The sequence below is a fragment of the Rattus norvegicus genome, chromosome 2 (assembly GCF_021556685.1).
Source record: "Rattus norvegicus strain SHRSP/BbbUtx chromosome 2, alternate assembly SHRSP_T2T, whole genome shotgun sequence".
NCBI lineage: Eukaryota > Metazoa > Chordata > Mammalia > Rodentia > Muridae > Rattus > Rattus norvegicus.
Window position 1 is genome coordinate 186,879,765 of NC_141535.1, and position 71,791 is coordinate 186,951,555.

Sequence of the window (71,791 nt, forward strand, 5' to 3'; positions counted from 1 at the left end):
ACTCTAACCAGAACAGACCGGGACCTCAGAATTCCCTTCTAGCCCTAGACAGCGCTGGCAGGCCCAGGTGTCGGTCAACTGTCCTCAGAGGAAAGGGTTCTTGGGAGCAGATCCAAAAGGAAATGCTCTTGGCAGAATGTCAGGGGTGTTGTCATTGTCGTTGTTGCTGTTGTTGTCTTCGTCATTGTCATCGTCGTCGTCATTGCTGTATCTCTGAGATCTGGGGAATTACTGGTTCAGTCTGTAGCATGGGGCTGTGAGGAAGACCTGGACATGGAGGTTGATTTGATCACAGCCCAGTTCTGACGTCTGCTCTGATGTTTGACTTGAGGCAAATTATTTGACCTCTCTGAGCCTCACTTTCTTCATCCGCACATATCGCTGATTAGCAGTTGGGAGGGGATTAAATGAAATGCCATACTTCACTGATTTTAACATGCTTTTTTTTTTTTTTTTTTTTTTACATTTTAGTAGCTCTAAAATCAAGAGCTCAAACAGTCTAATAGTGAAAGGAGGTCCGGCATAGATGTAATTTTAGTTGGTGGTGGGTTTTCTCCTTTCACAATAGCATGTTTAATAGATCTGTAAACAAACAAAAATCAAAAACCAAACAAACAGACAAAAACCCCCAACGCAATGGTGATGGGTATGGTGGTGCACACCTCTAATCTCAGCACTCGTGAGGTAGAGCTCTGTGAGTTCAAGGCCAGCCTTGTTTGTTTGGTTAGTTCCAAGACAGTGTTACATAGTGAGACCATGTCTCATAGAAAAAAGAAAATCAGTGGCAATTTACATTCAAGGGAAGCTAAACTACCATTCATTAAGCATAGAGACTGGACCCAAAGAGTACTCCGTACAATGCTAATCCCACTTCTGTTTCTCCAGAGCACAAGCCATTGCACAGCCTCTTGAAGGAATGGTGGGTCCTCCAGAGCTCATTGTTGAAACTGGTCTGCAGGTCCCTAATATGGAAATTTGATGAGAAGAATCACACCCATCTAATCTTCCATTTCTGTTCTGCACACATGAGTGTGTATGGTACATGTGATATGTATGTAATATGTATAGGCTTTCTCGGCTCATTTCTCCCGTGGTCACATAAACATTCTGTAATGTTCCAACTGTGCTCTCTCAGTATATTTTGGTCCACATTGAAGCTCATTTGTTGAAGACAAGCCCAAATGTGTTATCTGGTTTTATTTTGGGAAACAGGCTCTGCCTGCCATCACCAACACTGTAGCCCCCCCACCCCATCTTCCCAACCAATCGTCTACCACAGAATGTCTTTGTCAAGCTTAATATCCTTCAGGTCTGACTTCTCTCTCCTGTGCTCAATTCAGGATGCTTCCTTTTGCCACAGAAGCATATAATAAACTGGATGCTGCAAGGAAGCCTCGGTAGGGGAGATTTTTTTTTCTTGACCCGGCTGGCCCTGAACAGAATCATCACAGAGGCTTTTTGTAGTCAGTCACCGTGTTGTAAGTACAGATTTTTCCCCATGTAAGAACATACCTAATCCCTTATAAAATGTTATCGAGCGTTGCCTTGTTGTTACTTTATGCTGGTGAGTTACCTAGGTTAATTGCATATTACATGAATCCACTCCTTAATATCTGCTTTACATTATTTAACTGTCGAAGAGTATACACGAGCTAATCTTGCAGCAGCACCCGAAATTCATTCGCCAGCTCTTTCTGTGCAGTGGCTTGAACCTTTGTATATTCCTACCAGAGGATATAGAGAAGCCAAATTGGGTTTTGGTTTAGCCTGTTAGCTAGCTGGTTAGTCCCGTGTTCACTAAGGGTCCAATATATGCCCATCACTAGGCTGGGCTCTGAGAAAGCTACAGAGATGAAAGTTAGACCTTCAGGGAATTCAGCTTTCAGAGCAGAAGTATGAAACAGAAGCCGTGGTGAGCAGGGGCGCCCTCCAGCGAAGGCACATGACCGATTCATCGGTGGCCCCCATTGCCTCTTTCAATGCACATATGGAAGTCCATGGCACGCCGAGCCACTTCTGCTAGCAAAAGGTTACCCTGGGGCACTTGTCCTCTGTAGGAGGAGTTAAGCTCATCCAGGGTCTATGTTTGCAGACTATCAGCACTAGCTCTTTGCGTTATTACAACACGATTTAATTAAATGTATCTGGAATAATGAAATGTAGATGCAAAGAAGAAACCATGTCTACAACTCTTAAGTATGAGATGGGCCTTTAAGGTGGGGTGCTGAAGGGCTAGCATGGGAAAGTCAGTGGCCGAGAGAGCAGATTGCTCACGCTGAAGAGTAGAGCTGTTCCCAGTAACCCGTTTACAGATTCGCAACCAGCCGAAACTCCAGCACTGGAGGATCTGAGGCCTCTGGCCTGCTGGGACCCTTGCACTCATATATATATATATATATATATATATATATATATATATATATATATATATATATATATATATATATACACATATATATATACATATATATATATGTATTCATGCACACACGCCATCCCCTCCCGATACACATACACAATTAAAAATAACTGGCGTGCTGTCAGTAGTGTGGGAAAGCCAGCTGTAAAACATGCCTACATCTGGAGAAACTTGATTGCTTCTCCATTCTCTTTCAGATATTCCTCTACTTTGAGGACAACAAGGAACAAAGGTTGAGAAAACTTCAATGCTTGGGGCTTACACAGAGTTGAGAGTCGGAGTTCTCCACAGATGCACACCTTTGATCCCAGCACTTGGGAGGTGGATCTCTCTGACTTCGAGGCCAGCCTGGTTTACAGAGTGAGTTCCAGAACTGTCGGGGCTACACAGTGAAACCCTGCCTCGAAAAACTAAAATAAAACCAAACCAAACCAAACAAATGAAAAAACCAGGGTCCCCATCGGAAGTCCTGAAATCTAAAGACAAAGCTTTGGCCCACGGCAGAACCTCAAGGGAAGTTTTAGGGTAAAATAAAAACGTAAGGAATGCGTTCACTGTTTAGTACGATGGTGGTTCTAAGTCACTTGTTTAACTAAAACCACTGACTATTAATTGAATTGGGTTTGAATTATTTGAATTCACTATTGTTGAATTGGGTTTAGGGGCTTCTGCACTAAGTAACATAATACGTTAAGAACTTCAATGCGGGGGTGCCTAGGCCTTTTAAGGAAGGATAAGGCTCAGGTTTGAGGGAAGGGTGAGTCCCGCACTGGGTGCTGAGGAATGACACAGGAGCCTCCAGGAGTCTAAGGAAGGAGCAGTTACTGTTCACCGGGCGAATCGGAGACACATAACCAACAACTTTCTAAACTCTGTAGACGAACTGAGAGGCCAGCAGCATCGGTGTCATCTCTAGTCTGTAGGCTCCCCAGGAGCCTGGGTCGGGGAGGATGCTTCTGAGGATAACGGGCATCTTCTCACTAACCTTCTGAAATCGCCATCTAAGAGCACAAGGAGCAAGATGCTGAGTGAAGGGACTACAGAGTGTGTAAGACCTGGAAGCTAGGAGCCATGCCAGAGCCTGAGACTGGCGAGAAAGCCGCCGCAGCCGCCCCCAACCCCGAGCGGTGGAGCTCATAACCGTTTCCAACCAGATCCTTTAGTTTTTCCAGCAACGCTAGGCACCAGGACGGAAGTTAAGTACAATACTGCAGGCCCTGCAGACGATGGACAGAGAGCAGGAACTGGAATTTAGGCTTCCTGGTGGCGTAAGGCACAGTAGCCTACCATCCCAGGCTGCCTTTCCCAGGGCTGTCCACTTCACAAACCCTGGGCTGTTGGGCTTCCCATTTTTACTCATTGTTAAGACTGTGCTAGGGCAGGATGCTACCGCTAATGGCTAAAATGAAGGTTGGAGATAATCGGGGATTTCAATTATCCTGCCTATCTCCGACCTCCATTACCAAGGATAATCAGGCGCTAGCTCTAGCAATTTTCTGAAACTTTCATTAATTTTAAATAAATTTATACAATGTCATCATCCACCACCCCACCCCACTCCCCTTTACGCAAATTAAAATGTCCTTGTCTTTTTGGTTCCTCATTACAGGCGAGTCCCTTGCGTGTCTCTGAGAGTGTCTGTTGTTTTTCTCTGCATCCTTTACAATTCTGCTCTGTTTTCTTTTGAAGTGAAAGGACCCAGTGCTGAATTCTGATTTTAAGGTGAAGTCATAACATCAATGTATATCATTAAAATGTTTTATTGTAATTACAGAAATAGTCAATGCCAAATTATGTGCACTATATTATTTTCTGCATTCTTCTTTATCCCATTCTCAAAGTTAATACAGCCTATTATCTCTCATTCATTCTTCTGACTGCTGCTGCGCGGCGAGCAGATGTCTCCATTGAGCAATCCACAATGAATCTGAGATCTTTTTCCTGAGCACTTACAAGTGGAGTAATTCAGAGCCCATCAGTGAGTGGAAGCTGCTTCGGTTGTTCCTTCCAGTGAACATTAGCTTGCACTTGTCTACATGAAATTTCAAAGAATCCTAGATATTAAAGATGGAAGGGGTCAGTTAGCTTACCAAGCCTCCCAACTCTGCCTGCAGAAGCAAGCAGAGGAAGCAATTTTATCCCTTCATACTGCTTTGTTGATGCTTATTAATAATAATTACAATAAATGGTCACAGCATGCGATCGCTCTCATCCTAAAATCATTGACGTTTTTGTTTGCTGTTACATTTGCCTATCACTAGGGGGCCTCACTCTCTAGCCCAGGATGGCTTGGTACTTGCTATGTAGCCCAGGTTGGCTTCAAAATCACAGCAATTCCCCTGCCTCAGCGACCGAGTGCGCCTCAGCGTCCGAGTGCGCCTCAGTGTCTGAGTGCGCCTCAGCGTCCGAGTGCTAAGATAGGTAATACAGGAGCTACCATGACCGACTTAAAACGCTTCCTCCTTACAGAGAGGTGACGCACAGATATCCAGGCCATCATGCCCAAAGCCAAGACAACCAAGGCAAAAATTCAATTTGGTTGAGTGCAGTAAGCAATTATGAATAGCCCTTGGTAGTCAAGGCTACCTTTTTGTGGTTCCGTAGTCTCTGGATACATGGAATTAAAATCCTGCTGCGTTTTCTATTGCTGCAATAAACACCCTAACCAAAAGCAACTTGGAGAAGAAAGGGTTCGTACGGCTTCTGCGTCCCAGGTCACACACCATCACTGAGGGAAGTCATGGAAGGAACCTGGAGGCAGAAACTGAAGCAGAAGCCGGGAGGGAACACTGCTTAATGGCTTGCTCCTCATGACTTGAGCATTGTGCTTTCTTATACAACCCAGGATGACCTGAACAGAAGTGGCTCTGCCTGGAATCCTCCCAACATCAATCATTAATCAAGAAAATACCAAACAGATTTGGCCACAGGCAATTCAATGGGGGTATATTCTCAGTTGAGGGTCTTTCTTCCTGAAGCTGTGTCAAGCTGATGGTAAATTAACCAGCACATCAACTCCCTTCTGTACTGGCTATAAGTGATCTGTGGTAATAAATACATGAAGCTGTTATGGCCACTGGAGAGAAACTGGAAGATAACATGAGTATGCTGGCGCTGTAGCCCCTTTACCTCTAAGAACGGAGGAAAATAGCATTTGAGTTGGGTCTTTGGAAGAAGGAAAGAGCTCGTCGACAAAAGTTTGGGGGGAGAAGACTTGAACAGAAGGCACCCAGTCAAGAGCTCTTTCTTGGGTTTCTGTTTTGCAGTGCAGAATTGAATATGCCAGTGAACTGAAACCAAATGCAGCAGATGTCTGTGTGGTGCCTTCCTTGAGCTAGAGTGGGAATGAGCAACTCAATCTGATCAACAACCAGAAGACACAAACCAACAGCCACAAGTATACTTATGGAGACAACATAGGACGTCTCAAATAGGTGTGGCCTTTAAAAAAAGAATCCACCTAGGAAGCGCAAGGCCCTGGGTTCGGTCCCCAGCTCCGAAAAAAAGAACCAAAAAAAAAAAAAAAAGAATCCAGAAAATCTGGTGCTAAATGTAGTGAAAATTGGGAAATTCGAATTACAAATTAAAATCTCTAATCAAAGAACTAAAGATAAATGGGGGTTTGGAGAGATAGCTCAGTGGTTAGGAGCACTTGTTCGTGAAGAAGAACCCAGGCTCACATGGCGGCTTAGTTCCAGCCATATCTCCAGTTTCAGAGAATCCAAAGCTCTCTTCTGATCTCCGAGGGCACTAGGCAGACGCATGGCACTCAGACATACGTGTAAGCAAAACACTCATAATAAATAAACCTTAGAGAGAAGAGGAGGAGCAGGAGGAGCAGAAGGAGGAAGAGGAGAGGAGGAGGAAGTCAGGAAGATGAGGAGGAAGAAGAGGAGAGAGAAAGAGGAAGAAGGGAGGAGGAAGAGGAGGAAGAAGAGGAAGGGGAGGAAGTTAGGAAGAGGAGGAAGAGGGGAGGATGAAGAGTAGGAAGTAAGGAGGAAGAGGAGGAGGAAAAGGAGGAGGAGGAGGGAGAGGAGGAGGAGGAGGAGGAAGCCTGGATCTTCCTAGGCTTTCCTTAGTGTTACCGAGAACATGTAAACACACCATTTGGAGCCCAGGCAGCTGGCCCACAGCTTTGGAGCCCCAACCTTGAAAACACAGACTGGACAATTCCATTTCCTGACTCCAGTAATAGGCATCTACATCAGTGCAGACTGGGAAAATACCAATACTGTCATATGAGTATTAAGAGTGGATATTTTTCCATTTTCCCTCAAAGAACCTCATCTTTGAAAACACTGCATACATGTTATGTGAGTGCTATATTGCGATATAAAGTTATCTTTTTAATACTATTTTAGAAAATCACAAGTGTGAAGAAAAAGGAAATTATAGAAGGCTTCTGGGACTTCTGAAGTTGTCCCTAAAGGACAATTGTAAATGTCACCTCCTGCATGGTGCCTTCCCCGGTCCCTCTACCATGCTCATCACCACCAGGTTAACCTTCCTCTCCCTTGACTGCTGCAGTTCTTGGTCCATTGCTACCTGGTTTAAAATTAGTTGTGGGGTTACCTGTCTCCCTCCACCAGAATGAACGCAGCTTAACGGTAGGGGTTCAGGTGTCATCTTTGATTCCTCACCAAATCATGCTCACTTTTGATTGCCTGAGACAACAGACATCCTTCACACGCTTGTTAAATCGTTTCTTTGGATCTCAGAGAAACATATCTAAATAAGTTTTGATATGTTTAAGTTATTTTTAAAAAATGTCTGTACCTGTTCCAGAAGTCGCCCTCACCTATCCCATCACAGGACTTGGATTCCGTGTGCATTCCAGCTGCGTGTGTACCACAGACCCGCGTTCAGTCCGTACGCACCTCTAGGAGTGAACTGAACTAGCACCATTAGTAAGACCCGAACCCTGACTCCGTGCTATCTAGAACTCTGGAGACTTCTGGAGCCAGACTGCCTGGATTTAAAAGACATAGACCGCAGCTGTGACTATCATTTACTAGTTATGGGACCTTGGACAAGTTACATTTCCAGGATCTCAGCATTCCCAACTATGAGATGGAAATATTAATAACAGCAGCGTATGAAAAAGTTTAGCTTACCTCATTTGGCTCATGACAGATAATTATATACGCTTTCCCTCTTGGGGCTTTTGTTTTTATGGGAGTGGGTGGGGTCCTGGGGGGTCAAACTCTGGGCTTTGTATATGCTAGACAAAAGTACTATTCCTAGGCTACATCCCTGGCAACCTTGTTATTGTTTTCTCATTCATAAAGTAGAAACACAAGTCTCTCAGGGCTGCTCCAAGGAGTCAATGATGTAACAAGTGAAATTTTCCTCAGCATATTATCTCATCAGCATTTCCTTCCTTTCTGTGTATTAAAGTAATTGCTACAATCAAACGAGGACCTTTAATGCCAGGTAATATCTTACTTACCTTAAAGATACGGTCCCGTCTAATTTAATTCATATTATAAGGTATTGAAATAATTAGTATTGTCTGTATTTGACAGGGGAGTAGAGTGAGTTGGAGAGAGATTAAACAGTCCATGGCTGTATCACCGGTCCAGTTCAGGTTGTTCAGATAAAAAGGATCAAGAATAGACGTGCGCGGGAAGCCTAGGGGAAAACACACAGGGAGAACGTCCAGGCCCAAACTCCCTATGGAGTTTAATATTTCTCTTTGTCTCCCTGGTCTTCAATTCCAGGGTTATGCTTGCTTTGTAAGCTAGCCTCTGGGATCTGTGTCAACATATGTTCATGCTCAGCAATTGCTTACTCTGGTTGTTTAACAAGTGTACAACATGATACATAAGAGCTAACTCTAACTCTCTTTCGTCTCCCCTGTTTCTTTCTCGGTTATGGGTTTGCTATCTGCCCCATGGCTTTCTTATCACAGTTATACTAATTATCACCGATGAAACATTTTAATTTTTAATAACCTGGTTGTTCTTAACTTAGACGCTCATAATGGGCTTATATTAGATATGTCAAACATGTTGCCCTTCCACAGTTCCTACCAAAAAAGCCTCCCTGCTCACATCAAACAGAAACAGCTCTGTTCCTCCCTCCTCTATATACCATGGTAGAACGTTGAACTCTTAAACAACTACATCCACAGTCAGCCAAGAATCATAGGTGTGACAAAGAAAAGATAAAAGGGACTAACCGGATTCTCAGGAATGTGAGCTAAGAAGAAAGGTCTCTGAGAAAATAAAGCAGTCATCAGGAAAAGTATAACTGAAAGATTATGAACCAGAAGTCACGGAAAGGGCCTGGCAGAAGCTGGACATGGGAGTGTGGGCAAGTCTAAGAAACAACAGTTAGGCATCAGCAAAAAAAGAAAAAAGCTATAAAATTAAAAGGTGCTCCCATAATAAAGCAAAAAGCCTTAGGTCACAGGGAACCGAAGGAGACAGGAGCAGCAGGGAGATGCCGAGATTGTCATGTTGCTGTCCTTAGAGCTGGCACAGTCCTGGACAGGCATCCAGTTCTGATGCCCTTGGCTGTGGGCACCCTCACTATAAATGCCCCTTTGCTTGAGGAAACTTGAGTGTGTTGGTTCTTTGCCCTGGGTGGGGGCGGGAAGTTCTGCACTAACACCTATGTTTAGAAAATTAAGGCATAAATTGCTTTTTTATTTCTGATTGTTCAGATGTCCGGAGTCCAGGCCTTGCTGTTGTCTGACTGTGTAGAATTTCTCAGGAAACATCTCTTTAGCTACTGCCTAAAAATCAGTAAATGACCCCAAAACGGGTTAGGAAAGGGTAACCATCAACTGAGTGTCTTTTTTTGACATAAAATATAAACTCTTGGGGCTGGAGAGATGGCTCAGCAGTTAAGAGCACTGACTGCTCTTCCAGAGGACCTGAGTTCAATTCCCAGCAACCACATGGTGGCTCACAACCATCTGTAATGAGTTCTGATGCTCTCCTCTGACCTGCAGGTGTACATGCAGGTAGAGTACTCATATAACTAAGGAGAGAAATCTTTCTTAAGAAGTTATTTGGAAGCTGTGGGTTTTCCCCTTTTCGTGTGTCCGTGATGCATGTGTGCGTGCGCCTATGTGTGAGGGTGCGCTTGCGCTTGCCCATGTGGATGCGTGTGGAGGCTGGAGGTGGCTGTCAAGTGTCTTCCTTTACTACTCTCCACCTTTTCTTTTTCTTGAGGCAGGGTCTCTCGGAGAACCCGGATTTTGGGTTTTGTTGAGTCAGCGAACCAAGGAGCGCTGCCTGTCTCCACAAGCTCCACCCCTCCCCTCCACACCCCAGTCCAGTGCTGCAGTTACAAACACGCCACAAGGTCTGGCTTTCTACACGGGTGCCCGGGATCTGACCTCGGGTCCTCAGCTCTTCCTGCTTTCAAGGCAAGCACTTTACCCACTGCTCTGTCTCCCCAGTGCCGGTAAGAAGCTATTTCTAATGAAAATTGTTTGTTCAACTACATTGATTTACTCCCTTTTCTGTTTCACCCTGCCCTAGGCGTTAAGGTACAAAGACTAAATAAACACTCATCACGACCCTCGAGGATACAACAGACTAACGGAGGAGGCAGATGAAGCCAGTGCAGGATGCCTAGGTACATGCTCACCCGAGATGGTCCAGAAGGGGTGTGGTAGTTTGGGTCTAGGGATCTAGTTTCAAAAAGACAAAGCAGAGACAGTGTAGACTGAGGGATCCTGGGCCCTGACATGCGAGTTCAAGTCCTGATTTTTTAGACTATGCTGCCTTGGATTCTTGGGCGCTTGTGTACTTCCCTCCAGTAAACCACCAAACCTCCACGGCGAGAGCAAACATGCCCCTGACCATTCACTCAGCCAGTCCCTTGTCCGCCCTTCCCTCGTCCACAGATCCCCAGTACCAGTTCTCCGCTAGCTGTACCCGCCAATGCCTAAAACAAAATCAAGTGTGCCTAGATGACAGGATAGCGGCATCAGACCGCAGGATTTCCTTCTTAGCTGGTGGGGGCGTGGCTCCTTCCAAAGGCCACTCATGGCAGTTTGGGTTCTGTATTTGTTATTTTCCGGGGGGGGGGGGGGGGGAGGAGTCATTTTGGGTTTTTTTGTGGACTTATAAAAGCTTTCCAAAACTTTAGACTTCAAGGTATTTTTAATCATCGAGTGACGTAAAAACACTCGGTAACTACTTGGATTATGGTGGATGAACTGAGCGGCAGTGCTGCATTGAGATATTACCCTGCTGGCATCCATCGACAACTAAATATTCCACACATGTCTGCCGAGTACAATCACACCGCTACAACGCTTGCTGATAAATCCATCCCAGCTTCTCTACCTCTGAAGTCACTAGTATATTTCTATTACTATGTACATTTTAGGGTGATTAGGAAATAAACAAGAGACCCACTGTTAGGAATTTTTAATAACCCGGAATAAAAGAATAAGTAAAAGATAATTATGCACGCTCCTCAAATCCCCTTTTGGAGTTAGAAAGTAATTATATCTTAGACACTATATATTTCTTCAGATAAAAAAAATTTTTGAGACCAATTAAAAGAGTTGCTGGTTTACTAACTGTCAACACAGGCTTGAGATGGTCTCCCCTGCTACAGCAAGATGATATTCTTAAAACATGATAGGAGAATTTATTCTGGGGTTCTAAAAATTGCATTAAGAGCTATCATGGGGGCTGGAGGGATAGCTCAATGGTTAAGGGCACTGACTATTCTTCCAGAGATCCTGATTTCAATTCCCAGCAACCACATGGTGGCTTACAACCAGCTACAGCATGCTCATATAAATAAATAAATCTTTTTCCTTTTTAAAAAGAGCTATCATGCAAAAAATTAAATTATATCTTTCAAAGGTTTGTCCAACTCTAAATGGTTCTTGAGATGACTGATGGAGGGGACATAATGAATGGAAAGAAGGTTCATTCTCTAGCCTCTCTGTCTGGATATGTCACCATTCAGTCTGTTACTCACACCCTAAGCTGGGCATATAGACTATACAGGCACACACACAATCTGCAACTTACTTAGCAAAAGGTTCTTCTTCCACAAGAACTTTCGTGAGTTGCATATGATAAAGACTGTCACTAGGCCTGCTGTCCCCCAGCACGCAATGAATAGGACACGTAGGACATGAACGGTCAGTACTCCAGTTGCTTAAACGAGTCCTTTGCACCCTCAAAACAGTATGTGGCCGCAATGCAAAAAGGAACCGCGTGGTTGCCATGAGAGAGCATGTGAGCACAGTGAAGCTACGAGATGCACCCAGTGCCCATCCATTTTAAATTCATACTTATTATACAGGAAGACGTGCATTCAAAACAGCTTATTCTTTTGAAAATGGTTCTTTAGTCTCTTGCACATGTGCCTGCATGCTGACTGGCAAATTCTCTTGCAATCCATAAATTAAAATTCCACTCTTTCCTAACATGCTTTCACTTCGAAATGTCAATATAGTTTGTATGGATGCATATGTGTATACATTTATTCTATATATCCACAAAGCCCACTGTATTTATTTGGCAGCCGCAGCTCTTAAATTGGTCGTCATGTAGATGGCTAGACTGTCACGTTAGTCTATTCACAGAATCACAAAAACAACTGACTAGAAAAGCTGAAGGGATCCATAAAGATGACTTAGACCAAATCCTTCAGTCCAATGAGAATCCAGAGTGGAGAACAAGGATTCTGTCAAACTCAAGCCAAAAGCTGGTATAAAGTCCTTTATAGAGAACCTGTCACCATTAAGTCAGAACTAGGAACCCCTTTCTCTGATTAACTAACTAAAACTATTGTTAAAAATCCCTAGAATTTTGTTTTCGGTTTAAATATAAAATATAAAATAAAAAGGCAGGGGGTGGGATGCCCAAACCAAGGCTCTTTCTGTCACCACAAGAGCCTTCGATCTGAATTGTGTGACCCTCACTTCTCTTTCCCATCTACTGAGGAGATGCTCTAACACAGTGGTTCTCAGTCTTCCTACTCTGGGTCCCTTTAATACCGTTCCCCATGTTGTGGTGACCCCCAACCATAAACTTACCTTGTTGCTACTTTGTAACTGTAATTTTGCTACTGTTATGAATTGCAACATACACATCTGCTTTCATACACATCTGTTTTCAGATGGTCTTTGAAGACCCCTGTGAGGCCGTCATTTGACCGGCCCCCTCAAAGGGTCACAACTCAAACTGCTGTCCTAACAGACCATTTAATTGGTTAGCCATCTCACCCCGGGCTTGCCTTGCCCCTCCTTGGATGACTCACAGAACCTTACTCAAATGTAACCTGAGGAGAGCAATCAAGAGTTGCTACAGTAGAGGACTAAGCACTGGTCTTAGTTTGCATTAAGGTGCCAAAGCTTAAAAGAAATGAAGTCTCCACTTTATATCTTTTCTTTATGTCTCTTGTGGGGAGAACTCCACCAATTTCGTTCTGTACAATTACATGCAAACACATCATTTGTAACTAATGAGTTAAGGGAGTGCCTTGCACTGGTGTTGGTTTTGCCTGTAGTGGGACTAGAAGCACTTATACAAGTGTCTGTACACGGAACATTTAAAAACATCCTAACAGCCTTCATTTTTACGTCTCTTAGACATAAGATTGACCTCTATTACCTGCTCTCTGGTTGTCGGTTAAATCTTCCTTCTACCCAGATCCTCATTTTAATCATCCGACTCCCTTACCCTCTTTGGGCGACTCTCTCTAATGCCAACTCGAGCTGCCTCCCTAACAGGTTCCGTTTCACTCAGTGACACGTCTAGGGGAGTGTGTCCGAAGTGATCAAAGACATTGAATCGAGTGCGCCCTGCTGAGAGAGAAGGCCTAAGCCACGGGTTCCAAAGGCAGACGTGACAAGCTTCTGGTTTAGGTTGTTGCCACAACGTGGGCTTGAGCACGTCACTGGGTAACAACACCGGGTACATTGAAATGACTCTCATTTTGCCTGTGACGTGACTTAACTACACAATGTGTGTGGGCTCCTGGAATGTAGGCACCGAACCTGTGACTTATGTGAATGTGGGGGGCATGTCCGTCTTCTCTCTAAACCGTTAAGTTAATCTTCAAAAGGAAGATGAAGCAGGTTGACGACGCTGAAGACAGCATTACCTGGGTACTACAGAAAGGCACATGAAGAAGACACTGGGATGAGCGCTAAGTGACTCTTTAGAAGTGACTGGCGGCATGGGTGTGTGTTCTCTCCAGGGCAGACTAAAGAGGAAGTACGGTGTACTTCTGACATCACCAAACCAGTAAGAGTTTAATAACCTGACCCCAAATGGGATTGGCTGAACTGGTTTTTGGTAAGATTTTGCCTTATAGTTAGAGAGTAGGCTATGCTGGGAGGGGTGGGGAAGACCATTTTATTGCAATATTGTCTTTGGAATTCCAAAACGACAACGATAATGGTGGAATTTCCTGCACCTAAGTCTTTAGCATTAGCCCAGGAACCATGGGAGAAGTAAAGGGAAACTCCCTGACCAGACCTCCAACACCCATTAGGCCTTAGGGAGAGACTACAGCGAATGCTAATCACTTAGGTAATGACTATTATATCGGCCACCTCACAACAAGTGTGAGGGAAGGGTTAACAGATGTTATTGTGTCTCTGGGTGTATACAGGGTGCAGAGGTTAGGGTGGGCATTTTCTTCAGCCACTGGGGTTGTTGGGCTCAGTGAGATTGGAACAGGGGACCTCAATCACGTAGACAGAAATGACAGTTTAGAAGGCTGATAACTTCTACAGCTTTATGCTGCATTGTGATGCCTACGTTCCGTTTAGTATGCACTCCCGGTGTTGGAACCACTGGTTCGTGTGATTCTGTGGCTCCTGTGGATCATACCATCAAGAAGACATCGCCTGGGAATGGGCATCTTACATTTTTCCTACATCCTCAAAAAGCCGTACCCTGATGCAAATCAACGGGGCAACCGTCGCCTCCTGTGCTTGTGTCCTGTTGTGACATGAACCTGGCTCAGGGTGCTGGCTGAACCCAGAGCATTGAGTGGATCAGGGAAAGGTGCCTACGCACAGGGGAGCAGGAGCGAGCAGTGATGACACTGGAGTGGCCGCGTGACAACCTTCATAGGGCTTGGGACCCTTGTGCTTCAGTCAGCTTCACCAAGCACCCCCATCTAAAAACATGACACGTAACCTTTCGCCTCCCTTCTAGTTCTGAAATGCTAACGTTTGAAAAAAGATATCTGGACCCAGAAGCTTGCCAAAGACGAATTACAGGGAGCACTTCAGCCTTCGCGGCAGATGACGATTAAGTCTGAAGATGTAAGACATTAAAATAGAATAAAGAAGTTCTGGGACCTTCATACCAGATGGAGGCCCCTAATGCCTTTCTCTCCTCCTCTCCCACACCCAGCATCTAGGTTTCCAGGCCTCTATGGGAAGAGCACAAATACTCTGAGCCAGGGATGGCTCTTTGCTCGCATCTTGGGCTATCACAGACCATCTGAAACATTTGAGTTAGGTTAGAAGGGGTCACAGCCCCACGCAGATCTCCACAGGTTTTTTTTTTGAACAAACAGTAAGACAGAGTCACAGAGAACCTAAAACCAGGCAATCAGAACCCATAGGGAATTTCAAGAGGGCTAGAACCATGTAAAGGCAGAAGAAATTCACAATTCAAAACCATAAGCAGACATTTTTTCCTCTCCCAAACAACCATGTGTAAGATTGATATTAGATACTGACTTCAGCCTCCCTTCCTCCCGGTTCTTGAGACGCCACTTTAAAAAAGCAAAAGGTTTTATCCACAAAACCGCCAGAGAATAAACAGCCGTCACATTCTTACCCCTCCACACTGATATTTACTCTCTGATAAATGGCAATTGTAAATAAATCTCATTTAATCTCCAAAAGCCACAATAAAAATCTTTAACCTCCAAGGTAGTTTACAAATGTGCACGCACACCCTGCCAGCGCCAGAAAACACAAGGTCTTGAATAAAAGGCCTTTAACAGGAGGCGCGTTTTCCCGGTGAGAATCTTATATTGACCTTTAAATACATATATATGTATGATGAAGGAGGAGGAAAGGGAAACCCAACCCCTCCCACTCCATTCTCTCTACAAATCGGCCAATAAATCTAAGGAAAAGACACAAGAGAAAAGGACAGAAGCCAACAGGTGGAAAGGGGGTTTTTGTTTCATTAGAAATGGTCAGACACTTGATCTGTGCTCGCCGGTCTGTTTGTCTCCCGGTGTCTTTAATGACGGTTTTATCGTCATGACGGCGATAATCAGGAATAATGGTCACACTTCTACTTTGTGATTCCACAGCATTGCCAGCCAGAAGATTTCGCCACACAGTTACATGGAGTGGGCTGCTCTGTTTGGCTTCACCCCTGGGAGACGTGCGGCATCCCCAGTCGGCTCTCCCGCTTTCACAGATTGGGTAAACTGAGGCCCGGAGCACCCAACAACTCCTTTATAGTATCTCGGAGCAGAGAATTCCCCGAAACTGGAAAAGTTTGTGGATGTCTCGGGGCAGTCCTCTCGCTCACCCTTCTGGCCGGCCATGCCGCTCTCTTCCTGCGAGTCTGGTCTGGGTGATCAGGACTGGGGGTACCTCCCCTTCACTACGAGACAAGCCAGGGCAGTGTGTGGGAGGTCTACACACACACCCAGACCCACAGGCATACTCGCACACACAAAGCGCCATGCGATCTCTGCAGTCACTGAGTACAGCTCTAGGCAGCCTCGCTCAGCCTGCGAAAGCACAGCGCGGAGCTCCCAAGGCCTCTTTGGGCTCCGGGCTGGGGCTTCTCTGAAATAGGGCTCTGCCCTTCTCTTCCTCTCCTCCAGGCTTCTCTCCCTCTCTCTTTTTTTCCCTCCCACCCTCCACCCTCCCATCCTCCTCCCACCCCTCTCCTTCCACCCCTTCTCCCCCCACCAACCCAGAGGCACAGATCGTGTTACTGGGGTTCCCTGGAAAGAGGGGCCATCCCCAGCCCTAAGCGTCTGGCAAAGACTTCAGGGGCACAGCAGCAGCTCCAATCGCAGGACCCAAGCGCTCCTCCTGAGCAGCGCAGGAATGAGACCCCCACTTCCAAGCACTGGCGAGCAAGCTTGCCACAGAAGAAGGAATTGTTAGAGTGCTTACCTTTTTCATGAGCAGAGATTCTGGAGAATCATTGCAGAAACTGGAGGGAAGTGAACGAAGACAAAAAAGACCCTTTTCCAGCAATCCCTGGCCTCCTGGTATCAAGACACCAGGACAACATCAAAGCAACTTAGGGGGAACACTTTAGGGGCCTATTGTCTGCTCTGGTCTGATCTGTTTTTCTTCTGTCTCCCCCTCTTGCTGCGGTGACACTTGGTACGGCCCAGGCATTCATGCCAAGTAGCTTTCACACATGGAAGCTTGTCTCAAGCAATTGCTGACAAGCCACAAACAAGACATTCTCCCTCCCTTCTCCGCACCCCCCTCACTTCCCCCCTCCACCTTTCCTCCTTCCCTCTTGTCTCCCCTCCTCCTTTCTTCTGAATGCAAACTAAAACTCTCCAGTGACAGGCAGGCTTGCAGGCTTGGCCTAGCTGCGCACGCAGACACACACACACACACACACACACACACACACACACACTCACGCGCACTCACGCGCACTCACACTCACACTCGCTTACTCGCACGCCAGCAGCTCGGCTAGTTGCTACTGCACTGGTGGAGTTAAGAGACAGGAAAAGGCTCAGGCTGAGTTGGGGGCAGGGAGAGAAAGAGGGAGAGTAAGATCCGAAGGAGCAGTGTCCTAGCAAAATGGCAGTAGAGAGGTGAGCCCTTTGGAAAGCCAGCAGTGGCCACACACACGTGTGCACACATACAGACTCAGAGGCAATCTGAGCTCAGAATGAGTGGAATAAATGACCCAGAAGGGAAAAAAGCCAAGGTCCGTGAGCTTGGAGTTGGGGGAGCAGGGGATGCGGTGGGTGGACCCAGGGCTAATGTTTGTGTGGATCGAGTTAGGTTATATATATAAATTTTTTTTTCTATTTCTTCCCTGTTGTTCCCTGAAGGATCTAGTCGTCGTTCACCATGTTACAGAGCATAAATCCAAGCCACTGATTTAAAAAAAGAAAAAGAAAGAAAGAAACGTGGACATTTGGGAGTCAACCTAACTGTAGGTTCAACTTATGCCTAGATTTTTTTTTAAGTGAAGCACCCCACCCCCGGTCCTAGAGAGCAATAGCGAGGAGGAGCGTAGTAAGTAGTATAAACTCGGAGAGCTGTGAAGTGAGGCTGAAGTTACTGTTTGCCAGGCTGCTGGAATTTATGGAAGGTGGGCATGAGCTGGAGGGGGAGGGGGAGTCTGGGTGAGCTGTTTTCTAGGAATGAAGGGGAGTGAGGTAGGATAATGAACGGGCTAGAAGCAAGCAGGAATGTGATTGGTGTGGAGGGAGGCGGTGGGGGGGGAGAGAGAGAGAGAGAGAGAGAGAGAGAGAGAGAGAGAGAGAGGGAGAGAGGGAGAGAGAGAGAGAGAGAGAGAGAGAGAGAGAGAGAGAGAGAGAGAGAGAGGGGCAGGCTGAGACTGCTTTTTTTTTAAAAGGGAAAAAAATGGAAGTCCAGACACTGAACCATGAAGACGAGGAGTGCATGAGATGGCAGAGGAAGGCACAAACTGTGAGCAGGGGACCCACAGAGGACGCAAGAATCTTGAAGCTTTGTAGACAGCACGGACCCAGGACAGCTGGTGGAGAGTGGGAAGGGGATTACAACAACTCTTGCAAGCCTTGCTGTCTCACAGAGCTAGGCCTCCATGGCTGTCCTGGTGAACCACGGCTCAGCCTGAGCTCTGTTTTTGCGTGAAGGTCACTTGGACCCCTTCTCCAGAATCTTCTTCTCCAAGGTGGAAGTTGTGTGGACACAAATGACTACTCTCCTGACAGGCACACAGTAAGAAATAAAGAATGACTTTTCTTTCACAGGCTTCAACCTCACTGCATGGCTTGTCACTGGCTGAAACAATGACAAAGACATTGTGCCCTGCTCCTTCTCCCCTTAGCTTGGTCCCTACTACTAGTTCTGGGAGCTGTGTACTTGGATTCCAATTTACAACCACGATAGTGAGAGGAATAATGATTACCTTCATGTTTCTCAACATTTGCCCAAGCATTTATATCATGAAGTAATTTTCATTAAGACGAACCATTTTCACTTACGGATAGATTTCTTTGTTTTGTTTGAGACGCTATCTTACTATGTAGCTCTAGTTAGGCTGTAACTCACTCTGTATGGAGACAAGGCTCGGCTCAAACTCAAAGAGATCCACCTGCCTTGCCTTCTGTGTATTGGTACTACCATGCCAGAAAATACACACTACATGTGCATTTACACACACACACACACACACACACACACACACACACACACACACACACACACCGCATGGCACAGATGGAACTGGGAAGATGGCTCAGTGGTTAAGAACCCTGGCTGCCCCTCCAGAGGATCCAGATTCTTATTCCCAGCACCCACATGGTGGCTCATAACTGTCTGTAACTCCAGTTCTAGGGGACCTGGTGCCCTCTTGTGGACTCTTTGGGTACATGCATCCATATTCATAACTCACCACACATTATTTTTTACATATTTATGTATATATCCACATATGCGTAATATTCGTATACTCCATACAAATTACTGTTACACATTATTTTAAAATGATAAAAATAAGTACATTTTAAAATGAGGCTCAAAGAGAGTGCGTGGAGCCTGAGACTACAGAGTACAGCAGAAGTAGAACTAAAACCGAGCCCTACGTGACTCCAAGTCCCAGCACTCCCTGCTTCACTGTGCTCTCCCACTGGAGGAGCCCACAGTGTCCAGGGCACCTCATATCAGGCACACCAGTGTCCCTGGCTGCCAAGCAAGTGTGCTGGTTTCTTCCTGGACTATGGCTTTAGGTGTTTTAATCCAGGGGAGCTTCTAACTTCTCCCTAACAGGCTCCTGAGTCACCCTGTGCCTCTGAGTGGCGGTGACTCACTCACAGCACACAATAAGGCCTCCTGGACAGTAATTGCATAAAGGGTCACCATAACCTTCAGTGACCAGTCACAGACTGCCTAGCAATGGAGAAAGGCACTGGGGACCACGAAAGCTGTCTATTTTTAAACAACAACAAAAAATGTTGCTTCGACATTCATTTAAAAAGTAAAAGAACCTGCAAAAGTGATAATAACAATAATAACACACACGCACACACACGTGTGCACACATATGCACACACATGCATACAATCTAGATGCATGCACACACATGCATACTATATAAACACATGCACAAACACATACATGTGTAATACATACACATAAAGCACATACGCATGTAAACACATATGTACACATGTACAGACATATATGCACATGATACATACACACATGTGCATACATAATACATAGGATCACATACATATACACAAGTTCACATATATACACACATAGGTATATATACACAGACATATATGCACGCAAAAGGGATGGACTCTCAGTGCTTGTTTTCTGGATGAAGATGTTGAATGTTCCTAGTTGGATTTCACAGCATCTCTGAATGCTAAGTACTGTACAAAAGCAAAGGCTTTGGGTAGGAGAAAAGGACATTAGTGCTCTTGTGCCTGGTCAGTTGTTCTACTTAGCTTACAGCTCACTTCTTCCAAAAGTGCCTCTGCCTAATGGGTGTTTGCTACTTTATTGTGCAGTCACCGGAGAGGATTCCCACCAATCACACATTCATTTGCATAGAAAAACAGTCTTTTTAACATGCAAATACCTGTGAAGAAAGTAAAGTAAGTCAGCCATTCATACTCTAGTGTGAATTATTTCGTTACTCTACTTTGCTACAAATAGCTAGTTTGTATCATCTGGCCATTCAGATTAGAGGAACAAGGACAGAAGCAGGCAAAAAACGTGGGAGCTTAGAAGCCTCTGTTGTAAGCTAGGTCTGATGTGGAGGCTGCTCAAAATAACAGAAAGATGATGAATATTCTTAAGATGGAGCAAATTTTGAGGGGCTATGGGAAGCAAAGACAAGCTTTTGTTTGACACAAAGGAAGACTGAAAAGGAAAGAGGGAGAGGAAGAGAGAGAGAGAGAGAGAGAGAGAGAGAGAGAGAGAGAGAGAGAGAGAGACCTTGGAACTTGTTCTGTAAAGCTGGTACCCTGACCTTGAACTTGTGATCACCCTAGTTCCACCTCCCAAGTCCCTGTAGTTGAACCCTGTGCCTGGTGCAGACTCAGTAAGCTTCACTCAGCCCTAACAGCCTTGGCTAACAGGAAGAGGAACCCCTGCTTTATCTTTCTCCATTTGGTTTCCTGTTTTTACATCTGGTACAAAGGATGGGTTCCTCTGGGATCCCTGTGGGACTCAAGTCCCACTCAAAACATGGGGAAATCCTCAGATTTCCAAACATGCAAAATTATAAATTAATCAAAAAAGTCCATTTATAACATGACATCTACCTACCTGCACATATATTTAACTGTGGAAAGAATGTGGGTGTCAGGGGCTGGGGATTTAGCTCAGTGGTAGAGCGATTACCTAGGAAGCGCAAGGCCCTGGGTTCGGTCCCCAGCTCCGAAAAAAAGAACCAAAAAAAAAAAAAAAAGAATGTGGGTATCAGACAAATGGGGCGTCTCATTCTTCAACATCACTGGAATTAGAATTGTCTGACAAAAAGGAGAGAGACTCAAGCAGAAAATCAAGAAAAAGAAAAGTTTCCAGATTTGCCAAGCTAAGGAAACAATTCAGAGGCAGATAGGACTAGAATTCACCTAAGGATATAGCCACGTCTCATAATAATATATAGGATGTATTATACAGACACACACACACACACACAGCACACACACACACAGCACACACACACACACAGCACACAGCACACACACACACAGCACACACACACACAGCTCACAGCACACACACACAGCACACAGCACACAGCACACACACACATACACACAGCACACAGCACACAGCACACACACAGCACACAGCACACAGCACACACACACACAGAGCACACAGCACACAGCACACACACAGCACACAGCACACAGCACACAGCACACACACACACACACACAGCTCGCCGATTGAAAGTTGAAGATGGTTGGTACATTCTAGGACTAAAAGAGAATTTACAAACCAAACGACCCAGGCTACATTTTTAATTTTTTATTTAGTACGATTGTGTGCCTGTTGGTATACATGTGTGCATGTGATGTGCATACAGGGCTATGCATGTCCTAGCACATGTGTGGAAGCTAGACAACTTTGTGGAATTGGTCCTCTCCTTCAACCTTTAAGTGGGTTTGGGGGACAGAACTCAGGTTTCCAGGCTTGGGTGGCATGCGCCTTTACCCATTGAACCATCTCCCCGGCCTGGTTTCAGTTTGTGTATCTGTGTTTTTCACTTCCCTAAGCCAGTTTCTAGTGGTCGACTGTGCAAATGAGCTTGATGAATGGTAAAGTGCTGGATAAACGCTAGTGGGCAATGGAAATAAGACTACTTCGTGAGGCCCAGCATGGCGGCACAGCTCATCCCAGCACTGAGAGGGAGAGGCAGGTGGATGCCTGTGAGTGTGAGGCCAACCTGGTCTACACGGTGAGACCCTGTCTCAAAAGAGAACACTATGTAGTGGGGATAATTGTGTGCAGACACACTCTTGGGGTGTACCTTCCCTTTCCATCCCTACGACTCTTCTTGCTTGTAAGTAAAGTACAACCAACAGGGCTGCAGTCCAGTGCTTTGTCTCTGAAACCTGGGGTCTGTGATTTTGGACTAACTGCCCAACCAATTGAGCTTTGAGTTTTTCATTTGTGAAATGAAGATATTAATAGCGCCTTCCTTATGGGATTATTTTAAGGATGAAATGAGATCTGAATACATCTGGCAGATTTAGCTCAGTGCCCAGTGCACACAGAGCAATCTGCAAATGTTGGATGTTATCTGTGCTTAGCCCAAGGTCACACACTTCATAAATACAAGGGACTCATACTTGGCTCTGTTTGACCCCAAACCCCTGATCTTTACTGCTATTTTATCTTGTCTATGTTGCCATAGACGTCTGTGACCTCAGGCAATCGAAGAGATCTTAGCTCCTCCCTTGAATTTTAGTCCGCAAGTGTAAACATTCAAGGAGGATATTTTCTAGGCCAAGTGTCTTAGAAGAAAGAAGCCAGACTTCTCTGTGCAGCCTTGGCTGTTTGGCTGTTCTCAAATTTGCTAGGTAGATCGGGCTGGTCTCTAACTCAGAGATCCATCTGCCTCTGCCTCCCAAGTGCTGGGATTGAAAGTGTGTGTGACCACCGCCTAGCTCAAACTCATGTTTCTTAGGCCTTGCAAGTGACTGCTTTTGTCTTCTCTTAGTTAAGTTATACATCACTAAAGAGCACCACAAGTGGATGGACATGCTGGTGTGTATGGGAGAAAACGGAAGAAGAACCAGGTGTTTGGGAAGCCAAGCTACATTGTGCCTCATCCAGACAGTTAAGAGGTAGAGAGCCATCATTTATACAGGCAAATAAAAAAGTAAATGTTCACTGGGAGGTGGTGCTCGAGCGAGAGGAGGCAGGTAAAAATATCTCCTTCTGCATAAAGGAACACAGCTTCTCCATTCTTTATCAATTGCAAAGATTCCGAACAGCCTCACAGAGGGTAGACTGAGTAAGGAATTGTGCCGGCCAACAGATTCAATGCCCAAGAGATTGATACGTCATTTTTTTTCCTAAGCAGTTTTTTATCTTGCTGTCTTTCTGACCAACTAGGTTCTGGATAACTCAAATTCCTACCAAAGATCTATAGAAGGCTTTCAAAAGTCCTGATAAAACTTAAAGGACAGAGAGATTTCATGAGGTTGATTCATGCGGTAATGCTATCTGGACAGACTAACTAGTAGTAACTTGGAGTTTGCAAATTTCATCGTATGATAGGTATACTTTCATACACACAGTCCTCCACCGAGGAAGACCAGTCTTGATGGAACATTGTGGAGGAGTCCAAACATGAAACTCTTCCTTAACACATTATTATAACCAAGGTAAATGTCATTTTGTTCTTTTCCTTCTCCTGTGAAGGGAAGTGTGGAAAACCCCGGGACAGGCTTACGATATTAACCGAGGTAATCCCACTCTAGATCTCACCACCTTCACTCTGGCCTGGGTCTCTAGTGTTCTTACCTGGAAGCTGCCTCTGTGTAGCTCACAGCTCAGCAGAGCAGAAAGGCATGGCATAGCTATCAGGGGGGAGCAACCGGTTTTGGTAAACAAAGCAACTTCCCCAAGGGACCAGATAGGAGGAGGCACAATAAACTCCAGCAGTTCCTGGAGGCAGCCAGAAAAAAGAGACTACCTTTCTTAGTTCATCTTGGCCCTGAACATGAGCTTCCAGCAGCTCTAAATGGGCAAAGGGATTGAGGTATGACCTGGGCCCCTGAGGGCTCTCAGGGCTGTTTGGAGAACAGCTACCCAGGTCACTGACTACAACTAACAGCTGCTAAGTGGTCTGTCAAAAGTTCAACCTCAAGTCATTCTGAGAGAGATGGTACTTCTCGGAGGATTTCTGACCAGCCTGGTTCAAGGGTTCATGTTGTTCTGCCCTACACAGTGGCAGGGAGATAAAAGCTCCCAAAATATTCTAGCTGTATTCCTAGTTCCTCAAGACCTGAGGGTGTTTGACCTCAGGACACCCAAAATGGAAATCATGCAATTATCTCTGTGAAACACAATTTAATAAGGGTAGAAAAGGGACTGAAGCCAGGAAAAGGAAATTTATCTTTTATATCACATCTTTTGCCCAGCCTTGAGATGTGTATCTTTCACATAAAGATGAAAGATACATTAAAAGTTGAACCAAAGGCAATGCTCTGAATTGAGTTAGGCTGATGCTCCTCACTGCCTCGTATTCAAAATCATTATGTCCAGGCTGCTGCCAGGGACGACCTAGAGTAAGGCAGTGACTTAGTTCTGAGGGAGTGTCCTGGGGAGAGGGGAAGAGAGAAGAGGAGGGGAAGGGAAGGGGATGGAGGAGAGAGAGAGAGAGAGAGAGAGAGAGAGAGAGAGAGAGAGAGAGAGAGATTCCTTTATATAGTCTTCCTTCCTCTCTAGTCTTTGTCTGACTCTCTTGCTCCTTTCTCTTGCACCCAGAAAGAGGGAGATAGAGATTGCCAAGCCACTTTCAGATGCTTGGCTGAGAACTGCAACTTGTTACAAAGAATCCATGACCTGTAGGCAGACATTGGCTACTTTGTGGGTTCTTTCTTCCATACTTTACCACCACTTTTCTTCCACCCTTTCAAGTCCCTAACACTAGATAGTAGAGAAAAAGGATGGAGGGGAAAGCGGGGACATTATCAGTAGACTACTTCCTGTTGATTAGGGACTTCAAGTTCCTTTGGGCAAGTTTGATCTTCGCAATATCTAATTTCTTCTTGTTCTTTCTTTCTTGCTTCCTTTAATGTGTGTGTGTGTGTGTGTGTGTGTGTGTGTGTGTGTGTGTGTGTGTGTGTATGTTGTGCTGTCTTCAGACACACCAGAAGAGGGCATCAGATTCCATTACAGATGGTTGTGAGCCACCATGCTGTTGCTGGGAATTGAACTCAGGACCTCTGGAAGAGCAGTCAGTGCTTTTAACCACTGAGCCATCTCTCCAGCCCCCTTGTTGTTTCTTTTTTGTGACAATGACTTAACAAATATCAACCAACAGCAAGCAAACAACAATAAACAAACAACAATAAACAAATAACAGCAAACAAACACAGCAAACAACAAGCAACAATCCACCCCACCTCTCTGGGCCCTAGCATTTATGTATCCTCTGAGGAGCCCCCAGAATTCCAAAGTTACACAATTGCAGAAACTATCTGCAGTTGGCAAAATCATACCCCTGCTAGAGCACAGGCAAATCATAGTCAGCTGCTTTGAAGCAGCCCCATATTCACACACCTGGGTTTAAAACGAAAACATATTCTAATATTTCTGTGTATTTTAAAGAAACCAAAATTCCAAAATTCTTACTACAGTGCCCTGGTAGGAATTTGGGGGAAAGTAGAAGATTGTTTCTAGCACCAGGAAAGAAAAACAGAGAAATGAGGAGAAACCACTTTTCGTTCTTTGGGGAAGTTTGGAAAACCCTTTTCAGAGGTTGCAAATGTTTGATGTAAATGTTGGCAAGTCAGGAGTTTCAACAGGTCTTGTGGGACAACTTGAGGATGCTGCACTTCCCACTGAGAAGGCATGGAGATCACATCAGGACATTTCTTCCAGCCTGGCAGTGGTGGAACACTATTAATTCCAGTAAAGGCAAGTGGATCTCTGAGATCAAGGGCAACCTGGTCCATAATGAGTTCCAGGACAACCAAGGCTACACAGAGAAACCCTGTCTCAAAACACAAAAATAAAACAGAACAAAAATACAAAAACAAAAACAAAAAACAAAATAGAAAGGAAGGAAGGAAGAAGAGGGAAAAAGGAACTGTAAGACATTGGTTTTGCACTTGCTGCTTCTACAATCTTCAACTAGGTTCCAGAATGGCAGGTCCCTTTGCTCCCGGTGGCCCTCATGCCAAATCCACCCTGATGCCTCTTGTACAGTACAGCCTGCAAACGAAGAGTGGTGTTTAGATTGTTAAGTAATGGTTGTGAAAGAAAAGAAAAGAAAAAAATCAAAGGAATAATGTTTCATGATGCAAGTTATATGAAATCCAAATTCCAGTCTCCAAAACTAAGGCTTTATAACTAAGCTACATTCTCAGCCCTATGGGATTATTTTGAGAGTATTCTGTAATGCTTGGTAAGTGAACAGGACATGTGAAATTGTGTGTGTGTGTGTGTGTGTGTGTGTGTGTGTGTGTGGTGTGGTGTGTGGTGTGTGTGTGGTGTGTGGTGTGTGGTGTGTGTGTGGTGTGTGGTGTGTGTGGTGTGTGGTGTGTGTGTGTGGTGTGTGTGGTGTGTGTGGTGTGTGTGTGTGGTGTGTGTGGTGTGTGTGTGTGTGTGTGTGTGTGTGTGTGTGTGTGTGTGGTGTGTGGTGTGTGCATATTGACTAGTCAGTCTGAGTTATTGTTACTATTGCTGCGATGAAATACCAGGACCAAAGCAACATGGGGGAAGAAAGAGTTTATTTAGCTTAAGCTTCTGGATCACAGTTTATCACCAAAGGAAGGCAGGACAGGAACTCAAATGGGGCAGGAACCTGGAGGCAGGAACCTGGAGGTGGGAGCTGAAGCAGAGACCATGGAGGAGTGCTGCTTACTGGCTTGCTTCTCTTAGCTTGCTCAGTGCTGCTTTCTTATAGAACCCAGAACCACCAGCCCATGGGTGGCACCACTCACAATGGGCTGGGTCCTCCCCCATCAATAACTAATTAAGAAATATCTTATAGGTTGGAAAGATGGCTCAGTGGTTAAGAGCAATGGCTGCTCTTCCAGAGGACCTAGGTTCAATTCCCAGTATCCACTTGGCAGCTCACAATTGCCTATAACTCCAGTTCCAGGGGATCCAACATTCTCACACTGACGTAAATGAAGGCAAAACACCAATGTACGTGGAGTTAAAATAAATAATTTAAAAGAAAGAAAGAAAATGCCTTACAGATGGATCCTATGGAGACATTTTCTCAACTGAGTTTCCCTCCTTTCAGATAACTCTAGCTTGTATCAAGTTGACATAAAAGTAGCTAGCACAAAGTCTGAAACAAGTGTGCTATGAGCTATTACCATTGGTTACTTACTCCTGAGACTCGAGCTTTGTAGATGGGTATAAAATATCAGCAGTGACATAGAGTGACCATCTTTCGTAGTCTGCTGACCGTGTACCAAGTGCTGACCTCAGTACTTTGTGAATCTCATCTTACATTATGAACCTTACTTAAAATTTCCAAGAATTGCTATTCCCAGGGTCGAGAAATGACTCCTGGCAGAGAACCCTAGTTCAGCTCCTAAGTTGGGCAGCTCACAACTATGTGTAACCCTAGTCCCCGTGAATATGACTCCCTATTCAAGTCTCCTCAGAAACTTGTACGAAAGGGCACAGAACCTCTAAGTCTAGACATACACACTCATGCATATAACTTTAAAATAGAACTAGAACTTAAAAAAAAAAGCAGGCATGGTGGTTCACATATTTAATTACAGATCTCAGGAGGCAGAGGCAGGTGGATCTCCAAGTTTGAGGCCAGCCTGGTCTACAGAGTGAGTTCCTGGACATCTAGGGCTACATAGAGAAGCCCTCTCTGGGCTGGGGTGAGGGAACACCATTGCTTTCCTTTAGCGTTATGGAAACAGGAAAGGAAGCCTTGTGTGTCCAAGATCACACAATCACGATCAGAAGAGCCTGAATGTCAATGGAGTCTGAGTCTGGTGTTCACCTCCTTTCACCACATCCCATTTGCCTGTCTTAGGTTAGGAATGTGTTTCTTGTTATAGAGATTTTTCTTTTTAAACACTGACCATCTGTTACTTTTATAGTCAGGAAAACCATATAAAAATTAAAATTAAGTATTTCTATTAACTAGAATGGTCCCTGACACCCAATAAAGACAGTGACAGCAAGGAAGAGGAGGAGGAAGAAGAGGGGAAGGAAGAAGATAGGAAAGAAGAGAGGAGGAGAAGGAAGAAGAGGAGGAAGAAGAGGAAGAGGAAGAAGAAGGGAAGGAAGAGAGGAGAAGGAAGAAGAGGGGGAGGAGGAAGAACATGGTTTACATTTGTGATCCAGAAACTTCTTTGCATGCCTGTTCAGGTAAGGAGGTATCTGGCAAATTGTTAGAGCTTTTATTATTTCCTTTTACCTTCAGGTGTCCCAGAGATGGGCTGGACTCTGTGTGGGTCAAGGGTAGACCATGACACCCCGTCTTCCCATTCTGAGGGTTAGGAAGAAGCTATTGTTAATCCTGCCTTCCACCTGCTCCTTGCCGTTTCCGTGGTTAGAGTGTGAGTCGATGGCCAGACAGATGGGTTTGGGGCTTGAACTGAGTGCAACTCTAAATCTAGCCCCACACTGATTAGCTTGTGACCCTGCTCTGGTCCCTCCCTTGTCACAGCTGGGTGCATTTATCCTTCCTTTCCCATTTCCACTTTGTGCCACTGGGAAGGAAGTCTTTGCTGTTCCACCGGCAGGCATCTTCTGGCCTGAGAGACTCTCACGGAAGATTCATTTCTTGGGGCTTAGAGCTCTGTCAAGGAGAGGTGACATATTAAGCTAGTGACACTATGGCAATTTAATTCCGTGGACTTAGAGCTGGGAGTCACCTAAAGTCTATAGCCTCATTATTCCTGCATCTGAGGCCATCTTTTTCTTTTTCCACCAACAGTGGGACGTGGTCCCTGCCCTGGTCCTAGCAGCTCTTTTTCTCCCTGGATCCCACTTTCCCTCTCCTCAGGGGCCTCTGCCTCTCTCCCACATTAGCATCCTTCTTGGCTTCTCTCCATGGGTATTTAAATGAGCTCAAGTCTTTCTCTTCTTAATTCAGTACAATACCAGGCCTTCTGGGGCCTTGCACCCTCTGCATTGATGGATTACCTCACTCCTCTCCTCTGCCAAACTTCTTATAAAGAATTACTTATGAACTTTGATAGGCAGATGGGAGAACTGTAGTATTTAAAGAAGACATATGTCTTTAGGAAAGGAAAGACCGGACAGCCCAGAGGTCGGTCGGTTGAGGTTTGGGAGGGGGGAAAAAGTGAAATGTTCCTGAAGACAGACTTCCTTGCTTCATTAACTGCCTAAAAAATCAATGTGATCATGCTACACGATCTGTCCCTCGGGAGGGATTTGGGTCCCTGTTCTGAGTAAGGTCAGTACCATGGAGGACACAGTCAAGGACCTAGTAAATACCCATCAAGCTGTTCACAGCTTCCCATAAACACTGTCATAGTATGGGGGGGCAGCAGTTGACTAAGGCACTAAAACCTGGGTTCCTCAGATCACCAGAAGCCCCACCCTCTGGGCACCTATCAGCAGGAAATTCTCAGAGGACTTCCCAGCAAGCACTCTTAAAGCATCCTTCACTGGGCCGTGGGCATGGCTTAGTTGATAGAGTGCTTGTCTGGCATTCAGGAGGCCTTGGGCTTGATTTCCAGCACTGATTAAGTGGTGGTATAGGCCTGTAACCCCAGCACTGGGGAGACGGAGGCAGGGGCATCAGGAGTTCAAGGTCATCCTTGGTTACAAAGTTGGAGGCTAGCCTGAGCTACACGAGATTCTGTCTATAAACTACAAGCATGTGATTCTGATGCACATTAGAGTTTGAGACCTACCAGTGTAGGCATCAAGGACGGCTGTGGCTGGAGGTCAGACGGTTGGGGCATTTGGCACTTGCATTTGCTTGTGATCGGTGAGGTAGAACAAAGACAAGAGGGTGGGTGACCTAGAGAGTAAAGCAGTACAAAGAAGCTGGAGGGCACTTGCTACCTGAAGGGTATAGGGAGGGGAGCTGCAAGGGTGGAGATGGGGGGGTAGGGAAGGTCAGAGGAGCAGCTCCATAGTCCTGGAGCTCCCTGAAAAGCATCCTCAGGAAGCCGGGACTCCCAGCTATCCTCTGGGGAATCTAAAACCACTTCTCCCCCTTCCCACACACCTTTAGTTCCTTTCTCTCCCCTCCCCTTACAGATTTCCACCCCGCCACCCCCACTCCCTAGCCTGCCAGCTCCAGAGGTGAGGTTCACCCCTATCCTTTGATCTCCCCAGCTCCCCTGCCTCCTCCATCAGTATTTCCTCCTCAGAATCCACCCCCTCACCACAGCTACAGAGGAGAAGTTATACACCCCTCCTTTGAGAAGCCGTTCCTAGAGAGGTTGCGTGATTTGAACAAGTACCTACTCAGAGCATCAGGGGAGCTACACCTGCCTTTCACATTCTCACAGCGCATGCCAGGAATTCACCCAGCATGAATCAGAGAACGGCTTTTTTTGGAGCAGGCTTTGTATGATGTTACACGGGGACGCGGTGAAGGAAGGCTCGGTGTGGTGTGCCCAGAATCAGATCCCGGTGGGAAGTCCCTTCCTGAGCCCAGAGGAGTCCTTTCAGGTGGTGCAGCTCTGTTTTCCTGTGGGATCTCCTCTGAAGCCTGAGCCTCTGCTGGCACCTGTGGGCTGGTATCGCTAACACCCCATTCCCTGGAGCAATACCTCCCTCTGTGGGATGGGGGAGGGCATGAATACACTTGCGGGAGGCTTTCTTTTCACTCTTAGAGGCTTTTGGTAAGGAGACCTGGGTTTTCAAACTGACTTCTTACATTAGTGTTTGCTCACTTCCCTGGGCTGCTGGACCTGTAACATGGTCACAACAGAACCATGCCACAGAGTCCTGAGAGAGCCAAGGGAGAAGTGCATTGTGGGTTCTTCCACACAGAAATATCTGGATTGGTGGCCCTGCTCCACTGTCCTCTTTGCATGTCACCAGACTTTATTAAATGCGGTTAAGCAGTTCTCCCAAAGTACAAGCAGTGAGGTGCTCTGGGGTGTAGAGGATATTAATCCCTATCCTCCACCCCTGCTCACTTGCTTAGGTTTCTTCCAGCCTCCAGCTTCTCTAAGTGGCATGCTGTCCTAGCTGGCTCTCTACAGCTGTGAGAAATGCAACGAGGGGAAGCAACCAGGGGAGGAACTTTATCTCATAAAACAAGAACCCAACTTTATTCTTAGTTTGTAGTCCATCATGACGGGAAGTCAGGGCAGGAACTCAGAGGCAGGAACTGAGGCAGAGGCCAGGAGGAGCTCTGCTTATTTGCTTGTTCATGGTGTATGGACTCAGCCTGATTTCTTTATATGAGCACACTGTAGCTGTCTTCAGACACACCAGAAGAGGGCATCAGATCTCATTTACAGATGGTTGTGAGCCACCATGTAGTTGCTTGGAATTGAACTCAGGACCTCTGGAAGAGCAGTCAGTGCTCTTAACCACTGAGCCTCAGCCTGATTTCTTATGCCAGTCAGGACCACCAGCCCAGGGATGGCAATACCTCCGGTGGGACGAACCCTCCCACTTGAGTCCTTAATTAAGAAAATGTGAGCTGGGCATAATGGGAGGCACACACCTTTATTCCCTGCACTCAGAGACTGAGGCTGGAGGATCTTAGTGAGTCCAGCTCAGCCTGGTCTCCATGGTGAGTTCCAGGCCAGCCAGGGATACATAGTAAAACCCTCCCAAAACAGGCCACTCTCAGGATATGAACACCAAATAAGCCTCTCGCCTCTGAGAGCGCGATCACATTCTGACCCTGATTCTCACACTGAATCCTGGGGTGGGGGAGGGTGTGCGGGGCGGGGGGCTTGTCCCACAACTTAGTTCATGAGCTCATGTAAGTAAAGAGTTTGTATTCAGATGTAGAGTTGTAGGACTGTGATCCCAGCATTTGAGGAGTGGAGATGGGTAGATTCAAAGGTGAATTCAAAGCCATTCTGGACTACACAGCAAGTTCAAGATCAGCCTTCCCCAGATGAAAACTCATTCCAGGAAAGCAAACAGCGGGACTGCAGCATAGTGGTGCAGGGCCCTGGGTTTGTTTTGTGGTAAAACACACACGCACATGAACATGCATGCGTGCACACAGACATGCATGCACACGAACATGCACACATGCACACGTGGGCACACATGCGTGGGCGCACACACAGACATACATGCACGCACACACAGCGCTGTAAATGAATGTGTATGTATAAGGGTGAACAATGAAGTGATGTCTTATTTGCCTTAACTGATCTTTGCAGTTAGCTGTTTGCGGGTATAATAATAAACAATCCTGCCTTGGTATCGAATGGATTCTCTCAGCAAGGGATCGTAAGCCCAAGAACCAGAGCCGCCTCCAGCCTTCCCTTTTCTCACCCGGCTCATGCCAGCGCCGAGAGACGGAACAGAGTGGTAAATACTTCTTGAAGAATTGTACCTGTCCCTCTGACCAGGAGTGGAAGTAATTGTACTGAAGAAATTGGTCTGGTGCATTAACAACCAGTTTCAGCCGGCCCGAGTGCTGCTTCACAGCGCTGCTTTTCTCCTGTTTACTCCTTCTCAAGTCTCAAGTCTCTTTCTATAGCCTGCGGCTAAGCTGAACGCGACAGTCGGCTCTGCTCCCACTCTGCTCATTCAGTTCTGCCTACAGCAGTTTTCCTAGGGAGCTTTCCTTCCCTCCGCCCCCACCACCTGCGCCTGCGCTGAGCCGATCCGGAAGACAAACCCCCAGCTTTGTCGTTATCCTGCAAGACTAACTGGTAAGGTCGAATGGCTCTGGATATAATGGGAATGGCCTGCATTTTAGTGTGAGTTGGCATACAGCTGCTCAAAAGATGGCTGCCTAAAAGTATTCTCTACATTTAAACTACTACTACTTGGTTACAGCTTACCAGAGCAGGCTGAAGTGTGGTAGTTGAGAAGATGAGGATTCAGCATGGCCTGTGGAGCAGTTCTCTGGAGTTTGCCCATTCTTAATAACAATAGCGACACTGGCTAAAATGCATAGCCAGGTATATCTTTTTGTGTATGTAAGAGTTTTGCCTGCATGTACCCTGTGTGCTGTGCATGCCTTGCTCCCACAGTGGTTAGAAGGCCACATTGGACACCCCAGAACTGGAGTTAAACATGGTTATGATCCACCACATGGTTTCCTCTGCAAAAGTGGCAAGGACCCCTAACTTCTGAGTTATCTCCTCAGCCCCAGATCTTTCTGGGTGGGTTGTTTGTTTGTTTGTTTTGATTCTTTGTTCTTGCAGTTGTTTGAGACAGGGTCTCACTGTGTAGCTCTGACTAGCTTGGATCTCTCTGTGTAGATCAGGCTGGCCTTGAACTCACAGAGATCTGCCTTCCTGTTTCTCGGGATCAAAGGTGTGTGACACCATAGTCAGCCAGCTGCGGTTTTATGTATTTTGTTTATAGTAAAGTGTTTTAAGCCTCGATGCAGCCACTTAGGGTAAGTGTGCTGGTTGCCATTTTACCAATGAGGAAACTGAAAGATTCTCTACCCTGTAAAGGAGACAGGAAATGGCCGAATCCTAGCGTTTCAATATTTTAACTTATAGTTTGTGTATGTGTGTGAGTAGCGCTCACTCGTGTTGTGGTATGTGTGGAGGTAAGAGAACAATTTGGGAGGTCGGATTCTCTTCTACTGCAGGTGACAGGGATGAGCCACCCCACAACCCCTGAATCTTACTTCAGTGCAGCCGGTTGTGTGCTCTGTGTGTGTGTGTGTGTGTGTGTGTGTGTGTGTGTGTGTGCACCCGGGGTCTGGGTTCTTTAGCATTGTGACTCTTGGCCCTTGGAGTGGCGTCAGTACTATTCTGCCTTTGTGCCTTTGCTGATTTACCCACAGATATATTTGAAGAGATACTTGAGGAGTCTCTAGAATATACTCCAGTGATTAAGGCAGAGCCCCGCCTTTCTGGTGTTCTGCTGCAGAGGAGGAAACCGAGGCTGGAGAGAAGAAAATGCTTGCCCACCGAGGATTGGCCAGCCTATAAACGTGGCTCTGCGCCCTCAGTTCTGATTCCAAAGCCAATGTCCTGAATCTCCAACTCTGTGTCCGTGAAGACAGGTCAAAGGGAGGTGTGGGGATGCTGGAGGTGGGAACTCGGAGTGGCACTGCCTTAGAGGCACGCCTAGCAGTTACTGCGGCCATCTCTCACCTCCTCATTCCTGTTGCTCTCTCTCCACCTTTCCCAAGCCTGCCCCAGCACAGGGTAGAATTTAGCTTTGATGAGGGCATTCGGAACCCGCAGGATCTCTGAGGGGAATGTCTACCGCAGCAACCACTGACTCTGGGGATCGCTGAACACATCTCTGACTGACTGAGCACTTGTTCACAGCACCCCTAACTGCTTGGTTATTCTTTCTACATTCTCCTATCCACTCCCATCCATCCATCCATCCATCCATCTATCTACCAAATTCAGGGCTTCCCTTTCTTCACAAGGGGAAACTTCCATCTTGCCTTCTCTTATGCACTGCTACCTTCCGTGGGCTGGGCTGGGGGCGTTGGCCTTGCACACCCCTCTGGTGTGGGGGGTGCTGGTCTTGCACACCTCTCCTTTTTCTAAGTTCAGTGGCCTGGCTCCTCTAGGATTGAGCCCTCAGCTTTCCTCAAACTCACAGCCCTATGGTTGCCATAGAAACCCCCAAGCTTCTGGTGGTGTGGCAGGAAACTCAACCAGGTCTAAGTTCAGCGGCAGTCAGTCCTGCTGTCATTGTCAGGATCAAGCCAGATGGCAGCTTATGCTTCTGAGCGGGAGCCTTTGTGGAAGACAGGAAGGACGGGGCTGAGTGCCTGTCCCGCTTGGCTGTCAGCAGGGGATTCCCCAACAAGTGCTGGGATTGGAACCTGAAACAGCAGATGTGGACAAGAGACCCCCACAGTACAGAAGGCTGGCTGAAGATTCCTTCTCCTCTGTCTTTTTCCTTCTCCCTCTCTGCTTTCCCTTTCCCCTCTCCTCTTCCCCCTCCTCCCCCCGCCCCTGCCATCCTGCCTTCTGGGGTCCTAGGCCTAGGACTTCACAGATGTCTGAAGAGATTGGTAGCTTTGCCTTCAGTGAAGTGTCTCCTACCACACAGACGTAAGCTTATCTTTGGGGGAACTAAACCAAAGCTCCTGACCCCATTGACAAGGGCAAGGGCAGCTCAGCTCAGCAGAAGGGTAATGAGCATGCCTGGCACACCAGCCTTGAGCCACACAGCAGGGTTTTTTGAAACACCTTCATATGTGGCATCTGGAATCCCGGGTTCGATTCCTGCACCCTGCCATTAGCTGTGTAGCCTTAAATGAGTCTCTTGATTTCCAGTCATCTGCTTCATTCTCTGTAAAATGAGAACACTAAATCATTTTCCACTTAAAAAAGAAGTTTGTGTGTGTGTGTGTGTTTGTGTGCTCTGTGTGTGTGTCTGTGCATGTTCGTGTGTGTATGTGTGTTTGTGTGCTCTGTATGTGTGTGTGTGTGCTCTGTGTCTGTGGGTGCTGTGTGTGTGTGTGCTGTGTGTGCTGTGTGTGTGTGTTGTGTGAGTGTGTATATGTATGAGTATGTGCATGCTGTGTGTGCTGTGCGTGTCTGTGTGTGTATGTGTGTTTGTGTGCTCTGTGTGTGTATGTGCTGTGTGTGTTTGTGTGCTTTGTGTGTATGTGTGTGTATGTTTGTGTGCTCTGTGTGAGTACATGTGCGTGTCTGTTTGTCTGTGTGTGTGTGTGTGTCAGGGGCAGGGGTGGGAGATGCACATGGAGGCTAGACGAGAGTGTCGGTTCTCCAGGATCTGGAGTCACAGGCAGTTGTGGGCTGCTTACGCTGAGAACTTAACTCTGGTCCTCTGGAGGTGCTCTTAACCAGTCCCAAGGCTCAACTTCTGACTGAGTCTGGTTAATTTGAATTTTCCCCGGAAAGAAACTTTGCCTGGGAAATAAGCTGAAGATGTAGCTAATTTGGTAGCGTGTTTGCCTGGCGGGCATGAAGACCTGAGCTCAGACTGCATAAATCGAGTATGATGGTGCACACCTGTAACCCTAGCATCCGGGAGGTAGAAACAGATAGATCAGGAGTTCGAGGCCATTCTCTGCTACATAGGAAGCTTGAGTTCAGACTGAGATACATTAAAATAAAATAAAATCAAAACAAATAAGCGGAGGGCACAGGCTTACTGGAGAAGAGGACCTTCTTCTGGAACTGTAGTTTTCCCTCCACACTGTTCCGTAAAGCTTCCCAGGAAAGACTCTGAGCAGCCAGTCCCTAACCCTTACAGCAGAGGTTCTCAGCCTTCCTAACTCTGCGACCCTTTAGTGCAGTTCCTCGTGGTGTGGTGACCCTCAACCATAAAATTATTCTGTTGCTACTCCATGACTGTAATTTTGCCACTGTTATGAATTGTGATGTAAATGTCTGCTATGCCCCTGTGACCCACAAAGGGATCTCGACCTATAGCTTGAAAACCGCTGCCTTACAGTAGGCGAGCATTTGACATTGGAAAGTGTGTATTTGGCGCTTCCCTAGTCTTGGAGAGGTAAGGAGCAATTGTTACTTTTCTCAGGATTGCAACAAGATATCCAACAAAAGCAATTTTAAAAAAGAAACATTTGTTTTGGCTCAGGCCAGGGGAGGAAGTATAGAGAGGAGCTCGAAGCAGCTGGTCACATTGCCGCTGCAAGCGGGAGGCAGAGAGATGGGTGCTTAAGTACAGTTTGAACTCAGTCCAGCCCCACTGTACATTGAATGGCGCCACTTACACTTAGGGTAGATTTTCCTGCTTAAACTGATCCAACCTAGAGATGCCCTCATCCGTGCCTTGAAGCTTGTGGTTTAGGTGATACTAGATCTTGTTCAGGATCCAAATGAACCAGCACAGGGTTTACACCAAAATCTTTGAAGGCTCCTACATAAGACAGCATAGTATTTGGTTGTAATGTAAGCACATCCAGCTGTGTTCCTTAAATCATATCTGCAGGTTATTGTAATCACCAATACAACGTAGATACTATGCAAGTTGATGCTCTGCCAAATTATTCAGGGAATGCTGGTGGACGTCTGTACGTGTTAAGCACAGCCTGTTATTTTTCTGAATGTATTTGAGCCACAGGTAGTTGAATCCATACAAAGTGAATGTTGGATATAAAATGTATGGACGGGAAGGTATTTTAGTAGGGTGAACCTCCAAGTATATGGAGATCTTTATTTGTGGAGTAAATTTGTTCTAGTCAAATGGTTTAAAAATTAAATTGGGACCAGGGAAATAGCTTAGTGGGTAAAGAGGCTTGCAACTGTGTCTGACCACCCGAGTTTGATCCTGAGAACCCAGACAGGGGAAGGAGAGAACTGACTCTCACAAGCTGTCCTCTGATCTCACTCAAGCTGTGACACACACACTAAACAGACAAACAAACAATAAAAATCGAATTGACCCCCTGCAATCTCACTTTATTTGAGATGCAAATTTTCTGTGTTGGGACTGGTGAGATGGCTCAGCAGTTTAAAAAAATGCTTACTGCTCTTCCAAAGGACCAGAGTTCACTTTGTTGGGTGGCTTACAACTACTTGTAACTCCATGTCCAAAGAATCTAATACCCCTTTCCAACCTCCAAAGGCATCCATTTCATATATATGAATGTATGGAGAACATATATTCATAAACACACAGACTCACACACATCCCTGCAAATACAATTAATTAGAATCAATCTTTGGAAAATGAACTAAGTTGTGGAAATATTAATGACCATGGCCATGTTTGTTCATTTCTTTTTTGGGGTGTGTGTAGGGGGGTGTTGAGACAGGGTTTCTCTGTGTAGCCCTGGCTGACTTGGAACTAACTCACTATGTAGACCAGGCTGGCCTCAAACTCAGAGATCTACATGACTCTGCCTCCTGAGTGCTGGGATTAAAGGCCCACACCACCACCTCTGGGCTTCGTCTATTTCTGAACAAAACACAAGAGGTGAGAAACTAGGATCACCCAGGCTGGGAAACCCTCAGAACTGGTTAGACCTTAGGGAAGGCTGAAGAAAATGGAGAGGCCTCAAAAAGTCAAGATTGGTGAATCGAGGGAGTCCAATCTCTGGAGAAATCATGGAGCTGGGCAGAAAAAAAAAAAAAAAAACCGAGAGAGTGAGTGGATGAGGATGCTTGCTCTTTGCCCTTTGGCTAGCTGTTGAGGGCGAGGTACTCTGGATGCTGATGTATAGATCATCCCCATTGTAGTGACTCCTGTGCCTGCTAAAGGCTCTAAGCTGCTCCCTTTGCTAGAAAAAGAACTCTCCAGTGGGGTGTGACACTCGTGCTTCCTCTCTCACCACAAGGACTCTGTCAGCTCATGCCGTGGCCAGTGACTGATGGTCGGAACAGCAGAAAACAAAACCTCATTTGTTCTATGACTTCAACTGGGACAAATCTAGTTTGATTTGAGCTTGAGAGCCCTTCCTAGGATTCGATGAGGCTGGACCCTTGCCCAGTCCTGTGTCCCTTACCTCCACCTGCTCTGTCTGGGCGCGTCTCCTAATAAATCACTGTAGACCCAGGGCATTGCTGGATCAATCAGATAGCCTTCTCCCCTGATAAGCACACAGCACTCACAGTGTCCAGCACAGTGTCGCTGACTGAAGACACACTGTGCCCTGGAATGGGGGTGCTCCTGTGTTCTGTGGAGGCGAGACCTGAAGTGTCTAAGGACTGGCTAGAGTGGTCTTTCTCAACCTGTTGGTCTTGACCGCCCCCCTTTGGGGGCTGCATAGAAAATATACTGCATATCAGGTATTTATATTAAACTCATAACAGTGCAAAACTACAGACAGGAAGTAGCAATGAAATAACTTTATGGTTGGGGAGTTATTGCACCATGAGAAACTGTATTAAAGGGTTGTGGCGTAGGGAAGGGTGAGTACCACTGGGCAAAAAGTGAGGCAAGGGGTTTGCAAGGCAGAGAGGAAAGAAAAAAAATCAAATCTAGATGGATAATGCTAAGGTACAGCCCCCCCCCCCCAATTGCATAATGAAGCTAAGGGCAGCAATGACAAGAAGAGAGAGGCAATGTGGTGAAGGTTATGGAAGGCTCAGTGACCTATTCACAAGCCTGCACTGGATCACCACGCAAAGGAAAAAATGATGAAGAGTTTTAAGTGGAAATTGCACAATAAGAGTTTAATTAAAAGAAAAAAAAAAAAACCCTGAGTGTCCTAGGCAGAAAGGAGTCACGGGCAACGGCAGACAGAAGGACCTAGCATTGGCTAACGTCTCCAGTGTGGTGGAACGTTAAGAGCTACCATAGTGGTATTAGGGAGAAATGGGCAAAATGTCAGCTCCAAGGCTTACAGCCCGGATAAGTTCTCTCTAACCTCCAGCTTCATGACTAGAGTAGGTGTGAGCACCAAGGGAGCTAAGGAGTGAGGAGAGTCTTGCTACATTTTGCAACGACTGGCATGCTGGGAGTGCCAGCAGAATGATGTTATCCGTGTGATTCGAATTGGAGCAACAGTTGTGGAAATGGAAAAGCAGCTGCATGAAGACTCTTCAGAAGGGGAACCAAAGGGATGCGATGACTGAAGTGGGAATAAAAAAAGAAGCAGCAATGGATATTTCTGTTTTGGCAGTGGGTAAACCGAGGCTTTGCAAGGAGGAAGTGGCGATTACTGAGTAGAAGCCACCTTCGGTTCCCAACCTGTTGACTCTGAAGAACCAGGGAGGACAGGGTAGAACTGTCAGGCAAGTTCTGTGCATGTGAGCCTGAAGTTCTGAGTCTGACCTCTGAGTAAGCAGAGCCATAAGAATGGCGGAGAGAACCCTGGCTGGGTGTACTGAGCTCGGAAGGGACCAGGAGCTGTGCTGGACCCAGGGAACAAAGCTGACAATGGGATGTGACTCTGTCTCAGGGAATTCAGCCTTGTTAGAGGAAGCAGATAATTAGTTTTTTAGAGTACAGTAGCTATGTTTGCACGGAAGTTATTCTGTGAGTCACAGAAGTTGGGAGAACCTAGGATACGACAAGGACTCTGAATGTCAGAAAGAAATAGAGATAACCTGCAGGCCAGAAAAGGACAGGGATGAAAGGATGAACCAGCTGGGAAAGGGGAAAGGAAGTCTTGCTTGCTTTTTGGGGTTTGATTTTACGAGCCAGGATATCTCACTGTATAGCCCAGGTTTACCTTGAACATGAAATCCTCCTGCCTCAGTGCTAGTGGAAAGTTCTTCTCCCCTCCCCCCCGACCCCCACTTTTTCTCTCAGACTCTTAACCCAGAGACAAAATAGTTGACTGTATCATTAGAACTCTAGGAGGAGGCCGAACGGCTTCTGTTTCTCAGGTTGTGTGGCTCAGAACCCTTAAAGTTCCATGGGGTCCTTATAATTGGAGGCCACCTTGGTGGGGGATTGAAAACCGAGCACATGCCACCTCACTAAATCAGAGTGGCTGCCTTCCTTTGCAAATTGGGACTGTGTGCAAGCTTCTGAGAGAGAGAGAGAGAGAGAGAGAGAGAGAGAGAGAGAGAGAGAGAGGATGAGAGAGAGAGAGAATTGACTTAAAGACAATGGGAAGCTAAGGATTCAGGGGCTGAGGACGCCAAGTGACTTGGTTAAGATGGCACTGCTAATTAGCAATCAAGCTGGGTCCACACCGAGGGTCCTTAGCCTCCAGGCAATACTCTCTCTCTCGCTGTAGCTGAGGACCTGTACTTTTCATTTGTTTGGTCAATGTTTCTCTCTTCAGGTTTTCCTGAACTGTAATAAAAGAGAGATACATACTCACCAGTGGAAACAAGGACCTATCACAGAACAGAGATTCAATTAATTACCCAATGACATCCTTTCCTCCTTTTGATTTCTTAACAAGCAGCAGCAGAGAGTTGACCCAGAGAGAAGCCCTTTGTGTGGAGGGGCCCATTTCATTACACTTGACCCAAGTCTGAACAGACACTACCACCTAATGCCCAAATACTCCATTAAAAGGGAATTGAGAAAAAAAAAAGTAGAATCTCTCCACTCACACAAAGCTGAACGTACACACGGCAGAGGTTTGATTGAACGCAATCAATGAGGGAACAAGGCAGATGCAGTAACTGATCCGGGAGGATCCGAAGAACAGACGGTGACAGTCAGAAGTACTAAGTGAGTGAACACAACAGGGACGAACGGTCGCTGGCACCTCTACTGCAAGGGGCAGGATTCACACGTCTGCAGACGAGAATTATTGTGCAAAGTTATCAACTATCTACCATTTACAGAGCTGTAAAATAGCTCCCGTGGAAGCTAAATCAGGTTGCGTGGAAGAAAGCATGCTCCAGACAGAGTACAGTTTCCCAAAGACACACGTATTTCTATCTGTATATTCTAGAAAGGCAGAGCCAGGTTTTACAAGTAAAGCAGGAAGTGCCCAGGCCCCTTTTCGGTTGCATATACAAAGATATACAAAGTATATGTGTGCTTATGTTTGCAAACACTATTCCAGTGGAAGCTTTATAAAACAGGACTCACTCTGTTACAGGGGATACATATGGATATTTTCTCATTTATTCTTGTTATTGCTCTGTTTTTTGCTTTGTTTTGTTTTGCTTTTGAGACAGGGTTTCTCTGTGTAGCACTGGCCGTTTTGGAACTCACTCTGTAGACCAGGCTGGTCTTGAACTCAGAAATCTGTCTGCCTCTATTTCCCTAGTTGCTGGGATCAAGAGTGTGCACTACCGTGCCCGGCTTTTACTGATCAAATTCTGTATCTTCTAAAATTAATTTAATAACTTATCGTAAGTTAAAAATATTTACCATGTGTGGAAGGCGTTTTCATGAAAGTGCCACACAGCTAGTATGTCAAGATCAGAAGACATTTGGGAATTGGTTCCCTCCGTCTACCGTGCGTCCTATAGGTTGAATTCAGGTCAGCTTGCTCAACAAGCAGTTTCACCCACTGAGCCATCTTGCCTGACCTAATTTTGCTACTCACTGATGGATTGCCACCCACTAATGATCAAGGACTCTTCTTTGAAAGCCAGGGACTAGATCAATGTTTCTCAATCTATCAACTGCAAAGCACCAGCTTTGAAATATTTTATTATTTCTGATTTTTCATATACTGATTGATATTCTAGAAAACATAAAAATAAATTACTACAAAGAGTGAAGGAGGGGCTGGGGATTTAGCTCAGTGGTAGAGCGCTTACCTAGGAAGCGCAAGGTCCTGGGTTCGGTCCCCAGCTCCAAAAAAAAGAACCAAAAAAAAAAAAAAAAAAGAGTGAAGGGAAAAAGTTCCCAAAGACTTACAAAATGTAAGTTCAATATTTTTTTTCTTATTAAATCGACTAGACATAAAATTGGATGTAGGGGCAATGCCACATTTCCTTTTTAAAAAATATTTATTTTATTTTCAATTATATGTGTGTGTGTGTTATGTGTATGTGTGTGGTGTGTTCATGTGTGTTCATGTGTGTGTGTGTGGTGTGTTCATGTGTGTGTGGTGTACTCGTGTGTGTGTGTGTGTGTGTGTGGTGTGTTCATGTGTGTGTGTGTATGTGTGTGTGTGCATGTGCATGTATATATGAGTGCAGGTGACCAAGGTCAGAGGCATCAGATCCCCTGGAATTACAGATGTTTGTGAGCTGCCTGACCTGGAAGCTAGGAAAGGAACTCTAGCTTTCTGCAAGAGCAGCATGCAACTTTAATAGCTGAGCCACTTCTTTAGCCCCAGCTCCATATTTTATTTCTACTTGAATGTTTCCAAATGCCTATTCTCACGGATTCCATTTAGTTCCCCTGCACTGAAGCAGTAGTAGATCCCTAATCGTTGGACCACACTTTCACGTATCTCTGGCTAGATGGCCCTCAGGGCCACCCATGCTGACAGTACATCGATGTTTTGCTTCCCAGGCATGACACTTGCTCAGGCTACCTCAGTCACTGGGGCCTTATTGCCGCACAACTGGGGTTTCTGGTGACAGATCATGGGAGATGATCTCTGGTAGTGGTGGCAGGAAATAAACTGTCATTGGTGACAGAATATGTCTGACCCTAGAAATGGTCTTTCAGCCCCATGTTGTTTGCTAAAAGCATGAGAGGACTGTTCTCTTACACTGCTCCTCTTTCGAAGGTGTGTGTGTGTGTGCATGTATTATGTGAGTATGTGTGTGTGTGTGCGTGTATGCATGCACACATGTGCATGCATTATGTGGTGTGTGTGTACATGCGGGGTATGTAGTGTGAATGTGTGTATGTGTACATGTGTTGTGTGTGCATGTGGTGTGTGTGTATGTCTGTGTGTATGTGTGGTCTGTGTGTATCTGTTGTGTGTTTGTGTGTAGGTCAGCGGTTGATATTAGGTGTCCTTCTTGATCTGCCATTGAACCTAGAGCTCTTCCAATTGGCTAGACAGGCCAGTCCGCAAACCCCAGAAATCCTCCTGTTCCTCTCCCGAATGTTAAGATCACAGGTGCCAGCAGCCATGCCTGGCCCTTTCTGTGTGTGCATTTGGGCACGAGGAGACCAAAGTCAGTGTTTGCATGCCAAGCACTTTGCTGACTGGACCATCTCTCCAGCCTCTCAAGATGGCCTCCTATGTTAATCTTCATGTGCCCAGTGATATTGCTTTGTTTGCCTCCTCTCTTGTAGTTTGTGACAGAACACCATTGCCTGCCTTAACAACCACTTCTGTGGTACAGGATGTGGTGGACAAGGGTTATTGGCCACCATCCAGATGGGCTGCTTGCAGGCCGGGGGTTGACTGTGTATCCAGCCAGAGAGTGGAGGACAGGCTCTTGAGGCAGAGCAAGGGCCTCCTTCCTGCAAGGAACAACTGTGGGCTTCTGCCCTCAGCACATCAGACAATGGGGGGAAGCGGCCAGTGTGACTCTGCCTTTGAAGAAAGCTTTTAGGAAAGTGTGGGTCCTGTCCAGAATACAGCTTACAAGTCTCTATGAGCAAACTTTGACTGATCCTTGGAAATCACTTTCTGGTAGGCTAAAGCTCTGAGGCTATCTGCCATAGCACAAGCAAAATGGAACGATGGGGACAGCCCCCAGGTCCATCTATCTTGGAGTAAAGCTAAAGAGAAACATTGGAAACCCGTCCAGAACCACTGGGCCACCATCACCTTTCTCTCAAGCCAAGAGACCCTGGATCTTTGTAAAGTTCACCTCTGAAGATATTCGCAAGCCTTCAAACTCTGTTAAACAGGGTGGGTTTTTTTTCACGTGTGTAGGTAGTTCTACATGTGTGTGTTTGCATGTGTGGTGATGTGTATGCATCATGTGGAGGCCTGAGGTTGACGTTGGGAATAAACGCTCTATCTATCGCTCTCCCATCTTGTTCATTGAGGCAGGATCTCAGTGAAACTCTGGGCTCAAGGACAGGACTAGTCTTTCTGGCAGCTTGATTTGGTGACCCTTTGCTTTCACCTCTGGGGATAGAATCACAGGCAGCCGCTATAAACAACTGACCTTTCTATAGCTTCTGGGGAATCTGAACTCTGGTCCTGATGCTTGCATGGTAACCACTTAACAATGGAGCCATCCCCATAGGCCAAGAGTTTTTAAAGCCTGGCATGGTAGCTGGGGTCTGTAATCTAAGCATGTGGGAGTAGGAAGATCATTACCAGATCAAAACCAATCTGGGCTACATAGTACGTTCTGGGGGATCCCGAGTTATAATAAGTGTCCTCATTATCTACCCAGCAACGGAATAAAGCAGGACTTCAAAGGACCGACTACGAATCCAATGAAAGAATGCTAAGAGTGTATTGAGAATCAACAACAGGCAATTAATTTTCTCCTAAAACTGAAAGAGAATCATTGCCCACCATAAGTCAACTTCAAGTCTGTGGAAAAGAACCGTGTCCTAACCTTTGAGGGGTGATAGTCGCAACGAAGGTGAAATTGTAGACTGCTGGACTTTGTTGTTCCAGCCTCCACTTCATCTCCTTTCATTTATTTCATTTCGTACCAAGATGAACAGCTGAATTACTTGACGCTTAGACTTCCTAGGCCCGTCCACGTTTCCCACATATGAGACATAATGTATATAAAGTGCTTCATACAAGGCCTGCTGCATGGTGAGCACTCAGCAAGTGTTAGCTCTGACATTCATATACATTAAAGCTATGCTATCTGGATTGCGGGAGTCAGCTTCCGTGCTTAGCGCTGTATTGATGCCTGCGTGGGTGGCAGTGATCTTCATTATCCGACGTGCGTCTGCTTCTCTCTTTCCTAGTCAGCTCACTGAGGTGAGATGCTCTGCACCATCTCCAGGCTCACCCTGGAAGGTATTATAGCCTCAGCTAGCACCCTTACAGACACTAGCAGCAAGGGTGCTTTCCATACACTGGGCGCCAGGCAAATGCTGCCGCCTGACGGCTTGATCGAGCGTCCCATTTGAATCGTTCACTGCAGCAAACCCTGAAGTTCCTTTTCTACCTCTCTTGTCATCCAGAACTGTCTTCCTAGATCTCCTGCCTCATTTCACCCTGTCTTCCTTTTTCTAGATCTTTCTGTTTCATGTTCCTCCCCAGACTTTCATTTAAAAAAAAATTCAGGACACAGACATTAGTTTGTTCTAGAAAATATTTCCCCCTTGCTTCTATATCTTAATTTCGCTAAACCTATTTCCTCTGCTGCCTAGCAGTATAAATGAGACCATAGTTCACCGTGTGACTTATAAGATGAAACACTCCATTCAGAGTAACGGAACACATACTTGAAGGCAGGCACCGACTCTGAAGAGAAGCCTTCTCGATGCCTCTCATCTGTGAGGTTGCGTTGGGGTGGATGTTGTTAGAGGCAATCAGCACGTGCAGCAGGCTGGGCGGGATGGAACCTCTGCCATCTGGAGGAGGAAGATTCAGACGTGGAGAAGAATCTCTGGGGTTATGGAGTTCACAGTCCTGTGCCTTCATTTTGCCTTAGTCTCTGAAGTGAGTGTTTTAAGTGACAGGCATCAGCCAGAAAGTGCAGAAGAGAAAGAACTGATGCCATGGGCGCTCTCCGAGGGAAGCAGGTAAGTCAGGCAGCCTCAGGGTTCACAAATACTTCTCTTGCAGCGGTAAACCAAGTTTGTCCTAATTAGAGTATTTTGTTGTATTTTCATACATATAATAATCTAGTTTATCTGCAAGTAATTCATTTACAATTCAATTAAACGACCAAGGAGAATAAAATGCTAAAATAAACATGTGTTCAAATAAGATGCACTGTGTATAATTAGACACAACACATAGGCCTGTCTTAGCATTTGATTTGCGTGATAATACAAATAGGTCACTTGAGGATATGCCAAATATCAGAGATTAGCTGACCTCTGTGTTCCGGCCAAGCTGGAGAGGATGATTTTGTGATCTGAATGAAAAATGAAAAAAAAAATCAGTGTGTTATCCAAATGTTTACAAGAATCCAGCTGTTTGATGTCAGGTAGTCAGAACACTGGATAACTGACAGAGCCATTTCACTTTCATCCAGATGTTTCTGCATTGTGTTGATTTACCCTGACACATACCAAAGTTGAGTCACTTCCTTGGGATCCATGACAAAATCTTCTTAGTACACTGGCAATAAAACTGCTTGGAGGTGCGCTATTTCCGTATCGCCAGCACAAACGCTTTGCTACTGCCCCAGACACGAGAATGGTCCATTCATTTCTCTTTATTCTCCATGTCTTTGCTCTCCTCACTGCCCACCACCCAAGGTCTGTGTTAACCCGGGCTGTGACCCATGACAAAGTGGACTCCTCCATCACAGGACTGTGCAGTGTGGCCTTTGTCTTGCAGGCTGCTTCCCTTCACAGCAATCACCATCTCTCTGGGACATCACTATCTGGGCCAAGGGCTGGCCGGATCAGGATTCCAGAGCATCCCAAGGTTGATTGCGGTATAGGCAATCACAGCCACCATTCATCCTCCCATTATCACGGTCAATAATACAAGTCATCGAGATTTGGCTGTGATTCACAGGCCTGGCTGAAGTGACGGACGCTGACCCAGAGTCCTAGCCACACGCTCATAAATCTCACTGCGGCTCTCGGCTCTGCAGCTGGAGCTGCTGTATGCAGAGCCCGTGATGCTTGCAAATCAGCCTCTTTGACTCAGCTTCTTCCGGTTGCCTTGACTCCGGGGAATCTACCAGTGCCTGATTGCTGCCTGTCTCCAGCCCATCTGGTACCTCTCAGGGCCAAGATGTCTTAGGCTGGACCAGTCATCTTGAAATTGAACCTTCCTCTGTCACCTCTCTTAGCTTCTTTGCCCCCAATCCCCAAAGCCACGTTCCCTTTAGCATGGTCTCCCTCAGGTGTCTGCTCAGACTATGCTCTCAATCTACCCAGAGGCAACATGAGCAGGGGTTCTGGAGACATTGAGAAAATTGCACCTCTGTGGGCCATGTTCCCCTAATCCTGACATGACAGTGTTGGACTAAATCAGGCGTGAGGTCCCCTCCAGTTCTAAAATCACACCATCTTCCTAATACCATGAGACTGGCTGCCTTCCCAGGGATGATTGCTCATCAGTTTACCTCGTTATTACACAGAGATATTCGGAGGTGGGGATGGGGAAGAAAAACAAGGCTCCAGGATCAGCATCTTGAAAACTTGTCTGATAACTCTCTCACCTTTATGTGCACAGGAAAGCTTAGAGCTCCGAATGCCGTGACCTGTAAGTCCAAGATGGGAGCAACAGGGAAAGACTTCCTGCACCCAAGAACCAGAGGAATAAGAGTGAACTGGGAAGACAGACAGACAGACAGACAGGACCAGAAGGTGGTTGTTTCTAGGTGGCTGCCAGGAAACAGTGTTCCCATGGAGCAAACAATCAACACTTTCTCTGGAATTTGAATTTACTAACTATACATGGACTGAACACCTAATGAAGGAAGGAAGGGAGGAAAGAGGAAGATGAAAGGGAAGAAGGAAGAGAAAGAGGAAGGAAGAAGGAAGGGAGGAAGGAGGAAGGGAGGAAGGAAAGAAAGAGGAAGATGAAAGGGAAGAAGGAAGAGAAAGAGGAAGGAAGAAGGAAAGGAGGAAGGGAGGAAGGAAAGAGGGAGAAAGGAAAGTGGAAGGAAGGGAGAAGGAAGAAAGGAAGGGAGGAAGGAAGCTTAGTATGCAAACTGTGGAAGCTTCCAGAGTTGAGATTTGCAGATGAACAATCTTTGTATTGTATTGAGCACTTGTCCCTTTCCAACGAGGGACAAATATTTTAAGTGCTCTCTCCTAACACCTTAATGTAGGTTACACCAGGGTAATGGATATTTAGGGAAGTTCTCGACAATTCACAAAGGTTATTAGTCTTGGAAGCAGAGAGAAGGGCATTTATACCCTCTCATGTGAAGAAATTAATGGCGCCTTTCTGTTCTGATTGTAGTTTATTAAAATTTTAAACCATCAGCTGATTCAGTGGATTTACTCCTGGTAGTGATTTAAAAAAATTACTAGAGATGATCACTGGTTTTGGCTTCTAAGCCCAGAAACAGTTCTGAATAAGCAGCCCAATTTCCAGGCTGAGTCATAAGACACCAAATGAGTGTTGTGTAGGATTATACTGGGTAGGAAAGGAAAATCCATTGCTATTTAGAGCAGGCTAGAGTTGTCCTGCTTTGGCAAGATGGGCTGTCGTTGAAGGAAGAGAGTATGTCAAGGAGGGTTGATTCATTCTCTCTCTCTCTCTCTCTCTCTCTCTCTCTCTCTCTCTCTCTCTCTCTCCCTGGTAACTAGTAACTCTTATCTTTTAAAGGAATATTTATTATTCATTTTTAACAATTTTATACATATATAGTGTGTCATGATTATATTCATTTCTAACTGTTCTCTCATCTCCCTGACAAAACACACCCCTCCCAAAATAGCCCTCCCACCTTCATGTCCTGTTTTGTTTTGTTTTGTTTTTTCCCAAAAAAATCAACTGAGTTCAATTCGTGAAGACTATAGGCACACAAACGGGGACTATTCACCAGAGAATAAAAATCCTGCCAGCAGTCTTTTGGGAGGAAAAAGACTTCCTGCCCCTCAGTGGCTCCCCAAGAGGGGCAGTGCCTCACAAACTCTTGTATTCATGCTGAAATGTTGGTGGCTTGGTCTTGTGCGTTAACCGCTGCCCATTACTGAAGAAGTTTCTCTGACTAAGGCTGAGGACAGCACTAATCTATATGTATGAATAAACATTTAGAATCTATAAATGTATACAGATTTAGAAGAAAGTTTGACAACATATCCATTTAGTAAGACAACAGTGGTGGGTTCCTGCCGAGGGCCTATGACCTGCCCAGCCATATTGTGTTGATCAGGTTTATTACGGTGCAGCCCTCAAATCCAATCAGGAAATGGTTGGTTACCCCAACAACAGCCCTGCCACTATCACACCCTTTCACTGTCACCTAGTAATTCCTTACCCTTACATAAACTTCTGGGGTTTCTTTTCTTTTTTTAAAAAAAATGTATTTATTTATTTTCAGACACACCAGAAGAGGGCATCAGATCCCATTACAGATGGTTGTGAGCCACCATGTAGTTGCTGGAAATTGAACTCAGGACCTCTGGAAGAGCAGTCAGTGCTCTTAACTGCTGAGCCATCTCTCCAGCCCCCACTTCTGGGTTTTCTATCTCCTTTTTTACAAACTTCCTCACCCAGTAGTCTATTTGATAGAAAGTTTGCATTTAAACATCGTCAATACTCTTATTATTCTCTGAATCAGGTTTTCCGTGGCCAGGGTGGCCTTATATCAGCACATTCTGTATCCTGAAGTGTCTGTAGTGAGTAAACAAGCAAGAAGGACAGCTAGGGTGGATGGAACAAGGACCCCACCCATGTGCAAAGTCTGGGCCTCAGAGTTCTGTTGAACTTGAAGGTCGAATGGGTGGGAAGAACTGACCTATAGACCTGGATCAGATTGGACCATAGGAGAGGTTTCAGCATGGAAAGTCCCATGTAGAAGGAGTGTAGTGTCTTGAAAGCAGCTGCTGACGAGTCACACAGAGTGTGTACAGTGACTGTCTGCACAGGTCTTGCATCAGAACAGAGCTTCAGAATGTGAGAACACGGCACAGATCTCAGCTGGAGTCACATCCAGGACTTCATTTAGAATCCAGCAAGGAACAGAATATATCCAGGAAGGTAACTGGGCAGACAAGTTCCCACCAAGGGTAAGGCATTGGATCAACAACTATACCAAATATCTTTTGGGGTCCAGTGCAAGGACTGTAGGTGAATGGAAGACTGTATCTGCTTCCATGGGCAGGATATACACATGTGGAAGACTTAAGCGTGAAATGGTTGTTAGAGGCAACAACTGAAGGTCTGCTTAAAGCCTGTTAACACAAGCAGATGGGTTGTAGCCTAGAGTGAACGGATAAATTCTTTAGACTTTGCCAAAGGCACATCTACCTTTCATTTAGATGAATGAACCCCACTAACGGTGGGAGGCACTGAGGTGCTAGGGAGGGGATTGGAGGGAAAGGAACCTTTGTGGATGAAATGGAGCCTAGAACTGGGTTTCAAGAGCAGAGTGCCACCTCCTCATGAGCTCTCTCTCTCTCTCTCTCTCTCTCTCTCTCTCTCTCTCTCTCTCTCTCTCTCTTCCTCCCTCCCTCCCTCCCCCCTCTCTCTCTGAATGTCCAAAAGATGAAGAAAGATGTAGAGAAGGCATCGCACGGTTACAGAGGTGAAGTAAGCAGAAAGAATATCCAATATGTAGCCATTCACTGGAGAAATAACTACCCAGTCCAGGAAGACCGGATAAGTCTATGAGCAAGGCTAAACTGCATACTGGGAAACTTTTATGTTAGATCCAGTCAGGTCCTTTTGCCTGCATACATCCAGGCTCCTTAACTTTTCTGAGATTCCTTTTCTTTTTGGCAGGAATAGCAATCCTAGGTTATCAGGTCACTGTGATGTCAAAAAGGGGACAACAGTCATACAAAACTCCAGTAGGAAGTCTGATCTAAAATCAATACTCAATAGTACTAGTTGTTAATGACAGACATTTCAAGGTGCCTACAGCCTGTCACCTTTTGCTGAAGAAGCTCTACAAATATTGGAATGTGAAGCCTCACAAGATACTAAATGTGTGGAAAACATCATCTCTGTTTTATGCATAGGACACCTTAGAACCATGAGCCAGGGTTTTGTGAGAGAAGTGAGCAGGGCCGGGAGGATGGGGGAGGGGAGAAGGCAGCGAAGCCTTTAAGAGACATCACCTACACAGCCTGCCTTCTGAAATCCACCTTCAGCCGGATCTCCAGCTAGCAGACAGGTTCTTTTTGCTTCTCTCTGCCTGGACAGCCCAGGCGTGGTTTGGCTTGGCTGGTTCGCCAGCAAGGATGGGCTGTAGCCTGGAGCATTTATTTCTCACAGCATCAGGTGGTGTTAAAGAGGATGAGCTCTGATGAGAAGCAACACTGGTGCCTTCTGAGACCAACCTGTGGATGAGACTCCCATTGGCAGTCTTTTCCCACCTTGTCTGTGACAGGTTGGTGAGAGTCTGGCGCAGGGGGATTTTTTTTTCTCCCTCGGGATCCCTGCAACTGAGTCCCATGGCTCTTTCGAAACCCAGGCAAGCAGAGCCCAGAACTTCCAACAGTTCCTGTTTCACTGGTGGTGTTGTGCTTTCTGTGCGCATATGTCATACTTGGTAAAGTGGCCCATCTGGGGGAGGCTTTTATTGAATCACTATTTTCACTACCCGAGAAGTGCAGGGGAACTGTTGCCATTGGGAGATGTACATCCATGTACAAAATTGTGCCTCAGAAAGTCCGTGGTGCTTTGAATGAGACTGGCCCCCCACACACAGTGGGCTCATCCCCAGTTTGTAGATTCGTGTGGGAAGGATTAGGAGGGTGGCTTTGTTGGAGGAAATGTGTCACTGGGAATGGGCCTTGAGGTGCAGTTAATGCTCTTTGCCTCACGCTGTGGATCAAGATGTGAGCTCTCAGCTATTGCTCCAGCGCCATGTCTGCCTGCCTGCCTGCCTGTCATGCTCTCTGTGACTGTGATGGCCTTGGACTCCCACCCTCGAACGAACTGTGAGCCCCAAATTAAATGCATTCCTTTTTAAGTTGCCTTGGTCATGGATTTTGCTACAGCAAGTGAAAAGCAGGTAAGATGGAGGGCTAGAAGGGTCTAGCCCATAGTAGGTGCTCACCAAGCGTGGGCAAAAGAAAAAAGAGAAGCCAGTAGCCACAGGAAAGCTTTAAGTGCTTGGCTCCTGGCCCTGGTGAGTCACTGGAACTTACTCCTCTGCTCCGGTCAAGTCCCCACTTCAATAGGGTAAGAAGCCATTTCTGTGAGGTAGCTCTGCAAGCAGGAAGTCAGTGTCCTTGCCTTTGCAGATCTGCTTGGTCCTTCTCAAGAAACCTCTCCCTCCCGTGTGGAAGCAAGCCTGTTTTCTCTGACAGTGCAGCACTGTTGGGTCTCCTAAAGATCTCGTGAGTGCGCGATCCCGTGTCTCCATAGTGGCTCGTCGCTGTTCCTTTAGCACTTGCTGAGGATCTTAAAGCTGACCCTGTACCAATCCACTTGCTGTTGTAATGATCCCTGGCATCAGGTAATAATAGGAACGAGAGGAGATTCCCGTACTGCTGTTACTGGTGCTGCCTGTTAGTCTGTCCTGTGCACCAATTCAGGAATCGTAGCGACTGATCAAAGACTGCGCATGTGCAGGTCGTGTGTGCTGTTTCAATTTCCCTTTCAGCAACCTTATGAGAAGGTGCAGATGATGTCCCCTAATCCCAGCCGATGGAAATGCAGCCTTCTGGATCTGAGCTTGGAAGCTGTCTGATGGCACAGCTTCACAATCCCAGTAGCTCCAGATGAAGCTCCTCCCTAGTCATCCCCTCAAGTAGCGGTTCTCAGCCTTTGGGTTCAAATGACCCTTCCACCAGGTTGGACTAAACTGTTCAAAACAGATAATTGTATTATGATTTGTAACAGTGGCAAAATTACGGCCATGAAGTAGCAACAAAAGTAGTTTTATGGTTGGGGTCACCACAACATGAGGAACTGTATTAAAGGTTTGCAGCATTAGGAAGGTTAAGAAGGTTAGAGGTCCAGCACTAATGACAGGCTTGAGTGTGATGATGATGGTGATGATGATGGTGACGATGATGATGATGACGACGACGACGACGATGGTGATGGTGACGGTGAGGATAAGGAGGAAGAGGAGGAAGAGGAGGAGGAAGATGTGTATGGTGTTCCAGGACACATACATGAGGCAAGCTTAAATAATACACATTTAGCATTTCTATTAGTCCTGAACTTCATGTGTGCGTATGATGTAGTTTGGTCATACTTTCCCCCTCTTCTTCCTCCCCTAACTCCTCCCAGATCTACCTTACACTGCCAATGCCTCCCAACGTCATGGTTAGAGGTCAACGCAACTTCTACATTGTTAAGTGAGGTGGGGTCTCTCTTGTTTCTGCTGCCCTTAGAACTCCTGGCTAGTGGGCGCACAAGCAGGTCTGTAAGCTTTCCCTTCTAAGTCCAGGATGTTTTGTTTTGTTTTTGTTTTTAAGACTGGGTTTCTCTATGTAGCTTGGCTATCCTGGAACTTGATATGCAGTCAGGCTGGCTTGGAACTCAGAGACACTCATCTCCCTCTGCCTCCAAAATGCTGGGATTGAAGGCCACTATACCCAGTTCCTTCATTTTTTTTCTAAGGGTGGCTGTGGCGCTCGACCACAAGTCTTCAGGCGTCCACAGCCAAGTGCTTTTACCCTCTGAGCCGTCTTGCACATCCGCGAGCTACAGATTTATGCTGTTTTCTTCTATGCTGCAGAACAGCAGTCCCTCTCCACATGGACATAAATTCTTTACTTTTCTTCTTCTGTCTTTCCCTTCATCTGCCCATTTTGCACACACTTCCTTGCTGCTGCCTGGCTCTGTGCTAACGCTGTGAGTTTGTTCACATAGCATCTTCCAGAACCCGGGTGGCTCAGTCTGCTTTCTATCTTTTTTCTTCTCTCTCTCTCTCTCTCTCTCTCTCTCTCTCTCTCTCTCTCTCTCTCTCTCCAATTCTTCCTTACCTGATTTCCACAGAAAACAAAACCAAGAAGTAATATCAGTGTTTGGAACTTAAAATGCCTCAGAAGTTGGCCATACCACTTCTCTTACACACCAAGACCAGGTCTGCAGAGATAATTGTTATTTTCGTCCTAACTACAACTCGTTCTTCATAGCTGGTCCATTAGCCCAGTAAGGTATGCTATAGGCAATACGTGATGTTTGACCCTTTATGACCATCTGTAACTCAGTAAGTCTGTGAAATACCTATCTCTTAAGAGTCTAATAAAGATTAGAGAGATGTCTCAGTGGTTAAGAGCACTGGCTCCTCTTCCAGAGGTCCCGAGTTCAATTCCCAGCAACCACATGGTGACTCACAACCATCTGTAATGGGATCCGATGCCCTCTTCTGGTGTGTCAGTAACAGCTCACCCATATACATAAAATAAATAAATGTATCTTAAAAAGGTGTCTAATAAAAAAATAAATGAATTAAGGCATGTGAAGGCTCGTGCTAGATTTAATAAAAGTTGGATTATGGTTGGAAATTGTACATCAGCATGCTTTCTCCAGTTATAAGACACCACTTACAAAATCCTGCTATGGTTATATTTGGTTTTGTCCTAAACACGACTTTTACAACTTCTTCAGCTGATCCCACGATTCCTAGTGTGCCTTTCCCACACAGTGGCCAAGGCAGCTGTACGCGTTCTCTTGCACACAAATACTCTGACTTTTGGGTCATAACTGTCCTCCCCTCCTACGGCTTTATACTGCAGGGGGTTTGCAGGCATGGCCTGGTTCTGTTTGTCTTCAGCTCGTCCCACTTGATGACTGATATACCATATGTATCCTATACATGTTTGTTACGAAGTGGATGACACATTTTCGTTTTCCCCTCTCTCAACTGTCCATTATAATCACTACCAACTTATCTCTCCTATTACACATGTGCGCATCCTGGGCTAATTCATTCTTACCTTGAATGAGACAAAGCAAAAATGCTGGCAAACAGATGGAGCTCACGGAGACCATAACAAGGACCACATAAGGAAATGCTAGCATGTTCAGAATGACAGAGGCAAAGGCAGTATGAGATGGACAGATTAAGGCCCTGCTTCAGTAGCTCCAAAGCTAGAGGGATCGGTAAGGGGGCGGGGCTTCAGCAGATGAGCTCCACAGCTCACCCGCGCCTGAGTGGGATGCTGACCTCAGCGAGCCTCTGCTTTATCACCAGCAGAATGAGGATGGCCAACAGTGTTTTTCTCATGGGTTCTTGCAAGGACCCAGTGAGATCATCCCACTCCTGTGTGCAGAGGAAGGGTGTGGAAAGGAGCAGACACAATCTTGCTGCCCGGAAAAAGTACTGTTTTACCTTTTATTTTCCAATTACAGTGGTTTTATTTAGTTTTCAGATCCTATGGTTCGAGATACTGCAGTGTTGAAAGAAATGGTCATGTTTTGTGTTTGTGATACCTGTTCTTAGAGTAGGGAAGCTCTCTGAATCCCCAGTGTCTAAATGGGGGACATCCTCTGTTCCTCCAGGAAAGGGCAGTGTTTGTCATCTCCATGTTGTGTTTGGTTTAAAATAATCAGATTTTTTTTTCTCCAGGCAGGTGCAGTGTTTCCCCAAGGACATTCCGAAACTTTTCTTTCAGTTTGATGATGTCAAGACATCTATCTGATCTTCACTGAGGGGACCTGACAGCTGGAGGAAGGGACCCGTGCTTTAACACAATTTTGTAAAGATTGAGCCATCTCTCTTGGACTGTGGGAATGTGTTTGCATTCTGGTTTTTCAGTCATCTCTAAAAGTCAGGCATCTCTTGAGGCTTGAACCTGAGCTGACATTTTAGGAGCAGATGGTGGACCTGTAGTGATTTTCTTTCTCTTCCCCCTAAACCTGCACACCCGAGAGCACACACACACACACACACACACACACACACACACACACACACACACACACACACAGAGCAGCCACCTGGTGAGACTGCCAGAAACTGCCAGACCGCTCTCTCCTCATGAAGAGTAACAGCAGCCGCGGTTGCCTCATGACCATCATCCTCATGATAGGCTAATAGGGCACTTGTGCATCGAGGACAAGTATGACCCATAAATATAAAATAATTTAAAAGAAATAAGACCATTCATCTAAACCCCACTTCCCACTCTCCCGAGCTTCGCTGAAATTACACAACCAACCAAGCGGCAGACAGAGCCCCAGTCGAATAGAGTTCCCAGAAAAACTCCTCGCGCTCCTCTGCTTTGTCTTGTGATTGGCTGCTGGTCTCCCCAGGGCCGAGAGCTGTGTAAGCAGCTGGTGCAAATGGATGCGTTTCTGAAATTAACCAGTTGATGAATGTCATAGGCATCGGGCTCCATTCCAGGGTTGGGCCAGGCTGTGCTCAGATTGTCTGTTTCCCTGCACAGCCTTTGGGGTGTGTGACTAACGAGGAGATGGACGGTCCAAACCGGGTGGGGTGAAAAGAGGGAGGAGCCAGTTAGGAGGAGGAGCTCCTGGGGGTCTGGCCCTTGAGGGCTGATATTTCTCTTCCCTGTATATCTCTGTGTGTTCAGCCCTGCTAGGCCTATCGTTTCTGCACGCTTGTTGAAGAAAAGCCCCGGCCAGGGAGCAGGACGCATGTGGTTTGTGTATGAGGAGGCACAGTCTTTTCTGAACAGTCTTGACCCTCTCTCAGGCGCTTGTCAACAGTGTGAACTTGGACGAATGATTGCCCACTGAGTTCCCGTCTCCTCACCTGTGCGAGGAGACCGTAAGGCGTGTGTCACGAGTCATCAGACTCCTGTATCTGCAACGTATGTTTTACATCACCTGGGACATGCTGAGTGCTTAGTAAGTGTATTTTATTATTCCTTCCTGAAAGAATCCAGAGGGACAGCAGACCGTCTATCACAGCATAACCATCAAAGCAATCCCTAAGCAGCCTATTATCGGAGACTTGCTCTTTGGATTCTTCTTTTGGCAAGTCCCCTTTAAAAAATGAATGTGTTTGGTATCTGTCAGCGTAGTAATAAGGGATATGGGTAAACATTCTAATTTTTTTCTTGGTTTGTAAGAGGTATAGAGTTATAAGACTTTTGCTTTTACTGTGATTTGGTCCAAGGTTAGACCCAGGCTCAGATGTGTCTTTGGATTACTCTGGGTTATTACTTCCAGTGAAATTTACACTTGGAAGTGCTGCTCAGTCTGCCTGAGTGGGACTTGAAGACCACCCACACGGAACCCAGAGGCCAGGCTCGCCCAGCTTTGCCACCTACTGTGTGGTTCTCTCTTTGAACTTCAGTTTCTTCATTTGCAAAATAAGAGGATCTGCTTGTTGGTGATGGACAAGTGGCTCACAGATGAACTCTTCCTGCAAATACTAACTGGGGAAGAAGAGAGGCTCAAAGAGCAGACCAAGAGCCAAGGCCAAAGCTGCCGAAGGGGGAAGGGCAGGGATCAGTCTGTTTGTTTGTGGAGGGCAATTCCTACTTCCCAGAGGACCAGCACTTGGGAAACTAGACTAAATATCTTTGAGAATGTTATAGTCCACTCCAGGGCAGGCAAAACTGTCCCTCGGCCTAAAGAAGCAAGGTTTAGATGTGGCTAAATAGCTACCCAGAGAGGGGATTGTATTTCAAAGTCTGGGTTTCAGCCCCCTGCACATGCTGCACCTGTTGTGTGCTTTTCCTGTGAACACAGGCTTCCCCTCCCACACCTATTGACCATAAACTAATCGCCAGTGGAGCAGCCAACACTGGAGTGCTAACTATTCAGCTAAGAATTTGCGCAATAAATTATGTCCTCCTTAGGGCTCGTAAGCACATCTCAAGGCCAACTGTTGAGCCTGGCACAGCAGTCTCTTAAATATCTACTTACAGTCTGGCCACAGGGTTGTCTAGGAAATCCTCGACAAGAACAGTTAACAAGAAATGGATTAGCACGAGCTTGTTTTAGGAACAACAACGGGCACGAACCGGTTGGTGGATAGGTCCAGCCACCCACCTTTTCCCTTTGGCTTTGCCTTTCCTGTGATTTTTGCCTTCCTGCAGTGGTGCACAGTTCTGAACTTCTTTTCCAGCAGGATTCCTTAAGGTGATGCACAACGACCAGTATGAACGCAAGAGTCTTGGAACGAGGAAACCGGGTTCCTCTGCTGCCTCTTGCTCGTTGAGTGCGGGTGGATATTGTGGCTTTCCTCGGCCCACCCCATCTGCAAGACTGTAGCAAACCCCTAGCAGGCTGCAGGTGAAGATGATTCCAAGTCACCTCCCAGAAAATACAAGCCACAGCGGAAGTCCGGCTGCTTGAAGCCTGGTCTATTTTGTATTGTATCTAATCTGTAACGATTCTCACCACATAAGAATCCCACAGAGAACTTTAAACACACACACACACACACACACACACACACACACACACACACACACACACACACACACGACTGACTGGGCTCCTCTCCCAGGTAATCTTAATTAGTTTTGGGTGGAGTCGCGGAGTGGGTCTTTTTTAAAGTTCCCAGGTGACTGTAATAGGCAGCCGGGGGATAGATCTACTTGGCTGGCGGCTGGAGGCTTAGTTCTGTTGGATGAAAGAATGAGTCTTAATTAGGATTTCCTCTCCCCTGCCCCAAAGAGGAGCCTGCTTTGCTGGGACGGAAGGATGTTTCCCGTGTCAGGTTACTCTCAGGTGTCTGGCTATTTCTAGAATTGAGCCTGAACAGCATCTGGAAATTCTTGTACATAAGAAGTGCGCATGCCTGACCTGCTGGTCGGCAGCGCCGTGGAAAGCTGGTGTAGGCGTGGAGCAGCTGCTGCGGGCGGGCAGGCGGGCGCTGGGGGCTAGTATCTTTAGGTGGCAGTCTGCCAGCCTGGGGGAGGCCTTGGGAGCCGGGATTCCCTGGTCTCCTTTATTCCCGCCAATTAGGTCAAGTCAACCTCTGGCTGTGTTAAATGCTTTAGGAAATTCCTGGGACCTTTCACCTTGTTTACCTTGTGGAGTCACTTTGGTCAGGGTTTTTAAAGTAGAACTTAATGTGAAACTAATTTCCAGCCGTTGCTGTCGGCTAGGCACACTGCTGTTCCGACACTGGCTTCAGACACTTTAGCTTTTGACCTAACTTCCTTTTCAGGAGGAGTTGGTTTTAACTCAAGCCGCTTAGGTGGGAGAAGTTCTCATCAACCAAATACGCCATGTTTTGAAACATCAGATTCACTGCTGATGATTGTGTCAGCCCCATCCACTCCCAGGCTCCCACCCCACCCCCCAGGCCGGGTGTGAGCGTGCTCCAGGATGCTCTCCCAACCCCATCCCCTCGCCTATCCTCTTCATCGCTCCAATGGTTTGAGCAATCTGGCGTCAGGGTAGCCTCTCTTCCAGTATACAATACTTCCTGGTTCTCACTTTCAAGTGGTGATTCATCACCTTAGACAAAGATCAGCAAGGCTAAAGCTGGCCTTGAACTCTGGAGCTGCCACTTTCTGAAAGGTCCTAGATAAACCAGTTAACTTCTCTGAGCCTTGCCTTCCTCAGCTCTAAGATTATGCTAAGGATGCCTGACTCAGAACTATAGTGAGGGTAAACGAGTATGAGAAATATAGGTGGACTTGGGCAACACCTGGCAGGGAGTGTCGGCTATCATAGCTTCCCCCCATAGTCCAGAACCCACAGTCTTTAATGGCACTCAATGGACATCCACTGAATGATAGTGCATAAGAAGAAATAGTGGGGATCCAAACCTGGACATAGGCAAGAAAGCCATTCTTACCACCCACTCCTTGTTGGAGTAAAGACGTAGTCCTCCTGTGGTTTTATTTATGTTGACTTCTTTTTTTTTTTTTTCCGGAGCTGGGGACTGAACCTAGGACCTTGCGCATGCTAGGCAAGCTCTCTACTACTGAGCTAAATCCCCAACCCCTTATGTTGACTTCTTTTTTTTTTTTTTCTTTTTTCCGGAGCTGGGGACCGAACCCAGGGCCTTGTGCTCGCTAGGCAAGCGCTCTACCGCTGAGCTAAATCCCCAACCCTGACTTCTTAAAAATAATACGCACCTCCTGTCATGTATGGAAGGGCATGAGTAGACAGGACTCTTGGGATTCATTCCTGAAAATTATTTTATGAAGTTGAGCCACCCCAAAGAGAGACCTCAGAAAAATGAAGGCCAGGGCGTTTGGTGGATGATCACGGGGTGCAGGGCCCCTCAGCTACGCTACCTAGCAACAGAACACAATATCAGCACAGCTGAAGCATTCATTTTCCACAAGGCAGTGAGGTTTAGAGAAATTAGGAATTTTGACTAGTACACAAGATGAGATACAGCAAATGGGATTCTTGACTCCCAAGTCCACCCACGTTCCATGAGATCACACTGAGGGACCCCGAGTGAAAACTTTAATAGAATTGTGTCGTCGCTACTTAGTAGCTGGGCGGCCTGGGGAACACCAGGCAGTCTCCGGAAAACTCCAGCTTCCCAGCTTCCTAGCTTCCTCAGCTAATAATGGCAGGCTGGGAGCCCTGGGCAAGGTCTAATCCTGGTTTCACAGGGACTCCGACTCGGTTCAGTGCTAGTCTCTGCAGCCCTCTAGTGGTGTTTTGTGGGAACACAGTGGCACCTCTTTTGCTGTGAGCACATAGATGCCTGGTTCTTTCTGGCCAAGTAAGCCTGACTCAGAGAGCCCTTCAGAACAGAATTGCCAGCCGGTTCCCAAAGGCATCACAGCTTTTATACCTTCCCTCCCTGTCTGTTCTGCAGTATGCGGGGACTCTTGCAAGCCTTATAGATTAACGGGTGAGAACTCCCAAACTACATGCACCAGAAAAGATCAGAACACTAAAATATATTTAAATTTAAATAAAATGTTAACTTAAAGTCACTTCACAATACGTGTGCCTACTTGATCCCAATCTCTGGCTGCACTGTGTGTGTGGCATCCCTGGGTCTCTCACCTCTCTGTGGTACACATTCACCATCAATCAAATCTGGAGTTCTAGACTCAGAGGCTGAGATGTATACGTGGGTTTGGGTTGTTCCTTCTGGGCTTGGGGGCCTTCTACACACTGGCTGTTCTCAGCTCTCCAACTTGGAGCTGTGACTCCAGCCTTAGTATCTATTTGCTGGCTCCACTTGACAGTGGACAGAGTGCGATCCTAACATGACCAGAGATATTAATGGCTGATCTCATCCAGATATTTCTGTCCACCCCGCTTCTCCTGCTTTAGCAAATGCTAACACTTGCGCTGAGTCCCTCTGTGATATCTTCCTTCATACACATCTCCACAGCTAGCTCCAGCAACTGCCCTGAGTTTACTTACAAACATTCTCAGTCCTGATTCTTCCCTCCATCTCCACTGTCTGCTGCAGCACACCAGCCTTGCTCCAGCAGAACGATGCAGAGGCCTCGGAGCTCCACCATCACGGGGTGGTCATTCACGGGACTGGAGGAGATTTTGTACAGCTCTTGTTTAAAACTCTGGTGGTTCTAACTCGGGCTTCATCTTAACCCAGATTAAATGGCTATCATCAAGATGGGGGTAGGAAAGAGGTAGAGAAGAGAGAATTCTCAGGACAGTTCGGGTGGCATTGTAAATTAGTACAGTCACAACAGAAAGCAATATGGATGATCCTTAAGGTGTGGAAATAGAACTACAATCAAACCAGCAGCCTGTGGGACTGAAGGGGTGGCTTAGGGGTTAACAGCAGGACTGTGGCCCTGCAGCAGATGGGTCTGTGTTGATGTCCGAGGCCTATGTTTCCATGAAAACCATGCAGACATCCTTGATCTGAGCCATGTTGATGTCCTAGGGAGGAGCAGAGCTGGTTCTGCCCCTCCCCCACCCCTCCCCTTGCCTGGGCAGCATGCGAGAGCTGGCCTGTAGTCGTAGAGCTGGCAGATGTGGGTTGTTGAGCTGCCCTGAGGGCACAAGTGAGGGAGAGCTGGTGTGGCTGCTGGGCAGTGTCTTCACCGCTGCAGCAGATGGCAAAGCTGGCCCCACCTTTTGCCTGGGCAGCAAGATAGAGCTAGGCCTGGTTGTATGAGTGTGAGCGTCCACTGGGTCCCTCGAAGGCTGCCTCAGACAGGAGAACTGTCACTGCCCCTCTCCTGGGTAGAGCAGGAGTTGGCTTTGATGGTGTGGGCACAGGAGAACCTACAGGCTGATCAATTCATCTACCACCCAGGCCCAGATTCAGAGCTTTGAGTTGACCCGTCCCAACATCTACCCAATCTATGCACTGCTGGAGCACACAGAGGGGCTAGTTCTGCTGGATCTCCATGACACAGGACAACAACAGGACATCCAAGAGGGTTCCCAGTGAGGATCCAATATTGATGGTGCAGCAGAAGCCGTAGGGCTCAAACCAGACCAAGACTCATTGCAATGAACTTCGTAAGCAAAGCTATTTGGGTAACAGGGTATACTGGGTGACACTGTATTCTGTGGCAAGATTTTGTTTTTAAATTTGTGTTTTCCTTTAAGGGGGAGGTTGCAAGCATAGAGGGCAGATATGGAGGGATGGAGAGATGAGTGGAATTGGGGCGAATGAATGTTAAAAAGGAGTTTTGCAGAAGTACAGACTAGAACAATGTTGCCTGATGCTTAGAAAGACAAAGAAGGGTGTGGGGGCGATGAGGAGGTTGGATAACTGACCCAGAATTCTACTAAGACAGGAGGAATAAGTTTCAGGGCTTATTAATTGTAAACTTCAAAATAATCAGAGAAGTGTTTGTGTGTTCTCACCACAAGAAGTGATAAATGTTAGTCATGATGAATATGATAATTGCTCTGATCTGATCTTTACACACTGCGTTCATGGATGTATATATATGTGTATGTTCATGTGAATATGTATATCTCAAAGTATCACATCCAATAAATATGTATTATGATGTATCAATTAAAAATTAAAAAAATTGTTTTAAACAGCAGTCCTGATAGTGAAGGCCTGTAATCTTAGCTACTCAGGAGGCTGAAGCAGGAGCATTACACAAGCAAGGCCTATTTGGACTACAGAGCAAGTTCAAGGCCAGCCTGGGCTGTTTAGTGAAACCCCATCTCAAAACAAAAGCCTCACAGATCCATGGAGGACACTCATCCAAAGCAGCAGCCCAGTTCTTTATCGTGAGCATCAAGGGAGCAGTGAGCGGTCCATAAAGGAAACATGGAGGCACTTCTGTCCTGGGCGGGCGGGGTGGAGGCACATGTTAGTTACTTTTCTGTCCCTGTGATGAAACACCATGACTGAGACAATGCAAGAAGAAAGAGTTTATTTTGGATTATGGTTACAGAGGGTTAGGGAGGGTAGAGACAATGGCAGAGTGGAGCCAGGGCAGCTATGGTGGCTGGAGCAGGATGTTGAGAGCTCACATCCTGAACCAAACTCAAAGCAGTGCTGCGGGGGGTTGGGGAGGGAGGGAGGGAGGGAGGGAAGGAGAGAGGAGAGAGAGAGAGAGAGAGAGAGAGAGAGAGAGAGAGAGAGAGAGAGAGAGGCGCAGAAGGACAGGATACTGGGAATGACACTGAGGCTTTGTAACCTCAACTTCTTGCCCCCTAGCAAGACAGACCTCCTAGACTTCCCCAGGCAGTGCCACCAACTGGCACCCAAGATTTCAAATAGTGAAAGACGGTCTTATTCAAATTACCACAATGCAGCAAGCAGTAGGGAGAGTTTGTGTGTGTGTTGAATTTGCATTATTTGCCTGTGTGTTGGGGGTGAGAGTTCATTTCATAATTGAGCACAGCACCTATCTTTCAGTTGTGTTTATTGTTCTGAGCTGGAGGAGTGTTACTTTTATAACTTTCTTTAAAAAAAAAAACACCACACATTTACTTTCCCAGTGGATTCTCTGCTGTACAGCTAGACTCAGCTCTCACAGGAAGAGCTTGGCATCTGTAGATGGAAAAGTTATCATGGTATAAAAGTCTTTATCTTCAGTATCAAAAGAATGTTCGTGAGTGCCGATCTCTGCAAAACTGTAGGCAAGGCCTGCAGAATGGACGCCAGCCGGGCGAGCCTTCTGTCCACCAGGATTACAAAGGAAAGTGAAACATAAGGTGACTAGAGGTGACTGTACAAGTCCTGGGAAACGGAAGAAACAGCCACACACTGCAATCACTTCTGTCCGTACTATCAGCAGTGTGTCGTCTGTTCCTTCCCCTAGGATGAAGGCACTAAGAGGGCAGTCTTAAAATACCGGAAAGAGAATCAGGATCGTGGTAAATGTTGATCTAATGGAAACGAAGTAGACACAGAAAAGAGCAGGAAGGAAGAGCAGTGAACATCACTGAATGGAAAGGAATCAGGAGGGTCCTCGGTGGGAAGGAAGGATCCATCAGGAGGGTCCTCGGTGGGAAGGAAGGATCCATCAGGAGTGTCCTCAGTGGGAAGGATCCAGGTTCCAAGGTCTTGATCCCTCTCGCTCCCACTTGATGACTGTGGTCATTGTTGTCTTTTTTGTTTTCTCTCCTAGTCAAGAAATAAGGATCCTTTTCACGTCTGGCGTCAGTGGAGCACTGGTGTTTAGAATGTTACAGCTCGGGAAATCCAGTTGAAGAGACATTACTACACAAAGAGAGCCCTTAAGACACATTCCTACCCAGCTGGATTAGTGCCGTTCATCATTGTTACAGCTACAGAGCCTCTGCATGGCCCTGTAGACTGTGTCATGGTGGTTCTACAACTTCCAACATCCTGGTGCCCATCGTTCTCACCCAAGCCTTTGAAGCTAACTCCTCAGCCTTTGAAGCTTACTCCCCCGCAGTCCGGTGATCTTAAGATGAGGCTTCCCTTATCCCCGTGCCTGCATGCTCACACTGCTCACGACTGTCTCTTCAGCAGAGGGGTCCTACCCAGTTGCTGCTACTGAGAGAAAGTGGGGAGGAGGAGAGGACCGAGGGCGCTTTAACAAGAAGAGCACCTGCAAGCAGGAAGGGTGCACCAGTGTAATGGTTAATCTCGCTCGTCAAACCGTAAGATTGCTGGACCCACTTGGGGGTTTCTAATCCACCTTGAATCATTTAGTTCTCTAATAAAAGACACAAACCTTTATATTTATAATAAGCCTTAAAGGCACTGGAGCTGGGCAGGTATCAACCCTCTAACCTACTTTGTCTACTTCCCTGTCAATAACCCCAAGATATCACTTGCCAGGTTCTGTCTGGGCTGCTCCTACTCCAAAAGGCCAGTCCTTGTGGCCATGAGCTTGTGATCCACCAACCCCATGGCACCTTCTTCCTTCTCTCTTCCCCTTGTGGCCTCTGTCTCCATGCCTGGAAAGGAAGCCCCACCTACCTCTCTTCTGCCCAGACCACACTATAGGCATCTTTATTAATCAATCAGAGATAATACGGGGAGCAAGGTTTTATACAACAAAAGCAGGGATATATGCCGATCTGCTCATCTTGGAGGAATCAGACCTTGGGGTACACAATTTACCCCAACCTGCTACACCATCAGTCCTGGACAAATTCACTAGGCTTTTTGGCTCTGAGGATGGTGAGCCCTCAGGCCATCTTTGAGCTCCTTGCAGACCAAGTTTGAAAAGCAACAGAGAAATTTCAAGTTCTGAGCTACCCTTACGTGTGGTTAATGTATACGGTAAGACCCCACTGGAGAAATCTAATTTTTTCTTTGTAAGCAGATGTCAGTTGGAGACAGGACTAGGGATGGGGACTTGTGTCTGCTTCCCCATCTGGCTTGGGCTTGTGCAGGCCCTGTGTGCCCTGCTAGTCTCTGTGAGTTCATAGGTGCATCTGACCTGCTGTATCTGGAAGGCCTCGTTTCCTTGGTGTCTGCCCTTCATCCCCCCCCCCCCCTTGCGTTCTTCCTGCTTCCTCTTCTTTCCAGTTCCCTGAACCCCGAGGGGAGGGGTTTGAAGAAGACCATTTAGCACTAAGTGTGCCAGTTGTGGGTCTCTGTATTTGTCCCCGTCTACTGCAGGAGAAAGCTTCTCTGATGATGGCTGAGAGATTCTAGTCTACAGGCACAGCAGAATGTTGTCAGGAGCCATTTTACTGCTAGGTTCCTTTAGTGGAACAGTCGTATTCCCCTAGCTCTCTGGGGACCCTGTGTGGCCTCAGGCTCACCTTGACACCCTGGCTGAGATCTTCAGGTTCCATTGTTTTCTTTATTCCCCTTTGAGACTGGCCGGGTGGCAGAGCTAAGTTTATGATTATGAATAAAAACACACATCCTATGCCACGTTAACTTAACACACTTCTATTTGTTACTGGGTCTGATTTTGTAGTTGCTCGTGTGGTCTATAAGCATCAGGAGTGGACTTTACACGCAGCTAAAGATCTCACTATCTGTGTGACTTTGTAAAAACTGTTAGCTAAGTCAACATTTTCCATGTCGTGTGCTAAATGTAAGACACACTCTTTTGGACCAGAATTCCTGTCTCTATGAACGGGTAAGAGGTGAAAACTGAGTGCCATCCCACCCCAGTGCCATCCCCTTCTTGACACTATCACTTTGTCTGTTATGACTAATCATTCTTGTCACATTCAAGCATCCCATTTCATCAGTTTGCGAAATTGCTTCATCCCGACTCCCTTCCAGTGCCTTCTCCCCTGCCTTCCCTGGAGGCAAAGCCCCCAAGCAGTTTGCTAATTCTCATTCCTCTCCCCTGTTCTATAAACCTATTCCACTCACATTTTCAAACCACACTTCTCTACCCAAACTCTGTTTGTCAAGATTGGCAGCGACTGGGCTGGAGAGATGGCTCAGCAGTTAAGAGCACTGACTGCTCTTCCAGAGATCCTGAGTTCAAATCCCAGCAACCACATGGTGGCTCATAACCATCTGTAATGGGATATGGCACCCTCTTGTAGCATGCAGCTGCATATGCAGATAGAGCACTCATATACATACAATAAATATAAATCTTTTAAAAAAAACAAGCCCTGCCAGGGGTGTTCATGTAGCTCGACTCATCTTCCTGACCCTACCCGGAGTGTTGGATACCATTCATTACTTCATTCTTCTGGAAACGCTCTTGGCATTTGGCTTCCTGGCCCCACATTCCCAGCGTTCTTCCCACCGCACTGACTGCTACTTCTCAGTTACTTTGATTGCTCCTCTATTTCCTTCTCCACTGTTCCCTCTTCCCTCCTTTCCCCTCCTCCCCCCTCCCCTCTCCTCCCTCCCAATGTCCTCTTCTTCTTTGTTTTTTCATTATTGGACAGTAAACCTAGGGAACTTCATGCACACTAAGCAAGCATTTAACACTGAGCTAAACTCCTCTCTCTCTTTCTCTTTCCCTCTCCCTCCCTTCCCATCCTCTCTCTCCCTCCCTCCCCGATCCCTCCTTCTCTCTTTGTCTCCCTCTTTTCTCCATAGGGTCTCACTAAGTCACTAGGTTGGCCATGAAGTCACTTTGGGTCCCAGGCAGCTTAGAACGTTTGATCCTCCTGTCTCAGCACCCCACCCCCACCACAGGTAGCAAGACTACAGGGTAGTGCCACCAGTCCAGCTAGGAGCCTGCTCACCTGGAACTATTTACTCTGAAGTGTCTAGGTTTGGAATCATCTAGTCTTGATCTCACCGAGTCTTATAGTTTTAAAGTTTCACCTACATGTCAGGCTCTAAACCTGCCTCTTGCCTAGGCATCGTGGTCTTATAGACGCCTGGCTGCTTATCGAGGCTTCAGCGCTTATGCAGTGGGTGCTGTGCTGCTCTGGCCACACCCCTCAGTCCTCTCTAGCAAGTGCCCTGTGCTGAGGAATGCTGCTGTGCTCCAGGCGGCCTCCTTCCTCCAGACGACTCCTATCCAACGCCCGCTTTAGGTGAGAGGAACAAAGGCCCGACTCTTTAGAAGTATCACACAGCACACAGGGTCAGTAGAAGTGTCTATTACGGAAGTGTTCATCCAGTCTCGGCAAATACTAATCTCTGTCTCAGAGCCTGTTTCCTGGGGAACTTGACTCAAAATAAAATGTCACAACTGATCCTAGGAAACAGGGTCTGGAAAGGATTATGGAGAAGAGTTGCTAGCACATTAGCTGGGAATGAAGCTACGAGCCCAGCTGGCACCTGGAGTGTTTGGAGCATTTTGCAGTAATTTTTACAAACTGTCATCATAGATTGTTCTCTGAGTGACGGAGCTGTGGGTTGAACACAGCGCTGCACGAATGCACAATAATGTATGCATTTCTGTATATATGTTCATGGGATGCGACGGCTTCTCAAAGTGGTCTTTAAAATGTGTATTTATACCGTCACACAACAAAGAAAATTGTGAGATTATTATTTCTAGGGGAAGCATCTAATTGTATAAATCCCCCTCTCCCACCATTCACAGGCTACCTCCTGAGTCCTCAGTTCTTCCTTGTTGTCTAAGGTAACCATGCTCCCTCAAGAGTTAAGGATAGGAGGATTTGGAGGCTGTCTTATAACTCCAGAGACTGTGAATGTTTTTCTTTTCTGAATGAGTGTTGCAAGAAAAATGGAAAATATGTCCACAGACCATTTGTATACAAATATTTACAGTGGTCTATTTTTAATAACTCCAAGCTGGAAACAGCCCAAGTTTCTATCAAGAAAGTGAATGGACGTATTGCACTGCACTCACTCATACACCAGAACATCAGTCAGAAGGAAAAAGAAATGGATTATTGGTGCATAAATCCCCCAAGACGTTTGCTCATATTCGGAGGTTCCGTGTCGACATGCCCATCTCCATTAGATTGTGGAGATTAGGTAAATCATAAAAGGATCGTCAGGGTGGGGAAGGGGAGGTCATGTGGAAATGACACGCAGCCTCTGTGAGCAAGGGACGTTGTTGTTGTTTTGTTTTCAAGACAAGCCCTGGTTGTCCTAGAACCCACTCTGTAGAGCAGGCTGGACTTGAACTCACAGAGATGTGCCTGCCTCTGCCTACCGAGTGCTGGATTATAGGTGTGAGCCACTATGCCCAAACCTGAGAAGTAGAATTTTAGGTTGTGAGCCCCTATGCAGGTTACTAGGAAAGAACCTGGGTTTTCTGTAAAAGCAGCAAGTGCTGTGACCTGCTGAGCCATCTCTTTAGCCCTGGCTTTTATTTTTATTTTTTATTTTAATATTATAGTAGTAGGAATGTTTTAACGAATTTCTTTAAAAGTACGGGAATCTTATACACAGGATTGGATTTCCTCTTACATCCTTACTAAAGACGTATCTGGGCATTACGAGAGCCAAGGACAAGTCCGCACCACTCTGGGGTTAGCAGGGTAAAGACTTTGCAAATGTGATTCCTAAATACAAGTCTTCTGGCTCAGAAACCAAGAGGTGAAATACAGTAAAAACCGAGGCAGTTGTGACCTTTGTCCCTTTCCTAAACTCCTCGAAGACCATTCCTGTTCCCCCAGCCACCCAAATCCACACCCTTTCTTTCTCTTCCACTAGAAAACAAACAGGCATGTAAAACAAACAAACAAACAAACAAACAAACAAGATAAAATCAAACAAGCCAGGATAGAACAAAACAAAGAAAAAAAAAAAAGACTTATGGACGTAGAGACACACATTCATCCATACAGAAATCCCCTAAAAACACAAAATAACCAAAAGATCTGTATTGTGTGTGTGTGTGTGTGTGTGTGTGTGTGTGTGTGTGTGTGTGTGTGTGTGTCCAGGTTAAGCATTATAAGGGGAAAAAGTCTCCAAAAATAACAGAGTTCCCTTGGTGTTGGCCATCTAGTGCTGTACATGGAGCCTGACCTTAAGTGTGGTTTGTACACACAGTTAGAGTCTCTTGTAGAGAATTCCTTTTTCCTTTGCTAACACCTATGAGTTGGAGATTGATTTAGTCTTAGGATGGAGGCTTCTGCCCACTTCCCCTCTCAGCACTGGGATCCCGCCTGGCTCACATCTCTGCATGCCCTGTGCACCTTGTCACAATCTCTGTGAGTCCATGTGTGCTTCGGTCTTGCTATGTCTAGAAGGCCTGTTCCTTCCATTTCTTCCAGCCCCTCTGGCTCCTTCGATCTTTCCACCCCTCCTTCAGAGTTCCCTGAGCCTTGAGGGGAAGGATTTGATTGAGACACCCATTTAGGAATGAGTGTTCCAAGGTTTCTCATTCTCTGCCTGTTGTCCAGTCCTGAGTCTCTGTGTTTGTTCCTGTCTACTGCAGGAGAGAAATCATGTTGTTAGGAGTCGTTCTACTGCTATGTTCCCGTAGCAGAATAGGCATGTTTGGCTTTGCCCTATCTAGGCCCATGACCTGTTTAGTTTCCAGTTCCTGGTCATTTGAGCAGTGTTGGGCATGGGAGTCATCTCATGGGCCTTAAATCTGATCAGATACTGGTTGGTTGCTCCCACAACTCTTGTGCCTCTGTGACATCAGCATGCCAGGAAACCAGGTCACTATCATAGGTTGAGGTGATCATAGCAGGATTGGTGTTTACCCTTCTCCTCTGGTAGTGTGCAGAGTGCCTTCCGTATGGTGAACACCAGTCAGTGAGGGTGAAAGCTCTAGGTAGGCGCCAGCTCAACTTCTCTGTGTTCAATGGATTATGTAGGTGTTGTCTGCAGCAATACGGCCTTACCATCGGTTTGCAGAGAACCGCCAATGGCCTTGGCAGTAACCTAGTTTGGGGGTTTCTATGGGGCCCATTTGACCAACAACGGAGTTAGATGTGACCCATTCCTGGCACTGGGGGTTTCCTTTGGTGGTGGGAGGTGTCTAGTTAGGGCTTTGTCTTCCCTGTCCATCTGTATCTCTATACTCCATTCTTCCTCCTCAGGCTTTTCTCCCTTTTACCTAGTCCCTTTCTCTATACCTATCCTCTATGGGTATATGGGTTGAAACATGCCTACCAAAGACTATAGGCTAACATCCCACAGAAGGGAAGGCATACAACACTTATCTTTTGGGGTCTGAATTATCTCACTCAGGATGACTTATACTAGGTTCATTTATTTACCTGTGAATTTCATTTTTTCCAGCTGAGTAATATTCCATTATGCAAATGTATCCCTTTCTTTCATCTATTCATTAGTTGACTGACATCTAGGCTGTTTCCAGTTTTCTGGCTATTATGAATAGAACAACAATGGACATAGATGAACAAGTGTCTCTATGATAGAATGTAGAGTCCTTCGAACATGTGCCCAAGAGTGCTACAGATGGAGCTTTTTTTTTTCTTTTCTTTTTTTCCGGAGCTGGGGACCGAACCCAGGGCCTTGTGCTTGCTAGGCAAGTGCTCTACCACTGAGCTACAACCCCAACACCACAGATGGATCTTGAAGTAGATCTCTTCTCAGATTCCTAAGGAACCACCACACTGATTTCCTAATGGCCCTACAAGTCTGCAATTCCACCAGCAAAGGACAAGTGTTCCCCCTGCTCCACATCCTCACCAGCATGTCCGTACCTATCTCTTCCGATTAGCTTTGCTTTGAAGTCCTTTGTCAGGTATTACAATGGACATACACCAGTTTCTTGGGTCTATTGGCTTGAAATATCTTTTCCAATCCTTTTGCCCTGAGGTGATGTTTATTCTTGGTGCAAGGATCCTATCTTTTAATACAATCTGTTAGTCTGTATTTTTTTTTAATAACTGTGAAACTGAAACCATTGATGTTGAGAGTCCTCACTGAACAGTATTTATTGATCCTTGTTATTTTGTTGCTATGGTGTGGGGTTCCTCACCCCCTTTTGATTAGCTGGTTTGTTGCTATTTATGACTGTGTTTTCTTGGGTGTGGTTAACTTTTTCAGATGGAAGATTTTCTTTCCATGCCTTCCATAGAGTTGGATTTGTAGATAGATGTTGCCCAAATTTGGTTTTATTGTGGAATACTTTTTTTTCTGCATCAATTCTTATTGAAAGTTTTGCTGGGTATTGAATTAATATTGAAAGTCTGGGCTGGCCTCGTGGTCTCTTAGAATTTGTGTAACTTCTGTTTAGGCCTTCACAGCATTTCGAGCCTCCATTGAGAAGTCTGGTGTTACTCTAATGGGTTTGTCACTATATGTTACGTGGTCTTTTTCCCTTGCAGCTTTTAA

The 71,791-nt window shown here is 46.2% G+C and overlaps 3 long non-coding RNA genes across 6 annotated transcripts; 2 read left to right on the forward strand and 1 right to left on the reverse strand.

The window, feature by feature from the left end:
- Positions 1-4,163: 4,163 nt before the first annotated feature.
- On the reverse strand, positions 4,164-16,688 carry LOC147996438 (uncharacterized). 3 transcript variants are annotated; one of them, XR_015672348.1, is made up of 4 exons: positions 16,518-16,688; positions 7,869-8,050; positions 7,196-7,298; positions 4,164-4,473 (listed from the first exon to the last, which is right to left on the reverse strand). It is a non-coding gene; the product is annotated as an uncharacterized LOC147996438 (long non-coding RNA). The 3 variants fall into 3 exon arrangements; XR_015672346.1 differs by having other exon boundaries at positions 7,196-7,309; XR_015672347.1 differs by lacking the exons at positions 4,164-4,473; positions 7,196-7,298; positions 7,869-8,050 and adding an exon at positions 15,204-15,993.
- A 341-nt stretch (positions 16,689-17,029) lies between these two features.
- Positions 17,030-18,569, forward strand: LOC102549654 (uncharacterized). Its single transcript, XR_015672349.1, has 3 exons — positions 17,030-17,301; positions 17,429-17,532; positions 17,959-18,569. It is a non-coding gene; the product is annotated as an uncharacterized LOC102549654 (long non-coding RNA).
- Positions 18,570-32,581: 14,012 nt separating this feature from the next.
- LOC102550046 (uncharacterized) lies at positions 32,582-48,197 on the forward strand. Of its 2 annotated transcripts, XR_015672351.1 has the most exons (4): positions 32,582-32,611; positions 44,507-44,883; positions 45,734-45,824; positions 47,440-48,197. It is a non-coding gene; the product is annotated as an uncharacterized LOC102550046 (long non-coding RNA). The 2 variants fall into 2 exon arrangements; XR_015672350.1 differs by lacking the exon at positions 44,507-44,883.
- Positions 48,198-71,791: the final 23,594 nt, after the last annotated feature.